At 53.0% G+C, this 70,832-nt stretch overlaps 1 protein-coding gene across 1 annotated transcript; it reads left to right on the forward strand.

Moving 5' to 3' along the window:
• Positions 1–15,168: 15,168 nt before the first annotated feature.
• COL6A1 (collagen type VI alpha 1 chain) lies at positions 15,169–33,795 on the forward strand (the record flags this gene model as incomplete). Its single annotated transcript, XM_079705310.1, has 34 exons — positions 15,169–15,305; positions 15,392–15,592; positions 16,126–16,285; positions 16,442–16,570; positions 16,667–16,687; positions 16,821–16,841; positions 16,919–16,963; positions 17,789–17,842; positions 18,395–18,439; positions 18,541–18,567; positions 18,760–18,786; positions 18,883–18,927; positions 19,227–19,280; positions 19,472–19,534; positions 20,567–20,629; positions 20,726–20,779; positions 20,867–20,902; positions 21,159–21,221; positions 23,100–23,162; positions 26,899–26,961; positions 27,665–27,727; positions 27,846–27,896; positions 28,018–28,053; positions 28,397–28,459; positions 28,655–28,720; positions 29,249–29,284; positions 29,871–29,907; positions 30,096–30,104; positions 30,365–30,498; positions 30,790–30,899; positions 31,036–31,219; positions 31,317–31,497; positions 32,249–32,278; positions 32,409–33,795. The coding sequence occupies 34 exons, from the start codon at positions 15,169–15,171 to the stop codon at positions 33,029–33,031; spliced, it is 2,994 nt and encodes a 997-aa protein (XP_079561436.1). The 3' UTR covers positions 33,032–33,795.
• Between the last annotated feature and the right edge of the window lie 37,037 nt (positions 33,796–70,832).

Here is a 70,832-nt window from a genome sequence, read left to right on the forward strand (position 1 = left end):
GGGATGCCTGTTCCTGGTGCTTGCCATCTTCCATTGGCCCCTTAGTCGTTCTCGCTGTACTTTAGGAGCTCTTCACACGTGTGGAGATCGACCGTTCGTTGGTCGTGTGTGCTGCAATTATACTCCCAGGCTGTGGCTTGTTCTGGAAAGTTTCAGTGTCTTTTGATACTTATCTCAATGAGTCAAATTTATCAATCTCTTCCTCATGGCCTGTGAATTCTGAGTCTTGTTTGACAAATTCCTTTCTTACCCAGAGGTCGTATCAGTATCTTTGGACATTTTCTCCCCAGAGTTTTCCATTTGGTTCTGACATGTAAGGGCTCATCCTTCTGGAACTGGTCCTACCCTTGCCGAGAGGGGGGTCTCCTTTGTGAAGCATCTCGGTTTTCACTCACATCTGCTTCCAGGTACCAGACTGTGTGCACAAGCACAGATTCACCGCAATCCTTGATTCTGGAGGCCAGAGCCCCTGGTTTTATTCTCCTTTAGGGGCATCTGATGTTCTTGCCCAGGTGTTTTCCTCCTACATTTAAGAGTCATGACGGGATTTTGGTTAGAATCGCCTTGGCTCTTCAAACGGCTTTGGGATTTTGAGTCTCCCTGGGCGTATTGAGTTCCTTTCTTCTAGGCCTTCTTTAATATCTCAGTCACATTTAAAATTTTCTTTATTTGCATCTTCCATTTTGTCATGTATGTCCCTGGGTACTTGCACATGTTACTGCTAACTTATAGGATAGCTCTTAAAATTACATTTCTTCAACGTTCTAAGCAATAGAATTTATATATTGTACTTTTATCTAGCACGGTGGTGGGGAGGCCTGGCCACCTGGGGGTGACAAGGTGGGTTTCCCTGCAGCCCTGTGAGCAGCTTCATTAGGATAATTCAACTTGTCACAAACTTGCTTTGAGAACTTTCTATTCTCAAGCCCCAAGCCGGCTCTGTGGACATAAAGACGTGAGTCTGTGTGAAATAATGTCCCAGAAGGCGTCTCCCTCATTTTCCAAGAGGACAATAAGCCACATCTGGCATAAATACAGACACAAGCCCCACGAGTGTGGACTTGCAGGCCCGGAAGTGACTGTCCTCACCCAGCTGCAGCCTGGACCACACGGTGGCAGAGGCCAGGGGTGGCCTTCCTTCTCACCTCCCTCCCTCCCTCCCGGCATGGAGCAGGCCGCCAGACCACAGCTGGGCTGAGTGGGCAGTGGCCACGTCAGCTAAGCCCTTGAACACCTGCTGGGGCCACATCATCTGCAGGAGAGAGGGGACAGGATGGGGCCGCCAGGAGCTGCTCCCAGGCAAACACCGCGGAGTCTGAGGGGGGTCCGGCCCTGAAAGTGGTCGGTTACCTCCCGCTGAGGGTGCCCAGCTGGGCCCGGGGACTGATTGACTGAGACAGACCAACAGTATATTTATTTAAGACAAGTTTTATGGGACACGGGAGCCGCATAAGGAGAGGAAGACCCAAAGGCACAGCAGAACTGAAACACCTTCCTACCTGGTAGAGAGAGAGCATCATGGGGAGTGACTAGCTGTCAGGAGGTGAAGGGAGGTGAGGGGCACTTTAACGAGTCTGTTCACTGAGTCCTCTCAGCCTGACTCCCCATCGCTGGCGGTTCGAAGGCTTCTTTCCTCCTGGTGCCAGGAGGGTGACTTTCCCACAGCTTCCCCTCCTGCCTTCAGAGAAAGGGGGTCAGCAGGCCCTTCTCGTACCTTTAAGAGCCTTTGACTCAAAATAATCCTTACGCCAGAGGGCTTGTTCCAGGGGCGTGTTCTGCTGCCCTTTGTCACCCAGCAAAGAGCAGTATAATGACCAAAGAATTGTTTAAATCCTCAGAAAGATAAATGGGGGAATTATATCCATGAAACAAGAACAGGAGATTATGAAGCAAATGTTGGTGGATGAGAAAAAATGACTATAAATAAAAACAAAACTAATAATAAGAGTAATGCTCATTTGTAAACTGTAAATAATACTTATTTAAAAATTCCACTTGGAGCCAAAATTCTTGACAAAATAATGTGGAAAGTCTGGACAGGGGCTCTAGTGTAAGTTAAAACACACTAGATTCTTCTCTTGTTGCAAAGAAGTAAAGACATACAAAATAAGTTTAGAATCTTAGAAAATACAAAGTTAAGTATGCATGTTAAACATTTTAAAAGTCAATACTAAAAGAAAGAAATAGAATGTGTAAATTACAAACTGGTTGAGAAAAAGAAGAAAATAAACTAAATTTGCTCAATCTAATAAAAGGTAGGAAAGGCAAAAAAAGAAAAACACGGTTGTTTTAAATTATGCTGTATGATGGAAGAAATTCCTTCAAACGTATCACAGTCACTCAGAAGGAAGGCAGGTGAAATGCATTAACTTATGAAATGTATTAATCCATTAATTCTCAAAGAGATAGAAACTCTCATATTGGATAAATATACAGATTCCAGCCATGTGCTGTTTCCAAGTGACATTGAAAATAAAACAGCACAGAAAAGTTAAAAATAAAAGGATAGGAAAACCTATACCAGGTGTTGTGGTTTCAACTGTGTCCCCAGAAGATGCATCCACATCCTCGTCCCAGAACCTGAGAACTTGGCCTCGTTTGGAAGCAGGGTCTTTGCAGATGCGATCAAATCAAGATGAGTCATGCTGGCCCTGGTGACCCTCGTAAGAAGAGGGAAATTTAGACACAGAGGTACAGAGAAGACAGGCGGGTGGAGACGGAGGAGCGGTCGGTGCGCTGCGGCCACGGCCCCCAGGAGACGGTGAGGCCGGGAAACCCTCCCCCGGAGCCCCAGAGGGCGCGCAGCCTCCAGACTGTGAGAAAATACATTTCTACGGCTTTGAGCTGCCCCGTCCGTGTAACGCATTATAGCAACCCTAGGAAATGTAATCAAACAGGAAAGACTGGAGCAGACTTTACAGCCAAAAGCCCTGATGGACTCACACCAGGCCCCTACCCGCCCCACCCCCCCCGCCCAGTGAAGGAGCTGCCACCATTGGGCCGAGGTAGAAGGACACCTGGGTGGCATCGCTGGGGACCTGGGGACACGGCTACTGGCCCTGGCTGGGCGCGGGCACCTGAGCGAGCAGGACACACGTCCGCCCAGGCCTTGGTTTCTAAAAACCATCTCTGCTGGTTTCAGAAGGAATCGGGCTCCTTGGAGACATGGTCTTGGGTGGAGCAGAGAGAGGGTAAGCGGGAACCTGGTGCTCAGAGGACAGGAGCTGGCTCCACACCGGCCCTTCCGGCCAGCATATAAATGAACAGTCACGACAGTTACAGGCCACAAGCTCCAGAATAAGATGAGAATGCACAAGTTCCCACTGAAATAAACACCTGAAAAAATCAAGGGGTAAGGGAGAAAGCTCTTCCTTGGAGCAAAGCAAATAACTATAGAAGGAATGAGGAAATTACAGAACCACCGTAACAGAAGTCAGATTAGTAACTGTTTTAGTCAAGGATCATCGAATAATGTGAAAACTCGTGGGTTGAAGTTTAATGAGAAAGAGGAAACTTAGCATAGTCCCCAAGAATATCCCCAGAAGATGGCAACCTCTCAGTGGAAAACTTGGTAGACGTCATGTTTGCTGGGTGCTGAACAACCGTGACGTTCCCAGAGGTGGGACAAACGGGCCTCAGGAAACTCCTGACTCCACAGCCTAAGAAGGGCTCAGAAACAAGGGTGTGGAATTCCTGCCAGGAATGCAGAACTGGAATCTGATCGGGGAAAACATTGGACAAACCCAAACTGAGATGCATTTTACAAACTAAGTGGCCTGTACTCCTCAAAACTGTCAAGTCAGGAAAGGCAAGAAATAGGTTAAAGAGGCATAAAAACCAAGATGTGATCCTGAGCTGAATCCTGGGCCATACGTGTATATATATATGTATATATATATATATATATATATATATATATATATATATATATATTTTTTGCTATAAAGGATATTATTGGGACAATTGATGACATTTGAATATGTTCTGTAGATTAGACAGTGTTGTCCAGTCAGTGTTAATTTCCTGATGTTAATTATGATACTTGGTTAAGTAGAAGCAGGCCCTTGATTACCAGAAATACACAGTGAAGCCTGACCCTGGTCCCCCAGAGCTCTGGGCTCTGAATGTCCCTTGGAAATGAAAGCATCTGTCTTTGTGACCCCCCTACGAGTCCTCCGTGGTGGCTGCAGCTGCCCCACGCGCGGGCCTTGCCTCCCAGGCATGCGTGGAGGCCACGTCCACCGGTCAGGGCAGTTCTCCAAAACAGGTGCAAACGTGAGCCTCCAGCGCTGGGGACGCTGTGCTGGCCCATGAAGGGGTCTGAGCCGGACACCAGCAGGCCTGCTACAGCTACCATGTCCACGACGTAGCATGTGCGGGTGACCAATGCAACCGATAGGAAAAGCCACAGAGACACAAGACCTGGGGAAGAAGGCACGGCTAACAACGGGAACACGCATCTGTAAAACCGAGAAGAATTCAGGACAGCTTCATAAAGTGTCACGCTGTGAAATCAGCATACAGAGACTACTAGGGTGTGTGGAAGGGATAATCCCATTTGCAGTAGTACGATAAGACAGAGTAGAAAAAAGTAAAATACTAAGACGCAGAGGCACAGGCTTCACAAGACCTGCCCAGACACGTGAGGAAAACCGTGAAACGCTCCCGAGGGGCCCCTCAGCCCTGCCGTTCCTGGCTGCTGGGCTCTCTCCTCCGCCCGTGGGGGCGTGAGCCCGGCTCTGGTGTCTGGGGGTGGTCTCGAGGCCTCTGTGCCCAAGTTCCTTGTCTGAAAGGAGAGGTGACGCAGTGGTGCCGAGTCCCCAGGCCCCTGTGCAGACGGGCGAGCTCACGGGCCGGGGTCTGCGCTGTGACGCGTGTGACTGGCCCGGGGGCGGGGGCGGCGGGGGCAGGTCGGCCCAGCCCTCGCAGCCGCTCTCCCGCCCTCTTCAGCGCCTCCTCGTGGTGGGGGGTGCGGACTGCCCCGTGACAAGCCCGGGGTCACTGCCCTTCAGGCCTCCCGGGGCCAGAGGGGCCGGTCTGGCTCCACCTGCTGACCTGCCCTCCTGGAGCTGGGAGCCCAGGGGAGGAGACGGGGGATTGGCCCCCGGGGCGCCCACCTCGGCCCGGAGGTGTCTCGAGCTCCTCGGATCCCAGGTGGGAAGGGGAGAGAAGGGCTCCCCTGGGGCAACCGTGACATGGCTCTGAGGACACGCGCACTCACGTGAGGCCGGTGATGAGCCCGGGAGTGGGTGGCGTCAGAAGGCCCCACTGCCTGAGGCCCGGGTGGGCCTCTGGGGCCAGGTCGACCTGGCCATGCTGCCTCTCTGGCAGGACTGGGACCCGGGGATGGTCAGGGGTCAGCCACACAAGTCCCCTGTCCCCAGAGGAACCCTTGACCTGCTTCCAGATCTCCGGGGCCTGGGGAGACCAGGCAACATGCTTCCTCCGGGGCTGTCCCTCCCGAGCCGGACTGTCCTGCATGAGGCCCCGACGGGCAGCAGAGGGCGCCCCAGGCCCTGCGCACTCACGCGTTCCAAGCGACCACCTACTGTTTCTGCAGTCATTTCCCGTCATTTCCCGTCCCGGGATGTCCGGGGGTTTGGTTGGAGGGTGGGGGCTGGGCTGACCCCTCTGGGTGGAGCGGAGCGGGGGCCCTGGCGGGGTTAGGGACCCACAGAGAGAGCCCCGCTGCTCTGGGCCAGCGGCCCCACTAGGCGCCTGGCTCTGTGCGTGGGGAGGACACTGGCCCAGCCCAGGGCCCACAGAGACCCCTCGGTCCCAGTGCCGAAGCCCGGGGTCTCCACCCCCTGGCGGGGGTGGGGTCCGAGGCCGGGGCTGGGGGCCTTACCTTCCCTCACCTTTGGGAGGGGCTTCCCTCTGGGGCTCCCCGACGGTGGGGCCCCGGACCCTGCCCCCCCGTGGCCCAGGACTGGCTGGACCACGTCCCCCCAACCTGGCCCAGGCCCACGGACACGTAGTGGCGAGGGAAGGCTTTAACGGTGCTTCTTTAGAATGATTTTAAACTGCAGGCCCCTGGAGGCCCTTTTCCCTGGAACATCAGTGTCTGTTCTCACACACACTCTGGGGTTTGACTGGGTGGCTCAGGGCCCAGCAGCCTCGGCGTGTTTCTGAGAACTCAGATGTTCTCTCTGAGCACTCCACGCCTCTCATGATGTGAAGCAAACGTGGAGCAAGTGGAAGCCAAATGTGGAATCGTGCTCAGGAGGGCGGGTCCACCTGGACCCGTGTCCATGGCACCCTCGGCCTCACGTCCTCAGCGCTGCTGTCATTACCCTCCTCCAGCTGCCAACGCTGAGCATGTTGGGGTTTTTCTGCACAGTTTTCGGAGCTGGAGTGCCTTGCCAAGGTCACTCGACCAGCAGGGGACGAGCTGGGCCCCTCCCAGTCTGACCGCCCCTGCTCTCCTGGGGTCCTGGGTCTCAGGGTACACCGGCTGGATGCCAGCAGCTTCCCAGAGCCTTGGTACAGTCAGGTCGAGGGTCAGAGGGGCTCAGTGGCCCCCGCAGATGCCGTGGTCCTGGGTCTCAGGAGAGGAAGTGAGGGTCGGGGCTTGCCAGGCCGGGCCCTCAGTGACCCGGGACTGAGGTCACCCTGCGCCTGCCAATTGCGGGGAGCACTCCCTCTTTCTCTGGGGTCCAGCAGTCTGGTGGGCTGTCAGCGGCAGGGCAGGGCCCACCCTCTCCCTCTGCCCTCTGACAGGCCTCACTAACGCGCTGTGTGACTTGGGGTGTAGGGGCACAGGCCCGTGGCCAGGACCCTTAGTCCTGTGCCCACTAGTGTGGGGTTAACTCATGTCATCAGGGATCAGCCCGGCCCCACAGCCAGACACCAGTGTCCGCATCAGGCCCCAGTGCTCCCCCCTCGAGGAAGCAGCGGGGAGGGGAAGAGGCCCTGCAGGGACTGCCTGGCCCCCAGCCCACTGCCGAGGGCAGCCCTGTGGGTGGGAGTCCCAGCCCCCGCTGTAAGACAGGGAGTCCCACCCTGAGGCTGGGGGAAGTGGGTGCAGGGAGTCTGGCGGGGGGTAGGCCGGTGCTGCGGCCCCCAGGCCAGGGGTCCCACACAAGACCCTCGCCCTTTTGGAGCCTCACTGCACCTCAGAGGGGCCAGGACAGGGCTGGCTGTGCCCATGGGGCCCCTGCCCCCTGGGACCCCTGCCCCTGGGACCCCTGTCCCAAAATTCAGCAGAGCAGGACTTGACTTTTGTTTGCAGGAATGCTCTGACGGCAGGGCCCCTGCTGGGTGGGCAGCGGTGGGCGCCTGGGGCTGTCGCGGCCTGAGAAGCCCCTCCCCCGGGCTCCCCAATTTCATCTAAATCTTCTCTGTTTCCGAGGAAGGCCAAGCTTCTCCCACAGCCTCAGATGCCATTAAAGACATTTTACTGCCAGATGTTTTGCTTTTTCCACAGAACCGGAGGCCAGCATGAGGTAGCTGGGAAAACATTAACCCCTGCAGGCCCACAGCCGGGTCATCGTTGTCTCGGCCTGTCCTCCAGGGGCCCTGTGCCCATCCCTCCCCAGCCCACTCAGGGCAAAGAAATGCCTTCTCTTTACAAAGCTTGGGGGGGCACCTCCCTAAAGACAAGATGCGTCCCCTGCTGAGGTCCCTGGGAACTTGGTGAAACCAAGAGTTCCGGGGGCCTGGCCAGCCTCGGACAGGGTGTGGGCAGCCCTGCCAGCCCTCCAGCCCTGCTCCCACGCTGTCACAGTGGGACCTGGGGGGACAACTCTCGGGCCTCCCGTCTCACCAGTTATTAGACGGGCAGTGGCCACACCTCCACCACCCCGGACACTGGGACGGCCCCCGCACGACGTCCATCACAGATGGTCTGTCCAGAGGGTCCTTCCCCCACCCTTCCTCTCTCCCCCTTCCCCTCCCCCTCCCCCCCCCTTCCTTTTTCAGTGTTTCTTTCAAACAACAACCGCAGCCTCTACGTCTGATTCCAACCGACCAGGGAATATGACTCTCAGCTCTTCAGCAGCAGGACAGAGTAAATCAGGCCAAAGCGCGTGGCCCCGGGACGCGGGCCAGACAGCCTCATCGAGTTTCTCAGGGCTGCTGGGATGCGGAGGGGTGGGGACCCACCACACTCCCTGGTGGGTGCGCCCCAGCTACTCCTCAGGCGGGAGCCCGGGTGCCCACACGTGGACGTCTGTGGGCACTGCCTTTCCCATCCTGGCCTCTTTTTCTGTTGGGTCTTTGCCTTCCTGCTGCCAGCTGGTGCAAGCTCCCTGTCACTTAGGGCATGAGTCACCACCTGAGGGGTCCCGCCTGCAGGTCACTGTGACTCAGATGCCCCACAGGCCAGCGCGTCCACCTGGGCGGCCAGCCTGGCCGTGACCAGTCCACACCTCTCGGCCCCTGGGGGAGGCATCCCGGCTCCCCCTGACCCCAGCACCTTCTCTGACCACTGGCTGCTTCCCATCCAGCTGAGTCACTTTGCAGTCAGAGCTGGGAGACAGGACCACCCTGTGCTCGGTGCCTGGGGCCAGACCACTGGACCCGACAGTCAAGCTGGCCAGGAGAGGGGACAGGAGGGAGAGGCTGGTCCACGCTGAGGGCAGGGACAGGAGCCTGGCCAGTCTGGCACCCCCGTCAGCTCCGACGTCCTCATGGTCGCACTGCCATGGAAACCACATGTGTAACCGTGGAAAACATTTTCCTTGATGAATCATGCTCTAAGTTGGGAGGAAAATTCACTCAATAGTTGAGGCATTAAAAAGAAATCAAAAGGGTTTTGTTCAACAGATGCTAAGAGGGTTTGGGTCTTTGGTGTTTAAAAGTGAAGGCGGCTTTCTGTCACCAACAGCCGGGAAGAAGCAGGACGTTCCGGAAACACCCGCCGCCATCGCTTGGGAGGCCAGTTTCCTGGGCCACTCCCCATGTCCCCCTGTCCTTGGGGCCACCATGTCACCCCATCCTCTGGGCCCTTCTGGTCTAGGAAGTTCTATCAAGAGGAGTCTGAGTTTTCAGAGCCTGTGGAGGACAGCTCACCCTACTGTGGGTCCGAGTGACCCTGGTGGGGCCGGGAGGTGTCCATTCAGAGGCAAGGGCTCAGCCGTGGGCAGCAGCCTGGGTCTGTCTCCATGGGTCTCTCACCCACCATGTGGCTCTGGGCACGATAACCTACCTTGGTTTCCCCGCCTGGACGATGGGGGTAAGCTCTGCCCACCTACCCCTGAATCGGAGGAAGCATCAAACCAGAAAACACAGGGAAAAGCCCTTTGTGCCCTGAAAATCCATGTTTGCAATTATAAATGTACAGTTTTTCCCAGAAAGTGCCGTTTCAGACCCCAGCATCAGCACTCGGCAAAGTGGACTTTGCTCCGAAGGGCAGAGCCGTCCAACCGGGCTGCCGACCACAGCCGCGGGGTTGCTCACCACAGGGCGGCCCTCTGGGATGCCATCCATGCAGTCACTTCAGACCAGAAGGCCTCCTTGCAGCGTGGCCTCGCCAAAAGAGGGGGCCACGCTTGGGCCCTGGGCCTGCACGGCCGGCAGGTGGACTGTCAGAGGGGGACGATGCGTGCGGTCAGGCGGGGGCCCTGGAGCTGCCCGGAGCCGGCCAGGGAGGACCAGCTCCCCCGACAGCCCTGGGGACCATGGGTGCAGTGCCAGGCCTGGAATGGTGGGCTCTGTGTGTTCTGGACGTTGTACCAGTGGGCTGCCTGGGGCGCTGCCACCTGGTTGGCGGCATGGGGTGCAGCGTGGGGTCACCCGCTGGCCACCTTCACTGTGCGGACACAGTGCTGTGAGCAAGTGGAGAGGAGATGACGAGGGATACACTGCCCACGGCAAGGCGCACCCTCCCCCTCGTCCTCTGCAGGGGTGCACTTGCGCTAAGGGCCAGGGGGCAAAGATCCTGGGGCCTGGCAGGTGTCCTCACTGTCCTCAGGGCATGTCCATGTTCCCCACGTGCCCACACCAGATGGTGCATCACCCATGGGGAGCATGACCTATCTGGGGGGCATCACCATTGGGGGCATCAACCATCGGGGGCATCACCATCGGGGGGCATCACCCACGGGGGGCATCACCCATCGGGGGGCATCACCCATCGGGGGGCATCACCCATCGGGGGGCATCACCCATCGGGGGCATCACCCATCGGGGGGCATCACCCATCTGGGGGGCATCACCATCCAGGCGCCTGGCCTGGAGACCAGAGCGGGCGGGCTCTGCTCTCACCTCCTTTGCCCCTGCGACTCCGCTCATCCCCCCTCCATAAGGGTCCTGGGCCATAGCCCTGCTGTCCTTCCTGGAGTGCGCCGTGTGTCTGAGGGGCCCTGGCCCCTGGCAGGGGCAGGCTGGCAGCAACCCCACAAGCCCCTGGAGAGGGTCTACAGGCTAGGGGCAGGGTGGGGGAGACGTGCCCCGGGGGTCCGAGCACGACCCGACACTGGTTGTGGCTGGAGGGTCTGCAGGAGGGCTCCCCCCTCCCCTCTTAGGGCCTCACACTTGCTGCCTGAAAAGGGTGGGCGGAGTGGGGAGGGGGAGGAGGAGGGAGGGATGCTCAGGAGGAGGGAGGCCCTGCCGGCGGTGGTTGCGGCGTCTGCAGGGCAGAGGGGGCGCTGTTGCTGCACGGGGAGGGCTCGGCCCCGCCCCCATCAGCGCTGCCGGCGGCAGGCCCCTCCCGCTGCTCCCTGGGACCAGGCGAGGCGTTTCCGGAGGAGACGCTTCTCGCCCAGCTTCCACCCACGCCGTGGTTTTTAACCCAAGGACAATCCTGGCGGATAACTTCCCCTTTCCCTGCGCTTACTTTTGGAGGCACCTGGTATCACTGGGGCCTGGGAGGTGCAGGAGTCCCTTCGGAGGCGCCCCTGGAGGGCTCCTGTCAGGGGCCCGGAGCCCCAGCCCCTAGGAGGCCGAAACCCAGGGAGTGACCTGCGGGGCCTCCGGGCACTGTAGGCTGCACCCCGGGGGGCAGGTGACCCGTGCTTCCCTGAAACAGCCTCCTAGCATGGGCGAGAGGCCCAGAGATGGGGGGCTTCTCCCCATCACCACCCCGCCCTTCCCGCAGGGCCTGGGGACAGCCCTGTCCCCAAGCCTCCTGGAACCCCAGCCCATGTCCTCCCCCACCTCTCCAGGGCCTTGACTCTTCCCACCTGGAGACCTCTGCTGCCTGGACAGTGTCACCTGGGGGTCCGTCCAAGCCTGCAGCAGCCCTGCTACCCACCGTCCCCCCGGACACCCACCCGCTCCCAGCCTGGTCCCCGAGGACCTCGGCCCACCTCTCACCCCTCACGGATGCTGGATACCATGCGAGGGGCAGGGCGGCGGGGCTTGCAGCCTCGGGCCAAGTACCTCCCTGGGGCCCCTCGCCTCTCATGCTCTTCCCCCAGAGGGCACCAGGGCTCCACGCCAGGCAGGCGCCCTCATGGCCCCTGCAGTGCTGTGGGGAAAGGCTCGCTCCCCGAACGCCGATCGGGGACGTCGGATGAGTGACACCCTCGCCCCCGGGGAGGGGCCAGCAAGGCCCACGGTGGGAGGGAGAGGAAGAGAAAGGGGCCCCTGGCTGCCCATCCTGTCTCTTCTCGACAAGCAGAGGGGGTGCTGCAGAGCCAGGCACCCTAACTTCCTCCCTTGCACCCCGGCCGACGGCCCCGTAGGGCAGCTGTGCTGTCTGCCCGGCTCCCGGGAGCCCTGCAGGGGTGGGTCTGAGGCCTGGCCTGGGCCTGGGGGCTGTGGGGATGTTGACCCTGCCGAGGCCGGCCCACCCCTCGGGACCACCTCGCCCGGCGCTGCCGGCCGCGAAGTGTGGGTGTCCCTGTGCCCCCTCACACCCGCATCCTCACTGCCCAGCGGTGTCTGCGAATGGACCCTCCTGTCCCACAATCGGCCAGAGGCCCGAGCACGACTGTCCCTGTTTCTCCCCATTTCACAGACAGGGTGAGTCCAGAACCGCTCGGCAGCTGGGCCCCTGCTGTGGGGAGTCACGGCTCAGGGTTTCACACAACAAATTCTGATTTCATCTCCAAAACCTGCGAGAACATCAGTGCTGCCGCCTTTGCAGGTAAAACAGCTCAGACCTGGAGAGACCACGTGAGCAGGTAACAGCCTTGCAAGAGGGGCCGAGCCCCCTTGTCTGACCCGGAAGCTGGGTGCCCCGCACCCAACCCCGAAGCACAGAGAGAAGTGCCCACAGCATGGCCTGGGTGAGACCAGTGGCAAGTAAAACTACCCCCACGGTTAGCTCACAGAAGATTCAGAACGTACGTACGGGGAAAACCCTGGAAGAAATCCCACAGCTATCGCTGAGAGGTATAATTCCCAAAGGGTTTCTCAAAACTCCTTTACTGTGGTTATACGACTTCGGCATGTCTTTAAACTATAAAACAATTTGGCTGATGTTAGACAAGTGGTACCAGCTCCAGCTCTGGGAAAGATCTTCTAGAATGTTCTCTGGGGCAGGGGTGGGCCTGGCCACATCCGGAGCCCACCCCTGCAAGGCCCTGGGGTCAGGGCTCTTCACACCTGTCCTCAGAAGCAGGGTCTCACCCTCCTCTCTCTGTGTCTCTGTTTCTCTGTCTATATATGTATTTATATGAAACAAATGCACGTATAGTTACTGTTCTGTGTTTTTCCAGAGCAAAAAAAAACGAAATCATCTTTCGTCAACATGTACTTGACTAAACTGTGAAGAGATATTTCTACGAAGCCTCGGAAGTCAGATCAATGGATTTGAAATGTTTACACAAACAGCACCGTGATTTGTAGAAATTGGTGAACGAGTGGACAGGCAAACAGGCCAATCAATCCCACATGAAGGTTGGAAACAAAACGCCTCAGGGAAATTCCTCTCAGGGCTCGCATCCTTTTCAGACTTCTTCAAGCTGACTTAGTAGGAGAACTGTAAGCAAATAAAAAAGTTCCCGCAAACCAGGGAGGTAAATCCTTTCGCAAGTGGCGTCCGGGGCTCAGAGCCTCGGGCTCCGGCTCTGGGAGGGGAGCGTGAGTGACTCGCCCGGAGCTGGGAGAGACCCCGCCCTCCCCGGCCGCTGGGCCCCCGCTCCAGCCCCTCCCCCCCCTCCCCCGCTCCTCCTTCCACCCTCCCTCCCTCCTGGGCTGAAACTCTGGCCGAAGGAGAGCAGAGACAGCTCTCTCTCTCTCTCTCTCTCTGGCCACCGTCGCCTGCCCCCTGCCCCCTGTCCCTGCTCCATGGTGACCCGCAGGCCGGTGACATGAGTCTGCCCCGTGTTCTGCTCGCCCTGCTGCTGCAGGCCTGCTGGGCCACCGCGCAGGACGATGTGGCAGCCTCGAGGGCCATCGCCTTCCAAGGTGAGTGGACTCGCCGCGTCTGGGACTCTGGCCTCGGCTGCCGGGCGAGGCCGGCCTGGACCAGACGTATCAGCTGTGATGCCCCAGTGGGACCCCAGCCCCCTCCCTTGCTGCCCGAGCGCTCAGATGCCGCGCGGCTGGCGAAGGACCCCGACAGGAGGAGGCTGAGCCTCACCCGGGGCTCAGCCCGCAAGCTCCCTGCGCGCCTGTCCTCGGCCGGTGCTGCCCTCGCTCAGCTCCTTTTGATTCCTTGCTGGTGGTCAGTCAAGAAACACGGTCACCTGTCCCCACCCCCCCTCTTCTGAAGGTCATGCCCCTCTGGTAGTTTTAAATTCAACTTGGAAACGCGGTAAGAAAACGGCCTCAGCTGTGGTGAAGGGTGGACTCCCCGCCCTTCCGGGAGGGTGGGCGTCTGAGGTGCTGCAGGGGCGCTGGCCGGGAGGCGGCTGGTGGAGGACTCACCTGGGGAAGGTGGGCACAGGGCGTGAGCTGCAGGCCCCCTCCCCCCGTTCCCGGCCCAGACTGCCCCGTGGACCTGTTCTTCGTGCTGGACACCTCGGAGAGTGTGGCCTTGAGGCTGAAGCCCTACGGGGCTCTGGTGGACAAAGTCAAGGCCTTCACCAAGCGCTTCATCGACAACCTGAAGGACAGGTAGGACCTCTGTCCTCTTGGGGACGGCCGGCCTGGTGTCGCCCCTGCCGTGGCCCGGCAGGCAGAGCTGAGCCTCAACCTGCTCGGCTGAGTCCGCATCTGAGAAGGGTGGTGTCGGCCGGGCCACTCGAGTCCCCTCCCCGAGTCTGAGTGGTTCAGATGGGCCAGGAAAAAGCAGAGTTGGAGACGGAGCAGGCCGGTCGGCCGGGAGGGCGGAGGGGGCAGCGCTGCTGCCTGGGCTCCGGGCCCCAAACCCCGAGGAGGAAACAGCTCCCACCTCTACAACTGAGCGGGCGTGGGGAGCTGACCGAGGCCCTGGGGGTCCGCCCCGTGTCTGGAGGGGGTGCTCCCTGCCAGCCACCTGGGCACCGACCACTGCCCAAGGGGACGGTCAGAGCCCACACCCCGGACCCGAGGTCCCAGTGTCCCCCGTGTCCAGTGTCCTGGTCGGAAGGGCCACCAGCCCAGTCCTGAGTTTGGGGGTATCACGCTCCATCCATCCGTGCATCCACTCACTCACGGGGGAGCCCCGGGCAGTGGGTGTGGCCGAGCACAGGACACGCCTGCAGAGGGGCGGGTCAGGGCCACGGCGGGTGGGGGTGGGGCTCAGCTCAGACCAGGCTTCTCCCCCTCCCTCACCTGCACAGGCCCCACCCCTCCTCCCACCCTGTCCCTGCTGACCCACTCACCCACTGAGCAGCTGACCCAGGCGCCAAGCCTCCCACCCACCAGAAGGGGCCGCAGGGACAGAGGACAGGTCTGCCCAATGCAGGGACTGTGGGACTGAAGCCCCAGGCCTCCCGAAATGCCCGGGTTTATGAGGCCCAGGGAGGGCCCCGGTGTGGATGTGCCTCGGGGAGGGGGCACCAGGGCAGCCCTGCAGCCGATCGTCCCGCTCCAGGGGGCTCTGGCCCTGCACCTCAGTTCTCCCGCCTGTGAACTGGGGGGTTCTTCCCGCTGTCGGCGTTGGTTCTCCACAGGGGCCTCCGTCACCCGTCTGCTGATGGGCTGGGGGCCTGGCCACCCCCGGAGACCATCGACTGAGGTGCCCAGGGCAGAGAGAGGAGGCCACTCAGATCCAAGGGTCCCCACCAGTGTCCCTCCCCTGCCCACCGTCAGCGGCCCCACTGCTGTCCATGGAGGGTCTGCCCCCAACCCTGTGGCCCTAGAGCAGGGTCTCGGCACACAGCTCCTCGTCTGAGGCCCTGGAGAGCCGGGGACATGGTGGTCACTAGCTGGCCGCCCCTGCCCTGTGTGGCCCCTGGCGCCAGGACCCAGGGTCTTAGGGCCGCTCGGGAAGCCCAGGCCGGGGCCCCCTCTTGGGGCGAGACGGAACCGGCCGTCTGTCCACCTGTAACGTGGTGGCCATCCTGCCTTCGGATGGACACAGTAGGGGAGCAGGCCTAGGTCTGGGGAGGGCCGCTTACCTCCGCGGGGCCCGCAGGTACTACCGCTGTGACCGCAACCTGGTGTGGAACGCGGGCGCGCTGCACTACAGCGACGAGGTAGAGATCATCCGCGGGCTCACGCGCATGCCCAGCGGCCGTGACGTGCTCAAGAGCAGCGTGGACGCAGTCAAGTACTTCGGCAAAGGCACCTACACGGACTGTGCCATCAAGAAGGGGCTGGAGGAGCTGCTCGTGGGGTGAGCGCCCGTGCCCACCCAGCTCCCGTCTGCGGCCCCGCGGCCCTCAGAGGCTGCTGCACCTCCCTGATCGCAGCCTGGTCGGCCAAACTCCAGGGCTGCCCGCTGGCAGGCCAGGCTCTGGTGCCCAAGGTCCCCAGGACCAGTCCCAGTGGCCGAGGGGGTCGTGCTGCCGACCACCGCCCAGCCTGCCCTGTGCTGCCAAGGTCGCTCTCCACCCCCCTGTCCTTCCTTCCAGCGGCCCACTGTCGTCTCAACTACTGAAGGCAGAGGGGACCTGAAATGTGATCCCACAGAACTTTATTTTCTGTTTTAATGTCCTTTCCTATAATCCCACTTATGGCCGGATCAACACAGAGAAACAGGAAACACTGCCTTGGGTCTGGGTCTCCCTCCAGGGTTTCTAGCCCCCACCCCTTACCTCCAGTCTAGGGATCTCAGCTCTGCGGTTCCAATGGGGCCCTGAGCTGTCAGGGTCAGTCCTGGCCTGAGGGGGCCAGGCTGGGTGGTCTCACCTCTCCCACCTCCTGCAGGGGCTCCCACCTGAAGGAGAACAAGTATCTGATCGTGGTGACTGACGGGCACCCCCTGGAGGGCTACAAGGAGCCCTGCGGGGGCCTGGAAGACGCTGTGAATGAGGCCAAGCACCTGGGCATCAGAGTCTTCTCTGTGGCCATCACGCCCGACCACCTGGTAGGATCCCTGCCGGGCCTACGTTAGGCGGGGTGGGGGGCGCGGGTACAGGCACAGCCTGAGGGACGGGGGGCTCCAGGGGAGCAGAGGTGGGGAGGGGCCCGGCGCTCCCACTGTCACCAACGTTCGCCCTTGTTCTGGTCGCATCCACGCCAGGAGCCACGTCTGAGCATCATCGCCACGGACCACACGTACCGGCGCAACTTCACGGCAGCCGACTGGGGGCAGAGCCGTGACGCGGAGGAAGTCATCAGCCAGACCATCGACACCGTCACGGACATGATCGTGAGCGCCGCCCCGCCCTCCCTGCCGTGACCAAGATGCAGGAGCTCCTGTGCCTGGGAATGAAGATTAATTTGACTTTTCTCTTTCACTTTTCAGAAAAATAACGTGGAGCAAGTGGTAAGGCCCCCCTACCCCCCGCCCCGCACCATAGCATCCCCGGCGCCCGTTTCTCCACCAGCAGGCTGAGCACGGGCGGCCGGTGCGGCTGTGCCTGGGCTCTCTGACGTGTCCCCTGTCCCTTCCTCCGCAGTGCTGCTCCTTCGAGTGCCAGGTGAGTGGGCCCCCCACCCTGCCCCGGGCCACCCCGGCTCTGCCGCCTCGCGCTCACCGTTCTCTTGTGTCTTGCAGCCCGCCAGAGGACCTCCCGGGCTGCGGGGCGACCCCGGGTATGAGGTGAGTGGCCGCGTCCTGTCCGTGCTTTCCTCCTTGGGGTTGGGGGGAAGCCTGGGAGAAATGTCCCTGCAGCCTGGCACCCAGGCGTTAGGGATGCGCTGGACCCCAGGCAGCCGTCCTGAGCGCTCACCGCCTGCCTGTTGTGCTGAGCAGGTGCCCCAGCCGCGGGAGAGAGTCCAGGCGCCGTGACCCCACGCCGATGCGGCGGCCACGGGCTGCTGTGGGGTGGGGCCCGCCGCTCCGGCCTCTTCCCCATGGGGGAGGGAGCGGCCTTTCTGGAGTGACCACCCCTGTGGCTTCGCTCCTGGAGGTGGGCCCCCCGTGGGATGGGCAAACATGGGCCCAAGGCCAGGACTGCTTCGTGCGGAGGTTTTGGAGAACAGCATTAGTTCCCAGTGTTCACAACCAGGGAGCTTGCTCGTGAAAGTCCAGATTTCCGGCTTTTCCTAGAAAGTGTCAGGTGCGGTGGCCGTGGAGCCACATGGCTACCTCCCCTGGGGGGCTTCTGCGCCCCACCCACCCCGCCCGCCCCTGGGAGCCCAGCACAGCAGCAAGAACAGGCGGAGAGAAAAGATTCAGGGGTCACTCCAGCCGGCGCCGGGGCAGCCCCTGGGCCCAGTGGGGTGTGTGGGAGGGGACTGTGGACCTGACCACACAGATCCCAGGATGGGCCACGAGAAAGGTGCCTGAAAACCACGTTAACACTAGGGACCAGATGGAATAGCTTTTTAGATCTTTTTTGTTAGCAAGTAGAGGGTCCTTCTCACCAGCTTTTTAGAAATAAATGAAATTTGTCCTCTAACCTTGATCTGCTCTGTATTCCAGGGAGAAAGAGGGAAGCCAGGGCTCCCAGGAGAGAAAGGAGACGCTGGAGACCCCGTGAGTGCTGAGCCCCTGACCAAGGGGGATGGGGGCGCTGAGAAGCCAGAGGCCAGGGAACCAGGCTGGGGAAACTTCCAGAAGGATGGCTGGTTTCTGAGCACCATCGCCATGTGGCCTGACCCTCAGAGGACACGGCCCCCGTGGGTGGCGAGGACCAGGGCGCACACGGCATAGCCATCCTTCCAGCACCCCCTGCCCAGGAAGACTCCCCATGCCCCTCAGGTGCCCCCACAGGCCCACCTGCTCTCAGAAGACTGGGGCAGGGGGCAGCCAGCAAAGTCCCAGGGCCTCTGCTCAGCCACGGCCAGTTTCCCCTCTCCCTGTGGCCCTGGGGGCACCCTGGACCTCCGCCTCCCTGGAGCTCCGCTGAGAGACCCCAGGAGGGGGCGGTGAGGCCTTCATAGCAGGGCGCTTCTCAGACACAGGTCAGTGGTCAGCCAGCCAGGTCTCTCCAGCTGACCGGGCCTGAGTAGGGTGGAGAGTAAGCGAGTTGGATGGGGGCTGCCCCTGCCCCCAGGGGTGTCTAACGCACCCCTTCCTCTGTTGCAGGGAAGGCCTGGGGACCTCGGACCCGTCGGCTACCAGGGCATGAAGGTGCGTCTCCCCCTCCTCTACCACAGCCTTTCCTGGGGCCTCAGGGCATCGGGCCTGGGGCGCCCCTCACAGCCCATTTCCCTCCTCTGTTTGCTGTCTAGGGAGAAAAAGGGAGCCGAGGGGAGAAGGTGAGTGACATGAGACTTTGGGGGGTGTCCCTCGGGGCACAGAGTGGCCCCCTACTCTGGACAGGGACGGTGCTGCCTGTTCCCGGCGTGGCTGGGCCGCGATGAGCTGGGTGGTGGGGAGGCGCCCTCCCTGGGGACCTCGCCCCACGATGGGGAGACCAAGCCCCTCACCCTTCCTTCCTGTCTCCTCAGGGCTCCAGGGGACCCAAGGGCTACAAGGTGAGTGTGGCCGGAGGGGCACGGCCGGTGGGGACACTTCCCTGTGGGGTGCGGTCTGACCTTGGTCTGACCTTCTTTGGTTTTTGCACTTTGCAGGGCGAGAAGGGGAAGCGTGGCGTGGATGGCGTGGACGGCATGAAGGTCACCCTCAGCTGGGGGAGGGCTGGAAGCGGGGCCCGTGTTTCAGGAAGGGATGGTGGGCAAGGCTGGCCACCCCAGGGAAGGTGGGTGGGTAGGGGTCTCAGGTGTGGCCACCCCTGGGCAACTCTGAGGCAACATGAAAGGCAGGAGACGTTTCCTGCCAAGCCCCAGGTCCCAGTGGACCCCAAGCCACCTGGCCAAGCTCAGAGCTCCTTCTGCCGGGTGGGGCTTTCTTGGGAAGGGGGTGGGTGAGCCAGAGCTGAAAGGCTTGACCACCAAACCTGCCTTCCTCCTTGCAGGGGGAGACGGGGTACCCTGGCCTGCCAGGCTGCAAGGGCTCGCCCGGATTCGATGTAAGTCGCTTTCTCTCACCGACATTTTAAGACTGAAAGAGTGAAAGCTGCCTCAGCCCTCCTGCTGACACACTAAGAAGTCACACGGGCCATACCACGTGCAGACCTGCCCTTCTGGCTTGTCACTCACGTGTGTGCAGCCCAGTGGCTGCGGTTTCAGAATGTGATCTGACTCTGTGTCCTCTCCCCAGGGCCTCCAAGGACCCCTTGGGCCCAAGGGCGACGCGGGTGCCTTCGGACTGAAAGGAGAGAAGGTCAGTGACTCGAGCCCGCGGCAGGCCAGGCTGGGGCTTTACGACCCACCGAGCATTGAGCAGAAATTCCTCCTGGAAGCAGGTTCTCGCCTCTAGTCTGGGGGCCAGGCCCCACCGCCCACGGGGGATGAGGCCTCGCCACTGCCCTTCCTGGGGCCGTCAGGGCTGGGGGTGGGACCCTCCGCCCCGGGGAGTGCTGGTCACTCAGCCTCGGACACGTCCTGTCCCCAACACACCAGCCGCCCCTGCTCGTCCATCTTCGGCCTCTCTGGTCACCTCAGGAACGTCCACGTAGCCCGCAGCCCGCGGGTCAGCCCAGAATCGATCTGCTCACGGGAAATCTGAACTCAAGAATAAACAGGGGGCTTCCCTGGTGGCGCAGTGGTTGAGAGTCCGCCTGCCGATGCAGGGGAAACGGGTTCGTGCCCCGGTCTGGGAAGATCCCACATGCCGCGGAGCGGCTGGGCCCGTGAGCCATGGCCGCTGGGCCTGTGCGTCCGGAGCCTGTGCTCCGCAATGGGAGAGGCCACAACAGTGAGAGGCCCACATACCACAAAAAAATAAAAATAAAAAAAAATAAAAAAAAAGAATAAACAGGGTGATGCTGATGCTGCAGTGGGCGGAGCAGTGAGGCATGAGGACTTCACGTTTTGAGTCTCATTCAAATCTGTTGCTGGTATTTTTTCAGCAACAGGAAGTGCTGGGAAAGTTGGAGCAGTAACACGAACGCTGCCCCAAACGCGTCCTAGCAGCGCACATGTCCTGGAGTGTGGGCCGAGGTCCCCAGCCTGGCCACAGTGGGCCTCCACTCATGAGAGCCGGGCTGGCCCCTGTGGTGGGCGGCATTTGAACCCAGGAGGCGGGTTTTGTGCAGAGATGTGGGTGTCTGGGGAGGGTCCTCTGCGTCTGAGGCTCCTGCAGTCAGTCAGGGACGGCGGCCTGAAGCCTGGGTGAGCAGGGCCAGCGTGGGGTCACTGGCCCCCAGGACGGCTGGACGTGGCCTCCTGAAGGCTGACCCTTGGATCTTTCCAGGGTGAGCCTGGAGCAGACGGGGAGCCTGGGAGGCCAGGGAACACGGGGCCCCCCGGAGACGAGGTGAGCATGCACACAGCCCCCCATAGAGCGGGGTGGGCCCCGGCCCTGGGAGGGCCCTCAGGGTCAAGGACAAACAGTCTGCACTGTTGTCCCCAGGGTGAGCCCGGAGAGCCTGGTCCCCTGGGAGAGAAGGGAGAAGCCGGCGACGAGGTAGGAGCCCTCCTCCTCCTGATGCCCGAGCCTCAAGCAGAGTTCCCGACGCAAACCAACACTCGTGTTCATTCCTCTTAATCCCAGGGAAATGCGGGACCAGACGGACCCCCCGGAGAGAGGGTGAGTGGAGGTGCCCTGGGCCTCACCACTTAGTGGCAGACGTGGATGGTGTGACCAGCCCTGTGGTCTCAGGTGGACAGACCCCGGAGAGCGTGCTGGAGCCAGTGGGACCCCAGTCTCTGAAGGACGGGGTGTGAGATGGAGGGACGGCCAGTCCTGGCATCTGCTGGGGCGCCAGGCCCTGTGCCCAGGCCTCGAGCCCCCAGCCTGCACCGTCAGGGCTGCAGCCTCACCGCCCTCTGCTGCCTCCACACAGGGCGGCCCTGGGGAAAGAGGACCACGGGGGACTTCAGGTGCGCGGGGCCCGAGAGGAGACCCGGTAAGTCACTGTTCCTAAAGCTGGGACCCCATCCCCTGGGGGCAGAGACCGGGGCCAGGCCAGGGTCAGGCCATCAGAATCACAGGACACGCCACCAAGGCCCTCTGGCCCCTAGATGTGGGCGACCCACGCCCTCGCCGCCTGTTTCCCAAATATACCTCCCGACACACACTTCTTGTGTGGGAAATGCAGCAGCTCCTGCCCCCGGGCCCCGCCCAGACCTCCAAGCTGCGTGGCCCCGGGTCACCTCCAGGGCCTGGGAGGCAAGGTGAGCTGGGTGCGGCTTCTCCACTCACAACGGATGACCAGGGAGCAGCCACCAGACACGCCGTGTAAGCACGTTCTCTGCAGCGTGGCTACCACCTTCACTCCGGCTGGCCCTGCGTCTGGCTCCACAGGGTTTCCCCGAGCTGCGATTATTCTTTTTTTTTTTTTTAATTAGTTTCTGCTTTTTTTGTGTGTGTGTGTGTGGTACGCAGGCCTCTCACTGTTGTGGCCTCTCCCATTGCGGAGCACAGGCCCCGGACGCACAGGCTCAGCGGCCATGGCTCACGGGCCCAGCCGCTCCGCGGCATGTGGGATCTTCCCAGTCCAGTGCACGAACCCGTGTCCCCTGCATCAGCAGGCGGACTCTCAACCACTGCGCCACCAGGGAAGCCCTAGTTTCTGCTTTATAACAAAGTGAATCAGTCATACATATACATCTGTTCCCACATCCCTTCCCTCCTGCGTCTCCCTCCCTCCCACCCTCCCCATCCCACCCCTCCAGGCGGTCACAAAGCACCAAGCTGATCTCCCTGTGCTCTGCGGCTGCTTCCCACTCCAAACGTAAGGTAGATAGATAGTGGGAAGCAGCCGCGATTATTCTTTAGCTTGGCCTTTATTTAGCAGCTGACTCAGCGAGCCCCTCCGGCCCCCAGGGCTCCGTAAACGTTTTGCAGACGCAGCCTGCATTCTTCCGGGGACAGTTTCCCTTTGTTAAAACTTCAAGAGCAGGAATGTTGGAAACAGCTCAGTGGCTGCTGCTCGCTCACCTCTAAGGCCCAGCGGCTTCACCATCAGGGGCCACGCTGGGCTTCCTCTGCCACGCGGTTAAGCGGGAAAGGCTGGCGGGACCCAGAGCATGGGCACCGAGTCAGACTCTGCCCAGCTGGAGGGGAGAGCGGGCCTCACCCTGTGGCTCCGGGATTAGGAGACAAGGACGCTGAGCGCAAGCCTCAGCTGCGGCGACGCCGCTCCCCGTCCGCAAGCACGGGACACCTCTCCAGGCTGCGCTCTCCCCCTGGGGTGACACTCGGACGTAGGGGCAAATGCTTTTCCTCCAGCTGCGTGTCCAAGGCGTCCCGATGGGGAGAATGAGTTTAGCCAAGGCCAGGGTCAGGGGGAGAGAGGTTTGTCTTTCTGACCCGGGTCCCCCAGAACCCCACGCACCCCCAAGCAGGGGTGGGGAAGGACAGCAAAGCAGGGACGATGGAGCTTTGACCCCCTTTCCGAGCCCAGTGCTTCAGGTCAGGAAACAGGACTGAAGGCCAGGCTGTGCCTCCAGGAGGTGCCCTGGACAAACGGGAGGGGAGGTATGGTCAGCCCCACACAGCTCTGGGCCCCGAGGCCAGGTGGACGATGAGATGCCTCCCGGCCTCGGGGGGACTGCTGGCCCCTTGTCGTGGCCCCTTGAAAGCACAAGTCACCTGATGGCCAGGCACGTGGCCACGTTGTGGGAAACACGTGGACAAGCGTGAAAAGGAAGGCCGAGGCCGGCCCACAGCAGACAGCGGCCCTTCCTGGCTGTGTGGGAGCTGCCGGGCCCTGGCCTCGCCTGGTGGCCACCCGGGGCAGCTGCCCTCTTCCATCTCCACCTCAGCGGCTTTTCCTCTCCAGGGCGAAGCTGGACCCCAAGGTGACCAGGGACGAGAAGGCCCCGTTGGCGTCCCCGGAGACCCGGTAGGAAGCCCGGCTGCCGGGGGTCGGGGGGAGCTGCTGCCAGTTTGGATCAGCTCACAGATTTAGGGGGAGGTCTCTTTTCTCTTCTGACCTGGGGTGCTTCCTGCAGCGGCATAGCCTGGAGACCTTGGGATGTCTGGGGTCGGGTGGGGGGCCAGGGTGGCTGGTGCAGATTGGTGAGCTGGGCCCAGTGCTCCCAGGGGAGCCCTGTCTCAGGGTGGGCGCCTGCCAGGCTGCAGCCCTGAGTGCACAGAGCCCCATGCTGCCCCCAGCTCTGCCCTCAGAGTGAGGAGGGGTGCCCTGGCTCAGCGGGTGCTGGGGGAGTGCAGCGGGCTTGGAGGCCGGGCTGGGGCATGCGGGGGCAGGGCGGGCAGCAGCAGGGGCGTGCTGGAGTCGGGGGACCCTGGGGACCCCCTGGCCTGGTAGAGCGGGGTCACGGGAGACTGAGCCCAGACAGAGACATCCCACATTGGAGACAGGGTGTGTGAGCCTCTCTCAGTGTTTGGAGCCCAGAGGTGAGATCTGGCTGGAAACTGATTTGGGAGTGTTCGTGCACAGAAGGTTCTAGAATTCCTGGATGTGACCTTCTAGAGGCCATGCTGGGGATGAGGAGGACAGTGGAGGCCTGAGGAAGTAGCGGGCTGGGTGGAAGGGTGGGGGGGACAGGCAGGAGGCTGTGAGCGGCTGGGGGCGGGGCACAGGTGAGACTACCCTCCCCAGGGAGCATGATGCCCACCGCTGCTCTCAGCCCATCTTCTCCAGACCCCGGCCCGGGGCCGGCCACAAGTGTCCACGAGTGGAGGGTGGGGACAGGATGCACGCAGAGGCGAGGCAGTTTGGGATGCAGTCCGCACTGGGCAGGCCTCGGCCAGAGGGACACCGCTGGTGGCCAGTGCATCCTGGCAGAGGTCAGCAGGGCCTGCTCGAGCTCCAGCCGGCCCTGGGGTAGCACAGGAAGGGGGGACACACAGCCTGGTGCCGTCCTTGTTATGGGGGTGCTGGCCATCCAGCAGGGAGACAGACCACACATAGTGAGGACGTAGCAAGCTGACCTATGTGCGAGGTGAGGACGCCTGGCTGCAGAGGTAGGTCCCACAAGGCCCTCGACCCCGCCGGCCGCTTCCCGTGGGGTGAGGGCTGCCCCAGGGTCCACGAGCCCCTGAGGGCCCCTGCGATTCGGGGTGCTGCCGGGCTGGGCATCGGCCGGCTCTGCCGCTTGACCTGCGATGCGGCGGGTCTTCCTCGGCGCCCTCGGAAGGGTCTACTTCGTGCCTCTCCTCGTCCCCGTTGGCTGTAACGAGATTGTCTGCAGTATTTTGCTTTACAGAAAAATACTGTAGGGAGTCCCCTGGTGGCCTAGCGGTTAGGATGCCAGGCTTTCACTGCTGTGGTCCGGGTTCAATCCCTGGTAGGGGAAATAAGACCCCGCAAGCTGCATGGCATGTCCAAAAATAAAGAAAAATACTGTAATAAATGTCAACATCCATCTGCCATTCAGTCAGCTCATCTGTCCATCTGTCCATCCATCCATCCATCATCTATGTACATGCGTGCATCTATCTGTCCATCCACCCATCTGTCATCTGTCTATTCATCTATCACATATCTGTGGATGTGTGTATCCATCCGTCCATCCATCCATCTACCCACCCAGCCATTCATCCATCCATCCATCCTGAAGAACTTCCAAGGCTATGTCCAGAATGTAAGTTCTTAGCAAACTTTCTTAGCCCCAGTGGTGTATGTGTGAGTTGATATTTGCCAAATAATCCTATCTACTTCTCTCTCTGGCCCCCACTCACACTCCCCCGAGAGTGTAAAATAGGATGGCTCCCACACCTTTGCCAAGATGAGCTATGATCAGACTCCTGATGTGAGCTTTTTCTCCCCTCTTGCTCTGACTGTTCGTGGGTTTACGGGCCAAGCACAGTCTCTGCTGGGCTGTTGAGGCAGCTGTTAATCTACCACCGGTATCTCTGTTTCCCACGTTGATGGCGTGGGGCTCCATCCATGGTGCAGACATTTTGTCAGTTGTCATCTGCGTCCTGACCTTGTCTATGGTACCTTGTGGTTGAGGATGTTCTGCTCGTTTACAAAGATTTACAAATGCGCTCACCCCTTTTAGTGTATTTTTTGCTTACGTCTTTGATTTGTCTGGAGTATAGACTGTGGGGCTGGAAGAGGGGTGAGCTTGGCCTGCTTGGCTTTGTCGGGGAACGGCCAGCCTGTTGGCACAGCACACGTGACTGCAGTCTTTCCCGCTGATTGAAATGCACTTCCGTCGTGCGCCCCTTTCTGGTCTGGTCACCCCTCCTCTTTCTATTCCCACCCAGTTCCCACGACGGTAACTCATGTGGCCTCAGGCCGGGCTGGGCCTGCTGCCTGGGCGGCTTCCTGGGCCCCTGCCTGGGCCCCTGACTTTCCTGGACAGGAACCAAGGAGCAGTAACTGCTCCTGGCCAGTGCTGCCGGGACAAGCTGCCCGGATGACCCAGGTCTTTCCTGTGGCACCTTCAGGAAGTCATTCAAGACTCTAAAGGCACGAAACTCTAAAAGCAGGAACCGACGCTGGGGTTCGTGGGAGCATCCCAGCAGCACTAGTTGTCAGTCATAATAGTCACTGCAAAGAAAAGGAAAAAATGACCAAGAGTGTGGGGAGGGAGGGAGGCCCCACCCCAGGCGGTGGGGACCCCGGGCGCTGCTGGGGGCGGCTGCCCCTTTGGGAGGGGGCCCTGTGTCCCCCCAGCCTGTGAGCGACCGGAGACGGTCCCCTCCCGGCCCGTGGCTCCTGGCCAAGGAGGCGCTTGGTCACCTGGACATTCGACTTCCGGGCCTCCAGGCTCTGGCTTCTGTGCCCCGCCCTCCCGACCCCACCACGGACCACGACCAACTCCAGGCCCAGCAGGAGGCCGGCTCCGACCCCAGGGTCCATGCAGGGAGTTCTGGGAAATGTGTTTTCCCAAATCCCAGGAAAAGGCAGTGGAGAAACAGAGGACAGGGTCCCGTCGTCCCGTGGCGGGCCCAGCCGTCAGGCCTCGCCGATCCCACGTCCCACTGCGATGGGCGGCCCCCCCACCCGCGAGGGTGCCGGCTGTCCGCAGGAGCTCCGCCCGAGTTTGGTCTTTCTGTGTCTTAGGCAGGCCCTTGAGTCCCAGTTTCCCAGGAGGTGCTACCCGGGACCAGGACGTGCCGCTTTTCTTGCCCCGAGGCAGGTCTCGGGGCCCCAGGCTGACCCCCTGAGCCTCCGTGGCCCCGTGGCCAGCGTGCAGGGAGCGTGCTGCTGGCGCTGGCCGAGGCTCACAACCGCGCCAGCTCCCGAGCCGTGGCCACGGCCGGACCCCTGCCCGGTGTGGGGCGGCAGCGCTGCAGCAGCCTCCTGGCCGGATAACGGGCATCGTGCACATTTGTGACGGGAGGGCAGCCAGCAGAGAACTCACGAGAAGTGCCGCCTCATGACGGGGCCCAGGGGACGGGCCTCTGAGTCCAGGGTCCTGTTGGTGGGGCCCAGGGGGGCAGGCAGGCCAGCAGCCCCCTGAGTGACACACGCTTGCCCTCCTCGCTGGGGCCTGGCTGGGGGCGTCTGCGCAGTGCTCAGGGGACCGAGAGCCTGGACCTGGGAATGCAGGGGTCACCTCCAGAGAGGAACGGGGATGGAGCAGCCAGCAAGCGCGGGGTCTGGGGCCTGGGGGGCTGCTCTGGGGCAGAGGGGGACCAATGACTGTGTCCGCTCTCTGCAGGGTGAGGCTGGCCCCATTGGACCGAAAGGATACCGTGGCGACGAGGGGCCCCCAGGGACCGAGGTGAGGAGCCCTCCCTGCCCCCTATCCTAGGAGGGGCCAGCCCTGGACCCAGACCCCATCCCGTACCCAGCGCTTCCTTAGGAGATCCCCCCAGGCTCCTTACCTGTTAAAACTGTTTCATTTCACCTCACAGTATATGTGACTCTTAGGACATTTAGAAAATGAAGAAAACTACAAAAAATCTAAAACACCCACCCAGAGATAAACAACATGAACAGTTTGGCTTATTTCTTTCCAAATGTCTTTTTTCTTTCTTTGCATATTATGCCTTATAAATTTGACTTGGTAAGGGTTTTTTGTTGGTTTTCTCATCATGAGCTCAAACCTTAACGGTTTTTCAACACGTTGTTGGCGTGCTCCCGTTGGCCACGCCTGTAGCTCTATCTGCTGGTTCCTCCACCCCCGCCAGATGGGCTCTCAGGTTTGAATTTCCTGCAGTGACCCCGTGGGTTTCTGTCCCTGTTCTGGTCACGTCCTCCTCGGGTCACTCCCTGGGTGGACCACTGGGCAGGTGTGGCCTCTAAGGCCCAAAGGTTACATGGCCCCCCAGGGTCACCGGTTTAAAAACCCTTCTTTTAGTTGTTTCTGTGCTGCGTGAAGACGTGTTATTTTATTTAATTGTCCCTCTTTCCTCCAAGAGGCCTTGTGCCTCTGAGCCTGTGTGGCTCGCTGCCTGGTGTCCACTTCATTTTCTCCTCCTTAGGGCCCCGGAGGAGCCTCAGGGCCCCCAGGACCCCCCGGAGACCCCGGGCTGATGGGCGAAAGGGTGAGTGACGCAGGGCACAGGGCACAGCCCTGGTAGGGGGGCTGCCTGGGACCCCAGAGTCCAGAAGCGGTCGGCCTGGGCGAGTCCCACAGTGACTGGACGTGATCTGCTCTCCCAGGGTGAAGACGGCCCCCCCGGAAACGGCACCGAGGGCTTCCCCGGCTTCCCTGTGAGTGCTCCCCAACACCCCCTTTGGCCAGTCGGGCACACAGGGGCTCCGTGGCTGGGATTGCCCCTCGTGGCCCCCCGCCATGTCAGAGCCTGGCGTGACTGTCCTGCCTTCCCTGCAGGGCTATCCGGGCAGCAGGGGTCCTCCCGGGATAAATGTGAGTACACGCCCGTCTGCTCTGTCGGCCCCTGGAGCACACGTGCACGTTCAAGCACATCGCTCCCACACCTGGCCTGAGCAAACACACACGAGTGCAGAGGCACACACACGTGCAGACGCACTGCCCCCCGCAGCCCAGCTGTCGCCAAGGCGCCCCCACCTGCGTCTCCGTCTCTGGAAGCCCCGCCTGGCCCCGGGTGGGGTGCCCCTGCTGACACTCCCCTCAGGAGCCGAGGGCTCCACCGCACCCCCCAGAGCCCTGCCCTCCCCAGGAGCCCAGGCCCGCAGCACCCACCCCAGACCCTGGGCCCGGCTCCCCCTAACCACGTGCTCCCCTGCAGGGCACCAAAGGCTATCCTGGCCTCAAGGGAGACGAGGGAGAAGCCGGGGACCCTGGAGAGGACGTGAGTGCAGAGCCTGCCACACGCTGTGACATCCGGGGTCGGCCTCGGCCTCCAGGGCCCGGACCCGAGGGCTGTGGTGGCTCCGAGGGCGGCTGGGCGTCCGGGGCCGAGGGTGCGGTGGGCAGGCTCGTGGCAGGGGGTCCAGGGGCTCTGGCCACGCGTGGCGGTGCCTGCAACACTGTGCTGTCCTTCCAGAACAATGACATTTCTCCCCGAGGCGCCAAAGGAGCAAAGGGCTACCGAGGCCCCGAAGGCCCCCAGGTGCGTCGGCGGGTGCGGGCAGGTGCCCCACCCAGAGGCTGCAGAGGCTGGGGCGTGGGGGCGGGAACCTGGGAGCCAGGCTCTGGGGAAGGGTTCGGGAGGCGGGGCTTCAGCAGGCAGGATGAGGGGGAACGGGCAGTTTCGGGGTGGGGGGCTGAGCAGGCAGGGGTGGGCAGAGAAGGGGAGGGTGGGTCTCCAGGTGAGGCGTGATGGGCACGGCAGGGCCCAGGGTAGTGCCTGGGTGAGGCTGGGCACCCTGCCCCTCGAGGTGGCACCATTAGACCCACAGGGACACTGCCCCGGGCGGTGAGCACCCACAGACCACCAGGAAAGGGCACATTAGACAGTTGTCGCCCAGCGGACGGAGGTAGCAGGTCCCCCAGCCCTTAACGTGCAGAAGCCTCAGCTGCCCCTAGTGTTCGGGGGCCCTAAATGGAGGTGGGGTCAGCCGAGGGCTCCCGTCAGACCTGCAGCCCAGGAATCGGGCAGGGCCCCAGCGTCCACCCTCTCCTGTCCTTTCTCTGACAGGGACCACCAGGACACATGGGACCACCAGGGCCAGACGTAAGTGGGGTGTCTGTGAACATCCTTGGGGGCCAACTGCTCTGGCCCAGGATCCTGTGAGGGTGGGGAGCCGTGATGGCGACGGCGGGGGGACACGTGGTGGCCACAGGGGGGCACATGGTGGCCGTGGGGGTGTGATGGCCGCAGGAGACATGTGATCGCCATAGGGGCACATGGTGGCCGTGGGGGAGCATGCGATAGCCACTGGGGGGACACGTGGTGGCCACAGGGGAACATATGAAGCCGGGGGGGCACATTATGGCCACAGGGTGGACATCTTATGGCCACGGGGAGACACGTATTTGCCCCCACAGGAACATGTGATGGCCACGGTGGGGGACGCGTGGCCACATGTCAGGGACCACATCAGGTGCTCATGCCCTGCAGGCAGGGGCCTCACAGGCAGAGCAGGGCACACCATGGGAAGGGAGACACCCTGCCCAGCGCAGCCCCTCTATGGGCCCAGCTGTGGTCCCAGGGGATGGGGACCTGGAAGGCTGGCCTCACCCCCAGAGCCTGGGGCAGCCCTGGAGGGGTCACAGAAGGGCCTGTTCTGTCTCATGGGAGTGTCTCATCCCCTCCCCAGGAGTGCGAGATTTTGGACATCATCATGAAAATGTGCTGTGAGTATCTCCACCTTTGAGTAACTGTCCTAATTAGAAGGAATGTCCTGCCACAGTGCTGGCCGGGGTGAGGCAGGCAGGAGGGCAGGCGTGTGCCCACCCACGAGAAAGTCCTGACGGACCGGGGAGGGCTGGCTGGAGGGTTTAGTCTAAACGACCGTGTAATTTCCTCTTTCTCCTCTTCCCAGCCTGCTGTGGTGAGTGTTGCTCTTCCCCTGGTGTTCTTAGCTCTCGAGTGGACGGACCCCGTGGGGGGTGGAGCGCCTCGTCCACACTCCCACAGCCCTGGGGTGCTGGTCCACCTCGTCCTCTCCCCGGTCACTCACACAAGCAGGCACGGGGGGACGGGAGTTCTCCCCAGTGCCCCCGGGTCCTCGAGGCCCTGCCCCTTGGGGCTGCCCTGCTCTGGAAGGGGTCCTGGGAGGGGCCCCGAGGCTGAGCCCGCCCCCGCCCACAGAGTGCAAGTGCGGCCCCATCGACATCCTCTTCGTGCTGGACAGCTCTGAGAGCATCGGCCTGCAGAACTTCGAGATCTCCAAGGACTTCATCGTCAAGGTCATCGACCGGCTGAGCAGGGACGAGCTGGTCAAGGTGAGGTGCCCACCCTGGCCTTGCTCGAGGACGGCGCTTCCCAGGAGGAGTCTGTCCTGACACCAGAGTGGAAGGGCCGGGTGCTGGGGGCCATGGGACAGATGCTTTGTTTCTCGAAAGCCGAAGCCCCCAGCCCACCAGAGCGTGAGGGTCACCCCGGGGGCCCGGGGGCCTGGGAGCTGGTCCAGCCTGGGACAGGTGGTGGGTGGAAGGGTGGCCCAGGAGGGGCATGGGTGCCTCGGGGGCCCCTGGTGGGGGCCGCCCCCGACCGCGGCTTCTGTCCCTGTGCAGTTTGAGCCTGGGCAGTCGCACGCGGGCGTGGTGCAGTACAGCCACAACCAGATGCAGGAGCACGTGGACCTGAGGGACCCCAACATCAGAAACGCCCAGGACCTCAAGGAGTGAGTGCGCTGCTCGGAGCCGGCCACACACGGTCCCCAGCGGCCCCCCAGCCCTGCCCCGGCCCCCTGACCCGTGCCCTGCCCCCAGCCCCCTGGCCCCCTGACCTCCACTGAGGGCGGTGCCGTTGCCCCACAGAGCCATCAAGAAGCTGCGGTGGATGGGCGGAGGCACCTTCACAGGCGAGGCTCTGCAGTACACCCGGAGCCGGCTGCTGCCACCCACCCAGAACAACCGCATCGCCCTGGTCATCACGGACGGCCGCTCAGACACCCAAAGGGACACCATCCCCCTCAGCGTGCTCTGCGGCCCTGACATCCAGGTGGGGCGGCCTCCGTGTCTGCGCTGCCACCCTTGCGCCCTGGGGCTCGGGGGACTGTCCCCACCGGGGGCCACGCCAACACTGCCCCTCCCCCCAGGTGGTCTCCGTGGGCATCAAGGATGTGTTCGGCTTATCCGCGGGCTCCGACCAGCTCAACGTCATCTCCTGCCAAGGCCTGGCGCCCCAGGGGCGGCCGGGCATCTCTCTGGTCAAGGAGAATTACGCGGAGCTGCTGGACGACGGCTTCCTGAAGAACGTCACCGCCCAGATCTGCATAGGTGGGCGCGGGCAGGGCCCCCTCGGCCCAGACGTGGTCCTGCTCTGCTCTCACGGTGACCTCCGGCCACGGGAGCCACACACCCACGGCCAGCAGCAAGCCTGCGGCCCCCCCAGCCGCTTCCCGCTCTTCCCCGAGGAGGCCGTGGCCTGGCTCCCTCATGCCCCCCAGAGTGTGGGCTGCACCGCCTCCCCCGCCCGTTGTCCTGGAGCCATGAGCACACGTGTGCACTGGGGTCTGAGGCTCGGTGCACCCCCAGGTGCGAGCCGTGCTTGGCCTTGGAGCCTGAGGCCCTCAGAGGTGCCCACCTAAGAACATGCTTGCCATGTCTATCCGGGCCTGGCCCAGGGTCAGAGCTGAGTCCACGGTGCAGACAGCTGGTCGGCAGCCAGAGAGAGCTGCGGGGTCAGACTCGGGGCCCTAGCCCTCCCGGTGGGCACGTACTCAGCCTCGTCCAGGGACAGCGTGGCCCGGGGTCTGAGCTGCAGACCACCCTTCTCTCTGAGCCTTGGTTTCCCCATTCTGGGAAGGGGGGGTGCCTCACTGGGCTGGTGCCTGGGGGACCGTTCCATCCCTCAAAGGCCCCCTCTTGAATAAAAGACACCCCTCCTGGTGGGTGTAGGGGCCAGCTGTCCAGGAGCGTCAGCTGTGCTTCCATGGAGATGCCAGGTGTCCTCTTGTTGGGGAGTTACAGGTGGAACAGCGGTCTCTGAGATCGCTGGGTCCATGCTGTGGGCTTTTCTCTTTTACAGACAAGAAATGTCCAGATTACACCTGCCCAAGTGAGTACCGGGGGAGGGGGAGGGGCTCTCGGGGTGGGGCACCAGGTGAGGAGGGTCCGGAGGCCACAGGGCGGGTGGGGCCAGGCTCTCCGGGGCCTCGGTGTGTGCTCACGGCCGCCCCTGCCCCCAGTCACCTTCTCCTCCCCGACCGACATCACCATCCTGCTGGACGGCTCGGCCAGCGTGGGCAGCCACAACTTCGACACCTCCAAGCGCTTCGCCAAGCGGCTGGCTGAGCGCTTCCTGACGGCGGGCCAGACGGACCCGGGCCAGGAGGTGCGCGTGGCGGTGGTGCAGTACAGCGGCACCGGGCAGCAGCGGCCGGAGCGCACGGCGCTGCAGTTCCTGCAGAACTACACCGTGCTGGCCAGCGCCCTGGACGCCATGGACTTCTTCAATGATGCCACCGACGTCACCGACGCCCTGGGCTACGTGACCCGCTTCTACCGCGAGGCCTCGTCCGGCGCCGCCAAGAAGAGGCTGCTGCTCTTCTCCGACGGCAACTCGCAGGGCGCCACGGCGGCCACCATCGAGAAGGCCGTGCAGGAGGTTCAGCGGGCAGGCATCGAGATCTTCATGATGGTGGTGGGCCCCCAGGTGAACGAGCCCCACGTGCGCGTCCTGGTCACCGGCAAGGCGGCCGAGTACGACGTGGCCTTCGGTGAGCGCCACCTGTTCCGCGTGCCCAGCTACCAGGCACTGCTGCGTGGCGTCTTCTACCAGACGGTGTCCAGGAAGGTGGCGTTGGACTAGCAGCCGGGCCACCGCCACTGAGACGGAAAGTGAGAAGGGGACCCGAAGGTTCCTGACCCACCCGACTAGCTAGGTTTTTTTTTAAAGGAAAAGCTTGAAAGGCCATGATTTCAGTGCTCTGTGTTTTGCCGGCCCCTCTGAGCGGGGTGTTGCCGCCCCTGACCCTGGGCTCTGCCGGCCGCCTCCCGCCGCCCACCTGAACCTGCACCTGAACCGCCCTGCCTCACGCTGCCTGTCAGGGTCCCCTAATCCCGAGTCAGAACCCCTAAGCCTGGTTTCTCTTTCCTTCCTGGGGTCAGCTGTCACCGCCTCCCCTCCCCCACTCCCTCGTAGCTTGACTTCCGCGCCACGGATCCTACAGCATCCTTCACGAAACACTCACACCTAAAGTCAGGTCTCCCAGGGAGCTCGCACGCGCTGATGAGCCTGAGCCCTGGTGAGCCGACACCTCCCGAGGCTCCTGTCACTCACCCCCGACCAGCAGAAACCGCGACTCCTCGACCCTGTGTCCCAAAAACCCCAGAGCAAAGGTGCTATCCTCCCCCCATCCCCAGCCCAGAATGCAGAGGCCTCGCCCCGCCACCAGAGGCAAAGTAATGCGTTTCATCAAAAACAAGCCAAAGTTCTTTTTCCTCAAGGAAGTGATTGGTTCTACATTTTACTGAAGGCCTTCCTGGTACTTTAGTTTTACTTTTACTCCTTCCTGTGTTTTTTCTCAACGGTGTCCATGTCGGCGACTTTTCTAAATAAAGGCTGTCACTCTCCTTTCCGCGGTCATCTGTCCGAGGAGTTAAACCCACTCGGCGTTTGCACTTTGCACCAACAGGAGGACTCAGAGGTGCTTGGAGCACCCCACTCAGAGCCAGTAGAGGTGCCTCCCCGCTCTTCCACGTCTGGGGCAGGAGCTGGGAGGGGCCCTGACACCCTGGGCTGCAGAATCAGAAGTGGATTCAGTGGGGGAGGGCAGCTGGAAGAGCCAGTCAGATCCAACAAGATAAATCCCCAAAAGGGCCAGCATCCCGGCATCAAAAACCAGCTCTGGGGCTTCCCTGGTGGCGCAGTGGTTGAGAGTCCACCTGCCGATGCAGGGGACACGGGTTCGTGCCCCGGTCCGGGAAGATCCCACATGCCGCTGAGCGGCTGGGCCCGTGAGCCATGGCCGCTGAGCCTGCGCGTCCGGAGCCTGCGCGTCCGGAGCCTGTGCTCCGCAACGGGAGAGGCCACGACAGTGAGAGGCCCGCGTACCGCAAAAAAAAAAAAACAAAAAACCCAGCTCTGGCCTTCTGGAGGGGTTGGCAGATTTGGGCCTAGATTCACAGCAGTAAGAGGGCCTCCCCCAGGAAGGGTGGGGGGCTGGGGGGGTGTGGGAGGGGCTGCAGCTGAAGAAGGAGGGCAGGAGTCCGAAGCCCTTTGGCATTGGGGTCAGGAGAGGCGGGTGGGGCCTCCGCGCGGGCCTAGTCGGGGGGGGGGACCTGGCTAGTGTCCTTGGGTGGGGCCGCCCACGGGGCGATGGTACCCCACCCCAACCCCTCACGCAATGGGGCCATGAGAGCCGGGCGCCGGGCCGCGGGGCCCGCGTGACTCGGCGGGGAACAGCACCCGTGTAGAGGAGGGGTCTGGAGTCTCCCTAGGGGCTCAGCCCCTGCCTGATGTCACACTCAGTTCCATGGGAACCCGACAGCTGCTGGCGGTAAGTGTCCACTGCCCCGCTGTCACCGGAAGGAGCCCGGCCTGAAGGGTGATCCCCTCAGCGGTGTGACCTTGAGCCAGTCACCTTCACCTCAGTGTCCTCAGGCGCAAATTGGGCTTGTAACAGGGTCGCACCGACCCGAGGCCTCACCCCCTCACCTCACACACTTCTCCATTTGGGGCCAAGGCAGCTCGAGCCCCCGGACGTGGCCGTGGAGGGGAGGCTGAGGGCTGGCAGGAAAGGGCAGCTTTAGGGGAGCAAGCCTGGTCAGGGAGGGGGCGCCAGGGCTCCAGGAGCCTCTGCAGGACCCTCGCAGCCCCCACCAGGCTCAGGCTCCCTCCTGGGGACCCCGGATCTGCACCCAGGTCGGGGGGCCGAGGCATGGGTCTGCGGGCTCCCCCCACTCGCAGGCCTCCCCACCCCACCTGGAGGTGGTCACCCCAGGGACCTCTTCCTGAAGGACAGTGAGAAATCAGAAACTTCCCCTTTAAGAGGACCGCACGTTTAATCCGTGAATCACCTCTCTAACTGGAGTCCCTGGCTGGGACCCGGCCTCAAGCGCCTCGGCCAGATAAGGACAAGGATCCGCCTTCATTCTTTTAAAACTACTGTAAGGGAAACCTCCAGCCCAGCATGCCCACATCCCTTCCAAGTTTGTAAAGGAAATGTTCTAGAACATCATGTGAAGTCCCGCAAACGAGCGCAAAGCCAGTTTCCCCGTTCCTGTCGGTGGGTCAGGATCCCGCTCTTTCCCAGGCCCTGTGGCTCCCTTCTCTGCACAGTTGGAGCTACAGGGGACCGGGTCGGCCGGGTGTGCAGAACCTCCTCAGGGGGCCGGCCGCCCCGCTATGTGTCCTGACCTACACTGCCAGGGGCAGCACCCGGCCTCTCTCCTGGATGCTCCTCCCAGGAAGCCTGGTCCTTGCAGTGGGATCCCAGGGGCGCTCGGAGGCCCCCTGCCAGCCCCACCTGGAAGCTGCCTGGGATCCGGCGGCAGGCACGGGGCGGACAGCGCACACGCAGCCCATCTCCGGGATCCCTTTATTCTGACCCAGCCCTGCAATCCATCCGAGTGTGGGTTCAGAGGCCGGGATGTTTGTGAAATCGACCTCGGGGCTGCAGCCTCCAAGGGTCCTGCCCGGACGGCAGAAGGGCTTCGGCCTCGTCTGCCTTGGTTTGTGTTTTGTGACTCTTTTTTTGTCGTCCTTTCACTTTCAAACTCCAGACACGCTGTCCTGGTGTGCGTTCTGAACATGGCCTTCAGGGGCGTTTGACCCTGTCTGATGGTCTTTGTTTTTCATGGAAGAGTCGATCACCTTCACATTTATTGCTACAGCCAGTATTTGGTCTTTATGATGCGTTTTTGATGCTAAGAATGTGCAGGAAGGAACACTTTTCCATCCATGATTTTTGAGGGCCGGCAGGAGGCTGTAGGTCCGAGGGCTGCTGGCCACGCAGCTCACTGATCGAGACCCGCAGGCCAGCCCTGCCCTGGGCACCTCCACTCGCCATCCCGACTGCTGGCCTGGCAGCTGCGGTCTAAAGGAAGTGATGCCTTCCCAGGTCAGGATTTTAAGTTCAGCTGCTCCCCTGTCTTTTGGCTGCAGGGATGACGACACTTATGGTCCCCGGAGACTGAGAGGCCCTCCTCCAGTGAAGTGTGGATGGCCACTTGGGGAGCAAGGTGAGCCGGGACGAGCCACCGCCCGCGGTCAGGAGGGGCCGTGTGGCGAGGGGCGGCGGGGGGTGGCGTGCCCACGTTAGAGCCCCTGCAGGACCCTGGAATCCCTCACTCTTCCCTCACAGCCCGCCACGCCACCCTGAGCCCTGTGCCCACCAAAGACTCGGGGAGAATGTTCTCCTGTGCACAGGAGAAAGGACGGCAAGCCAAGGCCCCTCCACGCCACGGACTCCACGCGTGACACCACAGAGCACGTGTGAGCTCCAAACACATCGTGCCGAGTGAAAGACGCCAAACTCACACGTGCTGTGTGGTTCCGTCTGCGGAAGCTCGACGATGGGAAAGCTGATTGGTGGCGGGAAGGGCACAGGGAACTTTCCGGATAATGGAAGCGTTGTCTGTCTTGATGGCGTGTGGGTCACATGGGTGTGTGTTTTTCACAGTTCTTAGAATTGTGCACATTCAGACGCTTTAGATTAAAAGAGAGAAGCTGGAATTTCTGCCACCGGATCCCCGTCTGCACCGTCTCTGGGGGCTCTGGACCGCCCTCCCCCTCCCTGTGGCTGTGTGTCTGCTCCCCAGCACACGTCCACCCCCTGGGGCGGGGAGCTGGGAGCCTCCCTCCCTTTGCAGCCTCATGGTCCTTCTCACAGCCAGAACGGGGCATTTTTAAAATTCATACTGACCCCTCCCCTGAGTGTGAATCGGCTGGGACACCACCCCTGGGACTCTGCAGGGTAACTAAGGTCCCAAGGCAGTTGACTTCAGGTTAATCAAATGGAAGATTCTCCTGGGTGGGTCAGACCTAAAAGACATCAGAGAGATTTCTCCTGCTGGCCTTGTAGGAACTGCCCATGGAAGGCGGCCAGGCACAAGAGGGGACCCCAGCCCCACAACAGCCAGGATCTGAACCCCACCAAGAACCAGTGAGTCTGGAAGAGGGCCCCCAGCGTCGGACTGCACAGGTCGACAGGCTGTTTCCGGCCTGCGAGCCCCGGGGGAGACCAGCTGGGCTGTGCCCAGACCACTAACCACAGGGCCCATGAGAAGGTCCATTTGTGTTCCTTCAAAACTACTGAGCTGGTGGTGCTTTGTTAGGCTGCTGCGTTAGTTAGGAGGCCGTATACCCTGTCTCCACCTCTTATCCCCGGTCCTTCTAAACTCTTGTCATAATTTAAGAGACACACCCCTCACCCCACTCCTCCCTCCCGGAATCAGGCCCATCGGCAACAGTGGTGCAGGAGGAGGGGACACCTCCTTCTCCCCATCCTCCTTCTGCGGGTCTCCTGTCAGGGCGCCTGAGACCACCTGCCCCCCTGGGTGCAGCCTGGCTGCCGGTGTTTGCCAAGGGGCAGCCGGCACCGGCACAGCTGCCCCATCTTCTGTGCCCTCCTGCCGGTTTCCACCGCCCTCTACAGTTTGGATCCTCTCCAGTTGGGGGGTCATCCTGGGTCATCTGGGTGGGCCTGGTGTCATCACAAGGGTCACGGAGTTTGTGGTGATTTGCTGCAGCGCCCGCAGGACACACACTTTCTCCTTGAAACTCAGCCTGTCTTTTAGCCTCGACCTCACGGCCCCATCAAATGCTCTGAACTTTCTTCTCCAGTTGAGCCTGAGAGAATCTCCTGGACGGTCCAAAATGGCACCAGGGTCAACGAATGATAAATTGATATGTTTGTAAAAATGAAGTTTATAACTTGATTTTACTCTTCAAATCCTGACCGTGGGTTACATCACTTTGGCTTCTAACTTCTTTGGATTCTTCAGAAAACAGCTCTGCCAAAGAGCTCGAGGGCCCTCAGCCCCAGGGATGGACTGAGAGGGAGCTCCAAGCCCCCACCCGCCCCCAGAGAGATCCCACTTCCCGGGTGAATCACCTCACTGACTCGGGCTTCATGGGGTCCCAGACCCATCTGCATAGTTTACTTTTCCCTTGGAGAGAAGGAGCTGCCAGTTACATGTTGATCCGCCAGGGATCTTACGATCTGCGTCTGAGAAAGCCTGGAACAGGAGTGACAGAGTGGACAGGCCTGAAAGGCAGGCCACCTCTGCCCGGCCAGGCTCCGGGCTGACACCGCAGGCTTCCAGGCTGCCCCCAAGCTGGAACCCCACCCCCCTTCCCGGGACCCCACCAGTGGGCCTCTCTGGCCCAGAGGAGCAGCTGGGCCGTCCCCGAGGCGTCCGTCCTGGTTTCCAGAGAAGCTGTTGGCTGAACACAAGACCATCTGGTTTAATGTAGGAGGTGAGCTCAAACTTGGCCAGCAAAGAAGAATGGATCCTTGTGAGAAAAGGCCCTCAATAGCTTTTTAGTTATTTGAGAAAATGCTTTTTCGGGATAAGCAAGATGCTAAAAATAAGGGGTCAAGAGACTATCAACCACCCGAGACCCAGGCCCTCACTCCCAGCACTCACGTCTCACTTCTCAAGGACCAGCTTAAATGCCAGCATCACGCCCCCAACCCCCGCCGTGCCTGTGTCTTGTCTAAATCAGATCCTCCTTGTCCTTTTTTATTTTTTTATTTTTTTATTTTTTTTGTGGTACGCGGGCCTCTCACTGTTGTGGCCTCTCCCGTTGCGGAGCACAGGCTCCGGATGCGCAGGCTCAGTGGCTGTGGCTCACGGGCCCAGCCGCTCCGCGGCATGTGGGATCTCCCCGGACCGGGACTCGAACCCATGTCCCCTGCATCGGCAGGCAGACTCTCAACCACTGCGCCACCAGGGAGGCCCTCCTTGTCCTTTTTTTAAACTGATGACAAGTTGAAATGACAGTGGAGTGATCCCAGTTCAGGCAAGCAAAAATGGAGTCAGGTGGCCACTGAGGATCTGGTCTCAGACATGTCCCTGCCCCACCGAGAACTTGAGCTTTCTCTGAGCTGCACCAGACCCAAGGCACCCCCAGCCGTACTCAGAACTGCAGCTGCCAGCTGCAAACTTGAGGCCTCAAGGTCTCCCCTTGTGACTACGCAACCATTTCAGACTCCACCCAAGCCTCACTAAACAAGCACCCTCATGTCTTGCCAGCTCCAATTATAATTCTTTATTTAAAAAACTTGTGTAGGGCTTCCCTGGTGGCGCAGTGGTTGAGAGTCCGCCTGCCAATGCAGGGGACGTGGGTTCGTGCCCCGGTCCGGGAAGATCCCACATGGCGCGGAGCGGCTGGGCCCGTGAGCCATGGCCGCTTGAGCCTGCGTGTCCGGAACCTGTGCTCCGCAACGGGAGAGGCCACAACAGTGGGAGGCCCGCGTACAGCAAAAAAACAAAAAAACAAAAAAACAAAACTTGTGTAACACTGTGACCTTGCAGTTTTTGTCGTTACAGGCCTCCTCTGCCATTTTGTCTGTAATTCAGTGCAACACAGTTCAGTTGCTTCTTGAACCTGTGTCCCAGGCTGCAGTCCTCACAAACCCCAAATAACTTTCTTTTTATTTCCTTCAGGTCTCCCTTTCGGAAATTTTGTTTAACAAAATCATTGTGTTTTTCACGGATGAAACATTTCAAATGCAGAAGATCAGCGAGGACAGTGCCACGGCGAGGACTGTGCCCCCCTGTACCCACTTTCTATGTTAACCTGTTACCACCTGCCAGACTTGTTTTAATAACCTTACGGTTGAAATATTTTAGAGTAAATTACAGACTTGATGACGTTTCATGCATAAGTACTTCAATATTCACCTCTAAAAAAATAAGAATTGCTTTCTGCATGACATAATACCATTACTGAATCATGTTCAAAATAGAACACCAAGCTAAAAATAGCTTCTAAACATCATCATGTGCCCAGGCCATATTTAAATTTCCACAATTGTCTGAAGTTGTCTTTGACAAGCTGTTTGCCCCCTAAGCTCTGAACAGAGTCTAAGGCTTCTTTCCAGTCCTTTCTGTCCTGTGTCACACTGAGAATGGGTGTTAAAGCTACAGTGTTCTAAAATTACTTGAAATGATTTTTTTCCTTCATGAGATTATATTATTAATAAGATATGCAGTTAGGTTTACTTTTTCTCAGCTTGTTCTCAGTATCAGGAAATTTTCCTTTGTAATTTAATTGCTTGAATATATGAAATATTGACCTGGTTCAAAAGTCAAAGTGTACCCTGGAGAGGCCATGCTCCCAGCCTGTGCCTCCACCCCACTCCCTGTGGGCTCCTATTTTGATTAGTTTATAGTTAGTTCTTTCCGAGTTTCGTCTTGTGACACCATTTCCATACAAAAGAGAGTGCACTGAATTCACAGATCTCCACTCTAGTTTTCACTTAACAACACAGGCTGGAGATTATTTCCTGTCATTCTCCATCCCCTGCAGCAATTGGGTTTTCCGTCTTGTAGACCTGCCGCAGCTCCAAGCAGCATCTCACAGACATCTGAATGCTTTCCAATCCCACAGCTGCCAAGAAAACCCCCCCACGTTTGTCATCTCCTGCTCTTGCATGTGTGTGCATCCCTAGGACAGACCAAGGGAAGCACACCGGTCACTTTGTCAGATCTGGCCAATTGCCTCCATAAGCTGTGTTGTTTTGCATGTTCACTACCCCTCACCCCACAGCTTCGCCAGTAAAATTAGCTGTCACACCTCTGGGGTTTTGTCAACCTGATGGCTGAGAACCGGTACTTCAGAAAACAGATTTGCTTTTCTCTCACTACAAATGACGCTGAGCATTTATTTATGTGTTGAGGTCCTTTGACACCCATTTTTTTTCGAGGAAAAGAGTATTCCTGGCTCTTGCCCCCTAGTCCATTGCTCTTGGTTTTTTCCTTCCCCATTTCTGGAAACTCTCTTCATATTAAGTAGATTAGCCCTTAGAGACAACTGGCAAGTGCTTGTTCTCAACTTGTCACTGGTCTTTTGCCTTTTTTTGTTGTTGTTGTTTTGTGGTGTATGTGTGTGTGTGTGTGTGTGTGTTCTGGAATGTTTTGTATGTAAAATAATCGAATTTATTGATCATTTCCTCTGTTGATACTGAATTTAGAACAATATTTAGAAAGGATTTTTCCATACCCAAGTTATAAAGCAATTCACATGTTTTCTTCTAGAGCCTCTATGGTTTCATGTTTTATATTTATATCTCTGATCCACTTGGAGCTTATTCTATAGTGTAAAGGGTGACAAGGATCCAAATGGCTATCCAAATTACCCAATACCTTTTATTAAAAAGGCTATCTTTTCCCCAACCTGAGGTGCTGCCTTTATCGTACTTAAACTCCACATATGTATGTGGGTCTACTTTTGGATCTTCTAGTCTGTCCCACTGATCAGTCCATTTATGTACCAGTACCACACTTTCAATTATGGACACTTTACAGTATTTTAAACATCTGTAGGGAAAGCCCCATTCCTCCCTCCATTGCTAATCGTTTCCAGCATTTTCCTGACTCTTTTTGTTTATTTTTTCATAGGGGCTTTGGAGTCAACTTTTCTAGGCCTGGAGGAGAGGAAGAACCCTTTGGTATTTTTAGTTATAAATTAACTTAAGACAACTTGACTTCATGATATCGAGTGCTCTTGCTCAAAGACATGCCCTGTATTTTCATCTTTGTCTACTTCAGGGCGTTTCAAAGTAAAGCTTACTTCACGTAAGTTTTGCATATTTATTGTTAATTCCTGACTATTTTATCTGTTTTTACTATTGTTTGGTCATTGTTTCTATGAGGACAACTGATTTCTCTATGTTAATGTTATACCCTGCTACGTTAGTGAATTCTCTTATTGTTTTAGTAGTTTCTCAGCCTTGATTTTACTAGAACTACAATCTACACTGGAGAACGGAGGTCATTTTACTTCTTCCTTTCCAATTCCTATGCGTGTGTGTGTGTGTTTATGTGTGTGTGTGTGCAACTGCATTTGATGATTCTTCCAATAGGATTAAGTAGTAGGGGTGTGGTAGTGGTTGGTCACGTTCCTGACTTTGGTGGGAATGCCTCAGCGCACCCCATTAAGATACTGGCTTTTTTCTATTTGACCATAAAAGATTATGAAATAATCTTCTTTTGCATATATGAAGATGGTCATGTAATCTTCTATCAATACTTAACTCCCTTTGAAACCTGGTGCTTCAAGGATGGACAGTGGAGAGGAGCAGTTAGTTAATAAAAGATAATTATTCTGTGTGAATTTGTCTGCTTAGACATGCTGTAATTACTTACTCAGTGTTGGTAAGTCATAGAAAATTATCTTTTCATCCAGGTTTTCAAGTGCTTTTGCCTAGAGTTATAAGTAATCTCTTAATATTTTTCTCTGTCTTGATGGTCATTCCTCCTCTTTTTAGAGTTTTTGTTATGTGTATTTATGGCTTTACTTTTTTCTCTGGATTAGGTTAGCTAGTGATTTATCTATTTTGTTGGTAATTTTCAGAGAACTGGGTTTTTATTTGTTAATTCTACTGTTTTTCTGTTTTCCAACTCAATTTCTGACTTTGCCTTATTAATGCCTACTTTCAGTTTACTCAGTAGTTCTTAATTTAGATTTTTGAGTTGAACACAATTCATTTATTTTTCTTTCTTTTGTTTTTCTTGTTATAAATATAAAGCTATAAGTTTGTCTCTGAGCACTGCCTGAGCTACACTCCCTAGATTCCGATATGTTTCCATTATCACCATTTCCTAGCATTTCTGAAATTGGTTTGCATTTACCCTTTGACTCTTGACACAAGAGTTTTTAAACAAAGTTTTAAAATGTACAGGAAGATGAACATTTAATATTTCTGTTTTGATTTCTAGGTTTATCATGTTGTTTACACTACTTCTATCTGGAACTGAGATTTTTATTGTTGCCTAATTTATGGTCCATTTCCATGACTATCCTATGTGCCCTGGAAAAGACAACGTAGTTTCTTCCTGGTCAGAGCACAGATTTCAATACTTTCCATAAAGCTCGCCATGCCGTGCAGTCAGTACTTCTACATGCTTCCTCACTTTTGTCCCCTTGATCTGTCTTGGACTACAGAGGAGTATTAAATCTCCTAATAGCAGGATTTCTTTCTGTTTCTCCTATTATCTCCTGCAGTTTCTGCTTTGTGACAATTGTTGCTGTCATTTGCAGCATAAATAGCATAGCTATAAGGCAGTCATCTTGAAGAGTGGACCACACTCTGATGTCCTCTTGTTCTCATTTAATGTTTCTTGGCCCCAAATCTATCCTGTACAAATCAAAATCATGACCCCTGTATTCTTTTACTTAAATCGCCTTTTTTGAAACTATTTACACACAGTAAAATGAGCCCATTTTAAGTGTAAAGTTAGATAAGTTTTAACAAGTGAGTACTCCTGCATGGCACCCACCACAATCAAGAACATTTGAAACACCCCCAATCCCAGGCAGCCGTCGACACCCCAGGTAGCCACTAATTTTTTTCTGACACTGTAAATTAGACTTGTCTCTTTACAGGTATATATTGTGGAATAATACAGTACGTACTCTTTTGTGTCTGGCTTCTTTCACTCCACGTCAGAGTGTTTTTGAGGTCCATCCATGTTGTCACATGTGTCAGGAGTCTGTTCCTTTCTATTGCTGAGCATAGTCAGTTTCCACTCTATGGTGTTCTGATTACCCTTGACACACTGATGGTAATTGTTTCCAGGTTTGGACTCATGAATGAAACTGCTATAAACTTTTCTGTTCAAGTCTTGGTTTAGACCAGTATTTTCATTTTTCTTGGATAAATACCTAAGAGAAGACTTGCTGGATTGTATGGGAAGTATCTGTTTAACTTTTTAATTAACCATTCTCCAAAGTGTTTGTACCATTTCACATTTCCATCAGAAATGTATGTGTCACAGCTGCTGCATCTTTGCCAACACTTAATATTGTCAGCCTTATTAACTTTAGCCATTTCTGTGGGAGTGTAGTGGTATCTCGTTGTGATTTTCATTTCCTTTTGCCTGATGACTAATGAAGCTGAATACTTTTCATGTACTTACTGACTAGTCACTGCATTGTGAAGTGCCTGTGGCGATCTTTTGCCCAATTTTATTGGGTTGTACAGGTTTGTAGTTCTGTTTATGTAGTTGTGCATGAGTTCTTTTAACAGTCTGAATACAGGTCCTTTGTTAGACATACTTTGCAAATATTTTCTTCCACTCCATGACTTGTCTCCTCATCATTTTCTCAATACTGTCTTTTTATAAGCAGAAAATTTCAAGTTTTATAACATCTGATACCCAATTTTATCTTATAGTTATTGCTTTCTGTGTCCTAAAAAAATCTTTGCCTAACCCCAAGTCATGAAGATAATCTCTTCTATCATTTACAGTTTCAGCATTTACACTTAGGCCTCTGATCCACCTCAAATTACTCTTTGTGTGTTTGATGTGTGTGTGTCTGTGAAGAGGGTCTGTGAAAGGAGAGCCACAGATGGGGCAGGGTGTCAATCCACAAATCTGCATATCAACTCCAAATCTTTTGCTGACCACTGAACTTCATGTGTTCAGGGGAGAGAGCAAAAGACCCAAAGAAAAGCAGAAGCTAAAGAGGGAAAGAAAGCAAAGATTTAAGGTGGTGGGGAATGAAAACTCTTTTCAGCTCATGGTGCAGGAAAAACCAAACATCCATATATTAAAAAAAAAAAACAAACCCTCAAACGTATACACATCATGGACTTCCTGTGATGATACAGCAAAAAGGACCCAACATCACTTCTGTGATACTTCTGCCCAAAACATAATGATATAAATACATAACCGGAATCTAATCAAAGGGAAACATCTAACTACCCCAAGTTGAGGAACGTTCTACAGAATAACTGGCCTATATTATTCAAAGATGTCGCCGTCATAAAACACTGGGGAGGGCTAAGGAACTGCTTCATATTAAAACAGACTAAAGATATGACAACTAAACGCAACATGTGATCTGGGATTGGATCGTGTGCCAGGAAAAAAAAACTATAAAGGATATTATTGGGATAATCATCAAAGTTTGCATATGGTCTGTGGATTAGATGACGGCATTGTTATCAATATTAAATGTCCTAATTGTGGTCATTGCACTCTGGATATGTAAGAGGTTGTTTTGTTCTTAGGAAACACACACTGAAGTATTTAAGGATAAAAATAATACCATCTATACTCAGTAATGAAGTTAACTTTTGTTTAGAAGTTTTAATAAGCAACTTTTGCAAATGTACTAATGGCCACACAATTCAAATGTTTTCAACAAAGTTTCCATCTGGAATAAATTTACTAATACCACTTAATCATGCAAGGAAAAGAGGGCGTGTAAAGGAAAACCCCAACAAACAAGTAACTAACATATTTTAGTGTGCATTTCTGTAGCAGTTCAATTTCTATTGTTTTCTGAATATCCAGAGTAACCCAAAATGTTCCAAATGAAAGAGGTGAACACAGAGCCAGCCTCACACAAGCTAAGAACTACATTTCTCTTGGGGAAAAAAAGGTAGATGGTGCTAAACTGTCCCCCAAAATGTCTGCAAAAATGGAGTCCTACTGACAGTACACAGCCATGACCATTTCTCCACACATTCATCAACTATGAACATTTGTATATAAGTCTTTGTGTGGACATACACTTTCATTTCTTTTGGGTAAATTCCTAGGAGTAGAATGACTGGTTCATATAATAGACATGGTTAACTTTTTAAGAAACAGACACACTGATTCCAAAGCGGTTGTAACATTTACACTCCCACCAGCAGTGTATGAGTTCCAGTTTCTTCACATCCTCATCAACATTTGTTATGATCAATCTTTTAAATCATAGTCTTTCTAATGTGTAGTGGTATCTCATTCTGGTATTTCCCTAACGACTAATGATGCTGAGGATTTTTCATATGCTTGTTTGTTATACATGTATCTTCTTTGGTGAAGTGTCTCTTCAAATCATTTGCCTATTTTTTAAACTGAGTTGTTAGTTTTCTTATTATTGAGTTTTGAGGGTTCTTTATATAAGCTGGATAAAAAAACCTTTATCAGATGTATGATTTGCAATTATTTTGTCCCAGTTTGTATGCGGCTTGTCTTTTCATTCCCATAGCAATGTCTTTCAAAGAGCCGACATTTTAATTTTGATGAAGTCCATTTAATCTTTTAAAAAATGGATCATGATTTTGGTATTATATGTAAAAACTCTGCTCAACCCAATATTTTTAAAATAAGTTTTATAGTTTTATGTTTTAAATAATCTGTTTTGAGTTAATATTTGTATATGGTGCAAGATATGGATAAAGGCTCATTTTATTTGGCATGTGGGTATCCAATTGTTCCAGTACCATTTGTTGAAAAGACTATCCTTTCTTCACTGAATTACATTTGCACTTTTGTAAAAGTTTCATGAATATTTGTATAGGTCTATTTCTGGACTCTATTCTGTTCCATGATCTATTTGTCTATTTCACATCAGTACTACACAGTCCCAATTACTATGGCTTTGTAAGTCTTGAAATCAGAGTTAGTCCTCCAGTCTTCTTTTTCAAAGCTGTTTTGGTTATTCTAGATCCTTTGCATTCTCACCTGAATTTTAAAATCAGCTTGTCAGTATCTACAAAATAGCTGTTGAAATTTTGTTTGAATCAATAGATTAATTTGGAGATAATTAACATCTTAACAATACCATGAATAAAGTATATCTCTCCATTCATTGTTTTTTTAAATCAAGAAGTTGAATTTTATCAAATGTTTTTTTCTGCATCTTTTGAGATGATCATTTTTTCTTTTTCAGTTTGTTTCTGTGATGAATTACATTAATTGATTTTCAAAATCAACCTCATAATGCTTCATGTATTTAAATTTTTAAAAACATTTTAGTTTGAGATAATTGTAGATTCACATGCAGTTGTAAGAAACAATACACAAAGATACTGTGTACCGTTTACCCAGTTTTCCCCAATGGTTACATCTTGCAAACTATAGTACAATGACGCAGCCAGGATATTGACATTGACAGAGTCATAATACAAAACAGATCCATAGACACAAGAATTTCCCCTATGTCCCTTTTATAATCATAGCCACCTCCCTCCAACATCCAGCCCATCCTTAACTACTGGCAGTCGCTAATGTGGTCTTCATTTCTTTAATTTTGTAACTGCAAAAATGTTATACAAATGGAATCATAGAACATGAGATCTTTTGGGTGTTTGTTTGGTTTGGTTTGGTTTTGGTTTGAGGGATTTTTTTTTAATTAATGTTTTTTTTTTCCCTTTCAGTTTTACTGAGACATGATTGACATACAGCATTGTATAAGTTTAGGGTGTACAGCATAATGATTTGACTTACATACATCATGAAATGATTATCACAAGTCTAGTGAACATCCAGCTCATATAGATACCAAATTAAAGAAACAGAATAAAATTTTATGTGTGTAAGGAGAACTCTTAGGAGTTACTCTCTCAACAACTTTCATATATAACCTGCAGCAGTATTAATTATATTTATTACATTGTATTTACATTACATCACTAGTATTTGCTTATCTTATAACTGGAAGTTTGTACCTTTTGACTGTCTTTAACCGATTTCCCCTCCTTCAACTCCCCACCTCTGGTAACCACAAACCTGATCCTTTTTCTTTCAGTTTGTTTGTATGTTTGTTTGTTTTTGAAGTATAATTGACCTACAACACTATCTTAGTTCCTGTTACAAAACATAGTATTTTTTTCCTATACATTTCAAAATGATCACCATAAGTCTAGTTATGATATGTTACCACACAAAGATATTACCTAGTAATTGACTATAATCCCCACACTGTACATTTCATATCTGCAACTCATCTATTTTGCAACTGGAAGTTTGTACCTCTTAACCTCCCTCACTATTTCTTCCCTCCCTCACCCTCCTCTCCTCTAGCAACCACCTCTTTGTTCTATGTGCCTATAACTCTGTTTCCACTTATGTTTTTTCATTTGTTTTGTTTTTTAGATTCTACATATAAGCGAAGTCATACAGTATTTGTCTTTCTCTGTCTGACATATTACTTAGAATAATACCCTCTAGGTCCATCCATGTTGCTGCAAGTGGAAAGATTTCCTTCTTTTTATGGCTGAGTAATATTCCATTATATATACCACATCTTCTTTATCCATTCATCTACTGGTGGGCACTTGAGTTGCTTCCATATCTTGGCTATTGTGAATAATGCTGCAGTGAACATAAGGGTACATGTGTCTTTTCTAATTAGTGCTTTTGTTTTCTTTTGATAAATTGCTGGATCTTATGGTAGTTCTATTTGTAATTTTCTGAGGACTCTCCATACTGTTTTCCATAGTGGCTGCACCTATTTACATTCCCACCAACAGTGTAGGAGAGTTCCCTTTTCTCAACACCCTCACCAACACTTCTTATTTGTTGTCTTTTTGATAATAGCCATTCTGAGAGGTGTGAGGTGATATCTCATTGTGATTTTCATTTGCATTCCCCTGATGATGATTAGTGATGTTGAGCACCTTTTCATGTGCCTGTTGACCATCTGAATATCTTCTTTGGAAAAAAATTTTATTCCAATCCTCTGCCCAGTTTTTTATTAGGTTGTTTGTGTTTGTTTGTTAGATGTTGTGTTGTATGAGTTCTTTGTATATTTTGGATATTAACCCCTTATCAGATATATCATTTGCAAATGTCTTCTCCCATTTATTAAGTGGCTTTTTCATTTTGTTGATCGCTTCCTTCACTGTGCAAAAGCTTTTTAGCTTGATGTAGTCCCATTTGTTTCTTTTTGCTTTTGGTTCCCTTGCTTGAGGAGACATAGCCAAATACACACACACACACACACATATATATATAATTACTGATACTGATAGCAAAGGGACTACTGCTTACGTTTTCTTCTAGAAGTATTATGGTTTCGGGTGTTACATTTAAGGCTCTAATCTATTTTGAATTTGTTTTTGTGCATGGTGTGAGAGAGTGGTCCAGTTTGATTCTTTTACATGTAGTTGTCCAGTTTTCCCATCACCATTTATTGAAGAGGCTGTCTTTTCCCCATTATATACTCTTGCCTCCTTTGTTATAGATTAATTGTTCATATAAGCATGGGTACATTTTTGGGCTCTCTATTCTTTTGCATTGATCTATGTGCCTTTTTTTGTGGCAGTACCATAATGTTGATGACTGTAGCTTTGTAGTAAGGTTTGAAACCTGGGGGCGAGATACCTCCAGCTTTGTTCTTCTTTCTCAACGTGTTTTTTGGTTATTCAAGGTCTTTTTTGTTTCCATACAAATTTTAGAATTATTTGTTCTAGCTCTGTGAAAAAATGCCATTGGTATTTTGATAGGGATTGCATTGAATCTGTAGATTGCCTTGGGTAATATGGTCTTTTTAACAATAGTAATTCTTCTACTCCATGAACACAGTATATTTTTCCATCTGTTTCTATCGTCTTCAATTTCTTTCATTAGTGTCTTACAGTTTTCTGAGTACAGGTGTTTTACCTCCTTAGATTTATTCCTAGATATTTTATTCTTTTTGATGAGACTGTAAATGGGATTGTTTTCTTAATTTGTCTTTCTGATAGTCCATTGTTAGCATATGGAAATGCAACAGATTTCTGTATATTAATTTTGTATCCTGCAAATTTATCAAATTCATTGATGAGCTCTAGTAGTTTTTGGTGGTGTCTTGAGGATTTTTCTATGTATAGTTATCATGTCATCTGCAAACAGTGACGGAGTTAATTTTCCCTTTTCCAGTTTGGATTCTTTTTCTTATCTGATTGTGGTGGCTAGGACTTCCAGCATGTGATCTTTCGAGACTGGTGTTTTTTCACTCAGCATAATTCTCTAGAGATTCATCTAGGTGTTGTATATATCAGTGGTTCACTCCTTTTATTTACTTTTTTTTTGAATTTTTGAATTTTATTTTTTTATATAGCGGGTTATTAGTTATCCATTTTATACATGTTAGTGTATATATGTCAATCCCACTCTCCCAATTCATCACACCACCACCACCACCCCAGCACTTTCCCCCCTTGCTGTCCATACATTTGTTCTCTACATCTGTGTCTCTATTTCTGTCCTGCAAACTGGTTCATCTGTACCATTTTTCTAGGTTCCACATATATGCATTAATATACATATTCCTTTTAACTACTGAGTAGTATCCCATGGTATACATGTACCACAGTTTGTTTAACCATTCACCCACTGAAGGACATCCAGGTTGTTTCCAGTTTGGGGCTATTACAAACAAAGCTGCTATATATATTTGTAAACAGGTTCTTGTGTGAGCATTAGTCTTCATTTCTCTGGGGAAAATGCCCAGAAGTGTTATTACTGGGTAGTAGTTGCATATTTAGTTGTTGTTGTTGTTGTTGTTGTTGTTGTTTTTAATTGCCAAACTGCTTTCCTATACCATTTACAGTCCTTCCAGCATTGGATAAGTAATCCAGTTTCTCCTCATCCAAAAACCATTTGGTGCTGACACCACCCTTCATTTTAGCCATTCTGATAGATGTGTAATGATATCTCACTGTGGTTTTAATTAGTATTTCTCTGATGGATAATGATGTTGAACATATTTTCACATGCTTATTTGCCATCAATAACCTCTTCAGTGAAATGTCTCTTCATGTCTTTTGCCTATTTCCTAATGGGATTGTTTGATTTTTTTTTTTCCTGTTGAGCTTTGGGAGTTCTTCATATATTCTAGCTACCAGTCCTTTGTTAGATATGCGGTTTGCAAACATCTTCTTTAACTCTATAGCTTACCTTTTCATCCTCTTAACAGGAGCTTTCACAGAGAAAAAGCCCTCAATTTTTACAAAGTCCAATTTATAAATTTTTCCTATTACATGTCATGCTTTTGGTGTCAATTATAAGAACTCTTTGCCTAGTGCTAGATCCTAAAATTTTTCTATTTTTTTCTAAAAGTTTTGTATTTCTATGTTTTATGTTTATTTTTCAATCCATTTTGAATTATTATTTGTATAAAGTGTGAGACTTAGGTGGAGGTTCATTTTTTAACTTACAAGCATCCAATTGCTCTAGGACTATTTGTTGAAATGGCAAGCTTTTCTCCATTGAACTGCTTTTGCACCTTTCTGAAAAAAAAATATTTGAGTACTTTTTCAGCCCTGCCCTCTTGCTTCTCTCTCTCTGGGGTCCTGATGACATAAGTATCAAATCTTTTGTCACAGTCTCACAGGTCCCTAAGGTTCTGTTATTTGTAATTTTGGGGTTTTGTTTTGGAATATTATCTCTGTTGTTCATATTGGGTAATTTCTATTGTTTTACCTTTCCCGTTCCCTCCATTCTACTGTTGAACCCATCACAGAGCTTTTATTTTGATTACTGTAGTTTTCAGTTCTAAATTTTCCATTTGGTTCTTATTTACATCTTTTATTTATTGGGTGAGACTATGCATTCAATTTCTTTGCTGAGACCTTTTATTTTTCATTTGTTTCTAGCATTTTCATCATGACTGATTTAAACTTTCACAGATAATTCTAACAACATCTCTGTCATCTCAGTATTGGTATATATTGTTTGTCTTTTTCATTCCATTTGAGATCTTCCTAGTTCTTGGTATAAATAGTGATGTTTGACTGAAATCTGGACATTTTTGTGTTATGTTATGAGACTCTGGATCTCACTTAAATCTTGTTTTAGTTGGCTTTCTTTGACAGTGCTCTCACAAGGGGAAGGGACACTACCTTGTTATTGCCGCATGGAGGTAGAGGTCCAGGTTCCCCACGAAGACTTCCATTGATACCCAAAGGGAGGGGAGCTCCTTGTTACTTCTTGGTGACGGGGAGTTCCAGCTCTCCTTGTGGTCTCCACTGATACCACACTGGAGGTGGCCTCATTGCTGCTGAGCCATGTGGAAGTCCTAACTCCTCAACAGGCTCCTATGACACCACTCCAGTGAGGACGGAGAGACATACCTCATTACTGCTGGTCAATGAAGTATGCCAGCTCCCCCATCCTGCTGTTTCAGGTCTTCTCCCATTTGTCTTCTCCTTTATCTTTGGTCTCATTTCTGTCTGTTGTGGGTGATAAGCCACTCTAGGTGTTCTGTCTCTCAGTCTTCCCCTCTGCTGGCCACCCCATTCCGCCCCAGGAGGCATTGCCCCCACTGGGGTCGGGGCAGGAGGGAAAGGGCGAGAAAAGCTCTATCCTCTCTGAACTCTCACCACCTTTCCCAGGGCTGCTGACTCCCATCTCCTTCAGCCCCTACTGCCGGCAGGATCAGTGGGCATTTCCCCAATACTCTGACTTCTGTCCTCTCTCTCCACAGCTTCCAGTCAGGGTGGAAGCAGGTGCTGCTTTGTCACAGGGAGCTGATCTCTCCTTCCCTTTCAATAGTGAAGGCTTTTGCTGTTATTTGCTTCACTTGTTCAAACCCCCTTGTTCTTCATATTCTTTGGGTTTGAGGGTAGCAAGAAAAAGAACTGGCTTGGGGCTTCTCTGGTGGCGCAGTGGTTGAGAGTCCGCCTGCCGATGCAGGGAACATGGGTTCATGCCCCGGTCCAGGAAGATCCCACATGCCGCGGAGCGGCTGGGCCCGTGAGCCATGGCCGCTGAGCCTGTGCGTCCAGAGCCTGTGCTCCGTAATGGGAGAGGCCACAACAGTGAGAGGCCCGCGTACTGCAAAAAAAAAAAAAACTGGCTTCATCAATCCTCCTAAGCCAGATGTGGCTGACAACTCTTCAAAGATGTAGAGTAGTTGCTTTGATCCCTAGCTTATGGATGAGGAAACTGGGGACTTCCTCCAGAGCCACAGGCAGTGAGTGACAGGGCTATGCATGGAGCCTTCTCACTCACATCTTATACTTTTATTTCTTCAATATGGGAGGGACAGAACCAACATTTTCTGACCAAAAATGGAGAGTGATATATTCAGTAGGAGATGTCTCGGCAGAAAGCACACTCACTTTCTTGCAAAGAACTCCCTCCTTGACAAGCACTAGGGTAGAAGGGCAAAGGGGTCGGCCCCCTCTCCTCCCGCTGGGACCAAGGAGGGCAACAAGGCTTCAGAAAAGAAAGGAGGTGATGTGGAAGTACACCACAGTAGAGAGGAGTTTAAAGTCACTGGGGAAATGTGGGAGGGAAGGAAAAATGCAGGGGCTGTGGAGGGAGTGAGCGTGGGGGAGAGCAGAGTGGACTTCAGAAGGTCAGGCACGTCTCAGTGTTTTACATGAATCCCCTCCCCTAGCTCCCATGTAGCACTTGGTATGGTCCACAACGTCCACTGAGAACTTCTGATGGGCACCAAGATGTAAGGACTCCTGCTCCTGGTGGACCTGGTGGATGTAGAGTAGGGCTGGGGACAGTGCACAGACCTGTGTGCTGTGGCACAGAGGTCAGGAAATGAAAGTGCCCATGAATTAGCAGGAATGCCCAGCAGAGAGCTTTGGGTTTTCACCTAGCTGAGGTCAAGCCAATTGTATCTGGATCCTTGCAGAATTCAAACTCAAACTTGCTAGCTTCCAGACTTTAGCCCTTGACTGTTGTGCCAGAGGCACTAAGCTTTACACTTGAGAGCACGGGATCAAGAGCTGACCCCTTGGACTCAGATCTTGGCCGTTGCTGCCTCCATTTGCTCATCTCTGATGTGGGAGCAATAATAGCAGCCATGGTGGACTGCCGTCCTGAAGGTTACTGTGATCTCTGTAAAGCAGCTAGGCAGTACCTGGGCATGGTAAGTGTAATGGAAAGCATTTAAATATGCAAATCCAATTAAAGTGTCTATCCCATGGCTGTGAGATGAAGGGACAAGGGGATTGTAACCGCACATTACCCTCCAGAAGCACTCAGAACATACAAGCCACCACCGTCTACCATCTTGCCTTTTGCAAGGCCATTCCTAGGTCAGATCCCCACTACTTTTGCCTTAGTGTTGCTTTTCTGTGGGTTCTGTCCCTGTGCTGTGCATATTTGCTCATCTTTTGCCAGTTGGCTCTAAAGAGGTTTCCTCTCAGGCTTGCGTTTGATCTCCGCTTCTCCCATATGGTCCCCAGATGTGGCAGGAGAGGCCGTGGGAGTGGCTGTGATAGTGTTATTCAGACTTCCCTCCCTGGCAGAGCACACGCGGGATGTCTGCGCTGAGGATGGCAAGGCTTGAACTGCTCCAGGAGACAGAGGGCAAGACATATGACTCACTCTCCATGTGTCGGGCCACACCCCACCGACGGGGTAACCACGTAGACCCAGAGCAGAAGTTTGCAGAGAACTGGAGCAGCACGTGGACTCCACGGGCTGCCCTGTCTTCCAAGACCTCAGAGCAGAGGTTTTCCGCTGGCTTCAAGGCAGAGTGGCCGCATGGGGAGGGGTCCCTTAAAATCTGCGATGCCAGGCTCCGCCCTGTCCTTGGGCTGGAGCCTTGGAAGGAGCGCAGGTGACTTTAACCAGCAGCCTCTGACTTGGAAGAGGCCTTAGCATTCCTCACATGCTCTGGAAGCTACGGAAACCAAACAAAACACTTTGTCCGAACGCCACTTGGAGGAAGATGAGAGCCGCTCCCGCTGCCCCAGCATTCCTGCCGTGGGGGATGAGCTCCCCACCGGCTTTCTGGGGAACTCGGGCTGGCTGGCAACGCTGCTGGAACCAGCTTCCCAGACGAAAATCCCTCGGACACCGTGGGGCCGGAGCGTGCCGAACAGGAGCCGCAGGAGGGAGGCTCCGGCTGCCCCGCAGACGCTGACGGCTCCCACAGTACCCCGCCCGTGTCACCGAGTCCTGACCGGACAGCGCAGCTCACGCAACCCCACCTCACGGGGTCCCCTCCAGAGACCACTCACGGGACCCCACTCGGGACCACAGCACACACACGCGCCAGCGCAGCCCGGGAGCCATTCCTCCGGCTCCGTCAGAAGGAGAGCCCTTCCCAGAATCCCCCAGGGGCCTCGTCCTCACATCTCATTGGCCAGAGAGGCATCGTGTGTGTGTGTGTGTGTGTGTGTGTGTGTGTGTGTGTGTGTGTGTGTGTGTGTGTGTGTGTGTGTGTGTGTGTGTATGTAAGCCAATCAGCCCCGGCTCTGCCGGGGACTCCCCGCCTCAGGGACCCTGGCTGATGCGCGCTGAAGCTTCTCGCGCGAAGTTGAGGTTGTGCTGGAGTTGAGAGCCCAGCCTGAGGTGGATTGTCCTGAGCCTAGGCCTGCGGCCGCAAGGGTCGCAACCTGGACAAGGTGGGACTCTCAGAAGGAACAGGAAACCCTCGGCCTCGGACCCCAAGCCTGTGGCCTTGAAGCGCTTGCATTTCCTGGTGGTTGGTCCAGCACCGATAACCTTTATTTGAGGCCTCACAATGTGCGGGACGGACGCAGCCCTAGCAGTTTACTGTCCATTAGGTGGTGTGACCCTCACAGCACCCCGTGTGACAGGCTTGAACGTGCTCGTTGGACAGATGAGAAAACTGAGGGCAGAGCCCAGATTTGAAGCCCAGGCTGCCTGATCCCAAGCCTGTGGTGTTGATGACTCCACTGATAGCGCCCTGTGGTCAGTCACATGGTCAGCATCTCTCACATGTCTTCACCTTGCTCCTCACTGGAGATTCAGTTAGGGATGAAAACCACAATCATATAATTGTGTCAACATTACTGCGGGCTATTGCTGGACACTGTTCTAAGTGCTCTGATACAGCCATCTTATAAAATGACTCCCGTTCCTTTCCATATTTAGCAGATGAGAAAAATGAGTCCTGGACAGGTTAAAGGTACTTACCCAAACTGACATGGTTAAAAAATTGGGGACCCAAGATCTGAATCCAGGATGACTGAATTCGGGGCACTTCACCACAGTCTAGGGTGGGTTTCAGAATGGTTTCTGGGCTGCGTGTATCATTCACTGGTGATCAAATCAAATCTTTCCTAACCTTCCAGTGTTTGGATGGACTCAAAGCTCTCTCGATATCAGGAACTTAAAAAGGAAAGCGTCCCTCCAAGTCTAAATGTAGGAGATGTCCCTGACATGAGCAGAGAAAAGGAATCCCCATGACGGAGGTTTCTAATTTCCATCTGAGCAGCATGAATCACGTGGGATGGGTGGATGACTGGGACTGACTGCAAGACCTAACGTCTACAGGAGGACTTCTTAGCTGTACAGCTTCGTCTGATTGGCTTCTGCTGTTGCTGGTCTGCTTTGCTGTGGTGACAGGGAGCAAAACTGTTTTCTTTAAAATGCCTTGCTTAAAAGAGCGCTCAGGAAAATGTATCCTACTCATGCTGATATCAGAGGAAATGGGGACCCCAGGAAAGAGCATTTCAGGGAAGAGAAGATGATATATGTGTAATCTAAAATATGACACAAATGAACTTATCTGAGAAACAGACTCACAGACATGGAGAAGAGACTTGTGGCTGCCAAGGGGTAGGGGGGTGGGAGAGGGATGTATTGGGAGTTTGGGATTAGAAGTTGCAAACTATTACATACAGAATGGATAAACAAGGTCCTACTGTATGGCACGGGGAAATATATTCAATATCCTGTGATAAATTGTAATGGAAAAGAAAATGAAAAAGAATACATATATGTGTATAACTGAATCGCTTTGCTGTACAGTAGAAATTAACACAACATTGTAAATCAACTATGCTTGAATAAAATAAAAAGAAAAGGAAGGATGAAAACGCAGCTTGAGAAGGCTGGGTGCAGCAGGGGAAAGGCTTCGTGTTTCTATGATGTTTGGGTTCAGGGTGGCTGTGTCCCATGAGACAAGGCAGCGTAATTCTGGACAGGTGACTTGTAGACAAGCTGTAAGAGCTTTGCATGACAGGCTTGCTCCCTTGAGCTTTATACTGCAGTGCAAGTGGCCTGAGACCAGAAATACTTGCATGTGGGCTCTAAGGTGCGGGTCAAGGGTGTGTAATGCCACAGTGTTTTCAAAAATTAAAACTTTAAAGATAATGTCCATCAATAAGGAAATGGCTAAATAAGTTCCGGAACATTCATAGTGGAGAATATCATGCAGCCGTTAAAAAGAATGGGATACAATCATGGAAGTACAAGTTAAAAATTAATGAGGCTCTACTGTACACCCAACCAAATGGCAGAAATCTAAAAAGACTGATAATACCAAATGTTGGTCAGGCTTTAAAACAACCGGAACTCTCATACACTGCTGGAGTGTAAAATGGTCCATTACTTGGCAAAACTGGCAGTTTCTGCTAAAGCTATATATGCATCTCCCTGTGAATTAACAAGTCCACCCAAGGTAAAATTAGAAAAAAGTTGCATATATATCTACCCCCCCCAAAAAAAACCCTACGAGAACGTTCATGTTGGCTTTGTTCATAACAAACCAAAAACTGGAAGCAATAGTCCATCAATTGGATAATGAATAAATAAACTGTGGTATAATTCATTGATGGAATATTACACAGCAGTAAAAAAAAATGGACACATGACAGTATGGATGAATCTCACAGACATTGTTTGAGCAAAAGAGGCCAGACACAACACAGTGCATACTATATGCTTTCAATTGTATTAAACTTAAGAACTGGCAAAACCAATCTATCGTGCTAGAAATCAAAAAAATGGTTATCTCTGGGAGGGAGTATTGACTGGGAAGAATCATGATGGAAATGTCCTATATCTTGATCTGAACAGTGGTCACAAAGTATAAATGTATGTAAAATTCATTGGGTTATAAACTTAAGATTTGGGCATTTTGCTCTAAGCAAATGATTTCTCAGTATAAAAGAAGACAAGAGAAGTTAACAATGGTTAACTTAGAGACTGTTTTTATTGTGTTATTTACTTTTGGAAAAAAAAGTAAAAGTGTTTAAAATTCTAAAATTATGAGGTAAACCTCTTTGTGTTCACAAGGTAAGATATCCATGACATACTGTTGACTGGAAAAAGCATGTAACAAAACACGAAGTACAGGAGATTTCTAATTCAGATCAGAATGGGAAAGACCTTCATTCCCATAGGGACAACAAGAAAAACCAAGACAAGATAAAAACTGTACATTTATATAAGAGTAAGAAGAGGGGAAGACAGAAGGAAGCCTTGAGAACTGGATTCCAGAAAGAAACAATCATGAGTGAGCAGAGAGACATGACAGCTCCCTGCTTCCACACTGAGGTCTGGGTAGAGTTGGTCTGCCATGGATGAAAAACCTTTGTGGTAGCAGAGGGCTGTGAGCTGGACTTTGGGTGGCAGTATGGACTGATGGCGCGAGCTGGAGCCTAGAAGAGCCACAAAGGCAAGGACAGAGGACTCAACTGGAACAATTCTCCTCCCCCACTCCAGGTCGTGCCATGAAAGGGGCAGTGGAGTAGGGGTTGCTCAGCAGAGAGAAATCAAAAAGTCCCATGCTTTCTTTCAGTTAATAGAGTTGAAACTACAAGCAACCCTTCCCAGCCCAAATCCTGACGAGATCCAAAAGGCTATAGCTCGGGATTTGAGGTTGGGCTAATTCACAGGTTAATTCAGTCTGAAGAAAGATGCAATTTCTCTGGCTCAACTAGACGCTGTGGGAGAAATCTGAGTGACGAGCTCCTCACCTTTACTGCATTCAGAGGAAATGCACTTCAGTCTCTAAGGAACAAACAGGACAAAACAAAAATACTTCACTCTTTATTATTCTTTTCTACACAGTGTGCAGAATACAATAAAAACAATTACAAAACATGCAAAAAGCAGAAAAATGTGACCTGTATTTAAGAGAAATTACATTCTTTAGGAGATACCATTGATGGTTCAGTTACTAGAGTAAGAATAAACTAAAACAATTATTTCAAATCTGAGTGAACAGATGGTATATTTTAGGAAGTGAATGGAAACACTAAAAAAAAAAAAAAAAAAAAAAAAGGATGGGCTTAGGTTGGACAATGCAGAAGTCAGAATCAGTGAACTTGAAAAAAAGGTCAATGGAAATTATCCAAATTGGCAAAGAGAGAGAAAAAAGATTTTAAAAACATGACCAAAACATCTGTGAAATGAAAGATCCATATCAAGTAGTCTGAGATACAAGCATTTTGGAGTCCAATAATAAGAGGAAAGAGAGACAATGGAAGAAAAATATTTGAAGAATTATTGGCCCAAACATTCCAATCTTATGAAAAGCCACAAACTGCTGAAAGCCAAATATAAAGAGAAAAATCTGTCCGAGAAAGAATATGCATTACATAGAGCAATGGCTTTTTTTAAATGGCTGGTTTCATTGGAAACATTTGGAGGCAGAAGGCAATGGAGCAACACGCTTAAAGTGCTGAGAGAAAAGAAACTTCAATCTAGAATTCTGTAACCAGCAAAATCATCCTTCAAAAAGGAAGGCAAAATAGAAATTTTCAGGTAAACGAAAGTTAAAACAAAGAAACAAACCTCTGTAGCAATTGAACCTCCACGACAAGAAACACTAAAGGTAGGTTTGGGGACTGAAGGGAAATGATACTGAATATAAACATGGAGCCACAGCAGATGCTCAACTGCAGCACTGTTGGCATTTGGGGCTAAATAATTCTCTGTTGTGGGGACTGTCCTGTTCATCATCCCTGACCTCTACCCACTAGATGCCAGAAGCATCAGCCCCCGGGTGTGACAACCAAAAATCTCTCCGGTGGGAATGAATTCTGCAGAAGAAAATGAAGACCATCACAAAGGGTAACAGATGGAGTGACTGTGTCACCCCCCAGATTCATATTTGAAATCCTAACTCCCAGTGTGATGGTATTAAGTGGTGAGGCCTTTGGGTGGAGCCCCCATAAACGGGTTTAGGGCCCTGATGGCAGAGAGCTGTCTGCTTCTTCTGCCACTTGAAGACACAGTGAGAAGTCGGCCATCGGCACCCAGAAGAGACCCCGCAGCAGTACACCACCCTGCTGGCACCCTGATCTTGGACTTCCAGCCACCAGGACTGTGAGAAATAAATTTCTGTTGTTTATAAGCCACCTACTCTATGGTACTTTGTGTGGCAGCCCAAACTGACTGACAGTAACTTTGTAGGTTAATATAAAAGAATATTTTTCTGGGTTTTTAGTTTTTGAAAAAAAACTGAGTTAAAAACAATGATAACAGCAGCGAATTTTGTGATTTGTAATTTATTTAGAAGTAAAATATAAGAAAAAAATTGAACAAGGGTCAGAAGAGGATACATAGAAAAATACTGTTGCAAGGTTTTTATATTACAGTGAAATGGTGAATGTTAATTCAAAGTAGACTGATAAAATAAGTATATGTGTCATTTATAAAACAACCACTAAAAATATATAGTTAAAATCCAATAGAAGATGGGCTTCCCTGGTGGCACAGTGGTTGAGAGTCCACCTGCCGATGCAGGGGACACGGGTTCATGCCCCGGTCTGGGAAGATCCCACGTGCCGTGGAGCGGCTGGGCCCGTGAGCCATGGCCGTTGAGCCTGCGCGTCCGGAGCCTGTGCTCCGCAACGGGGAGGGGCCACAACAGTGAGAGGCCCGCGTACCGCAAAAAAAAAAAAAAGAAAGCTGGAGTGGCTATATTCATAAAAACTGAAGTAGATTTTAAGACAGGAAGTGCTAGTTGTGACAGAAGAACACTTCATAATGATAAAAGCATTACTTCATGAAGGAAGATAACAAATCTAAATATATTTGCACCTAATAATCCACTATTATTGTTGGAGACTTAGCTCTCGTGTCTTAGACAGAAAATATTAGTAAGAATATATAAAACCTGAACAGCTATCAATCAACCTACTTGACAAATATAAAACACTATATCTAATGTTTGAAAAATATACATTATTTTCAAGTTCACATTGAACATACTCCAAGATAGGTTATACTTTGAGCCATAAAATGTCAATAAAAGTAATAGCACTGAGATAATATAGAATATGGAATTGGTTAGAAATCAATAACAGAAATATATCTGACTAAGCAACTTTAACACACTAGAGGCATAATTCACAGCAGAGGCAATGACTCTGTACTGGGAATATTACTTGATGGGTCTTTGGTTGTGGAAGATGAGCCCCATCCCCACCCTCCTATTCCCAGGGCCCAACTAGAAAGAAAGATGCAACTGAGAAGGAGCTGCATTTCTGCATCAGGAAAAAAGTTAATATACTGGGAAATCCCCAGATATTTGGAAAATAAACAATATATGTCTAAATAACATATCAATCAAAGAAATCACAAGGAAAATCAGAAAATATTTTAATTGATTGATAATTTTTCTTTGAATGACAATCCTTTTAGAGTATGTTTACAGCAAAATTGAGAGCAAGGTACAGAGGGTTCCCATATCCCCCACACACGCACAGCCTGCCCTGTTACCAACCTGCCGCACCAGATGGTACATTTCTTACCAATGATGAGCCTGCATTGACACATCATTATCACCCAAAGTCTGTGGTTTACATTAGGGTCCACTCTTGGTGTTGTACATTCTATGGGTTTGGACAAATACATAATGACATGTGTCTGCCTTATAGTATCACACTCATGTTCATGAGTGTGATGTACTCATATGATGTATCATTTTCACTGCCATAAAAATCCTCTGTGCTCTGTCCAGTCATCCCTCAATGGTAATTTTTTAAAACAGCAAAACCACATGCAATGAAAGAAAAACTAGATAAATGGGGCTTCATCAAAATTTAAAACTTTTGTTCTTTAAAGGATACTGTCAGGATAGTTAAAATACAACTCACAGAATGAGAGAAAATATTTGCAAATCATGTATCTGATAAGGGACTAGTATTCAGAATACATGAAGAACTCTTACAACTCAACAATAAAAAGACAAATAACCCAATTTTTAAATGGGCAAAGAATTTGAATACACATGTAACCAAAGAATATGTACAAATGGCCAATAAGCACATGAAAATATTGCTCAAGATGATTAGCCATCAGGGAAATGCAAATCAAAACCACAGTGAGATACCACTCTCACCCACTAGGATGGTTGTAATCAAAAAGACAGACAAAAGCAAGTGTTAACACAGATGTGGAGAAATTGGAACCCTCATGAACTGTGGTGGAAATGTAAAATGGTGCAGGCACCTTGGAAACAGTTTGGTAGTTCTTCAACACGTGAAACACAGAGTTACCATATGATCCAATAATTCCACACCTAGGCATATACACAAGAGAGTTGAAAACATATGTTCACACAAAAGTCGTACATGAGTATTTCTAGCAGCATTATTCATAACAGCTAAAATATGGAAACAGTCCAAATGCCCATCAAGTGGTGACTCAGTCTATCAAAGATGGAATATTAGTCAGCCATAAAAAGGATGAAGTCCTGATTTACGCTGCATATGCTAAGTGTTTGAAGCCAGTCACAAAAGACTGTATGATTCTAACTACATGAAATGTCCAGAATTTGGAAATCCACACAGACAGAGAGTAGATTAGCGCTTGTCAGGGACTGGGTGGGTGTGGGATGGAGAGTGACTGCTAGTGGGGATGGGGTTTCTCTTCAGGGTGATAAAAATGTTGTATTAGATAATGGTGATGGTGCACAGGTTTGTGAATATACTAAAAACCACTGGATTGTATGTTGTAAAATGTGGATTTTATGGTATATGAATTATATCTTAAGAAAGCTGTTACTAAAAAATGGCAGAATATTGTAACAACCTTATTCCAATGATGAAATGGATAAAAACCTTGAAAGACAGACCTCACCAAAACTGACCCAAGAATAAATAGAAGTAGAATTCATACTTAAAAATATCCCAATGAAGAAAAGGACAAGTTCAGATGGCTTCACTGGTAGACTATCACAAACATTTAAGGACAAAATCTTACCTATTATCCACAATCCCTTTCAGAAAAAGAAGCAAAGGATCACGGAATGCTTCCCAACTCATTGGATGAGGCCAAAATAAGCCCAACACCAAACCCTTACAAAACCAAAGAAAAACTACAGAGCAACATCCTAAGTGAGCATAAATGAAAAAAATTAACAAAATGTTAGCAAACCAAACAGCAACACACAAAGAAAGGACAATCCATCATGACCAAGTAAGGCTGACAACACCCGATGTCGGTGAAGCTTTGAGGAGCTGGTCATGCACGGACCAATCACGATACGATGCAATGAACAAAGGTGTGATCAACAGATCCCGTGTCCTTAGGTTCCCTCTAGATAGGGTATTCTTGACACACGCTATTGTATTTTTCCCTCCTGTTGCAAACTTGCAAATTCAGCCTTAAATATGGAGTGTTTGGCACGTGGCCTCCAAGCCAGATGTGACCCCAATGAGGTTATCGCAGAGCTTAGGGAACATTTTCACAGCATGAGGCAGGGTCTGGCATCTCTGACAAACAGCTTCATTTCCAGGGAATCTGCTGGATGGAGGGTTGTCTGGCCTGCCAGGATTTTCATAAGAACAGGTCTGGTCTCTTCCTCTGCTCTGACCCATGGGCTTTCCTCCTCTCTGTTGGCATCAGCCTCAGGTGGGTTGCAGCACCAGCATGACAGACTGAGTAAATGGGGCACCTGAAGCACCTGCATCACAGTGTAAGTCGTTATGTTTTAAGTCAGTTAATTTGTCTTTTCAGAGCCCTTCAGTGCACATGCTTTGTTCTGAAGGAAATAAATTCTAACTGTTTTTTTAAATCCACCTGTGTATCACCCTGCTTTTAAGCAATTGTGAAACAGGCAAGCATACTCATGCAGGGACCTAGATCCAGTTGCAGGCGGCCATTCGCCTCAGTGTTAGAGAAAACGAGCCGACCTCCAACAAAAGCCAGCAAACACTGAGACCTCACACATGCTCCCCCTCCTTCAGGGCTTGCTCAGGGGCTTCTGACGAACATTACTTGGGGCTCTGGAATGAATTCACAGAGTAAGCCAGGGACTGGCGAGCCAGCTTTCCTTCTTCCATAAATCTCCTTCCCTCTCAGAAAAATAAAGGAGGTGGTAGCCAAAAACAACAACCCCATCCACCTGGTGGTACCAAGAGAAGCCAGAGGCGCCCTCGGGTCTGCAAATGCTCGGGGAGCGAAGGAAGGGAAAGGCTCTCTCCTCCCATTTCTCGTCCTGTCTCTTCCTCTGGACAATGTGGCACCTGGGGGGCTGGTTATAGCCCCAGCCGCAGCCAGCGGTCCAGCTGCTCCGTGCCCCGAACACCTCCATATGCCCTTTAAGGGAGATGGTGCTATCTTCCATTTACAGATGAGAACAGTACAGTTCAGATAGTAGCAGTTTGCCCAGGACCACAACTATCAGTGGCAATTTGGATTCCAGCCCAGGTCTGTGCAACTCCAAATTCTGTTCTCTTCCAAATGATCATAGTACCATGCTCCATGGCACTGCGTTGTCGACAGGGTAAGAAAAGAGAAAGCTGGAATCCCTGCTAAGGTACAGAAGGACCTATGTTTAGGTGTGGCTTTTGGCTGAAGCACTTCATGCGAATTGAACCCCACACGGTTTTTAAGGGAATATATCAGCTTAGTCTAAAGGGAACAGAGTGGTACAACATTAAAAGCAGTCTTCGGGTTCCCGAACTTCTACAGAAAGGAAGCAGGCTGAGAACACTCGTCTGCAAATACTGGTCATTTCTTATGGAAGACGAGGATGACTCAGGGGCCAAAAAGGGCTCAGAGAACAGAGCTGAGAGAGGAAAAGTTTCTCACAAGATGTGGGTGGGTCAGCGAACAGGCTGTAGATGGACGCCCAGCCAGACTTGAGACTTCTCGTGAACTAACAATCACTGTGTGCCTCGCATGTCACTCCCGTTTGGTCAGGGGTGTCCACTGAGATGGGCCCGTCCCTGTCCACCATGGTGTGTTGAGTGTGCGGAGAAGACAACTTGCCCCTTTTCCATAAGCCTTCGAAACAAGAGGAGCTTTTCCCTGGGGAACAAAACCTGAGGGGTCTTATTCACACGTGGACTTGATTGGGGAAAAGATCCTCAACTCTCAGCACGTGACTGAAAGAAGGATGGAGTGAGCCTGTCTGGGGAGGAAAAGAGTCTACTCTGCTCCGGGGAGCAATACAGATAACTTCTGTCCAGAGAGCAGTTGTGGCAGTTATAAAACGTGGCCGCAAACTCTGTGACCCTTCTCCCTTCAGAGATGGCCGTTCATGACCCGTTCTTCTGAATCTGCATGAGCTTGTGACTCCTGCCACTAACGGAGCACAGTGGGAGGGACACGATGGGGCCTCTGAGGCTGGACCTTCATAAAAGGCGATGCCACTCCTGCCCTGGAGCTGGATGCTTGCTCTGGGGGCTCTGAGCCACCACGTGAACTTCCACCTTGAAGCTGCCGTCTTGTAAGGAGTCCGTGCGTGTATGTGCTCCCGTCAACATTTCCGGTTGGGCCCATCCTTGGAGTCCCCCCAGCCCAGACAGTATGCATGTTGCGTGAAGAAGCTTTAGTTGATTCCTGCCCTCAGCGTTTCTTGTCTTGCCCTAGACATCATGGAGGGAGCAGAAACAAGCCATTCCTGTTGTACTCTGTCTGAATTCCTGACCTACAGAATCTGGGACTGATAATCTTGTATTATCAATAGTGCATTTCATCATCATTTGCTAATCAGCAATAGAAAACTACAACAAAAATTGAAAAACCTTTCTATCTAAAGGTCCTCACTAGCTAGTGGGAAGCAGCCACATAGCACAGGAGATCAGCTCAATGCTTTGTGACCACCTAGAGGGGTGGGATAAGGAGGGTGGGAGGGAGATGCAAGAGGGAGGAGATATGGGTATATATGTATGTGTATAGCTGATTCACTTTGTTATAAAGCAGAAACTCACACACCATTGTACAGCAATTATACTCCAATAAAGATGTTAAAAAAATAAAATAAAATAAAGGTCCTCACTAAAAGAAAGATTAAAGGACATACTTCAACCAAAAATAAAATTAATTTGAAGAAATGGCATGGGTTATAAAAAAAAGTGGTTAACATGTGGCATCTATAATAAATTACTGTTTGAAAAGTTTAGTCTTTTAAAAAGGTAAAACTAAAATAGACAATAATAAGAAGATAGGGCAGAGTTCAATGAATAGTTAAAGCACGCTAAGGTTTCATGTTCTGGAAAAGGATAGAAATACTGAGTAACTTTAGAGTTTCTTAGAAATTTTCTAAGGTGTAACGTATGATAAAAATTTAAGATAACTTTTAACAATATAGAAATATTAATCTTAGCTTCCAAACTAGCAGATATATAGGTATAGATATATCCATCAGAAGTCAGGAAAGAAAGAAAAAAGCAGAGGAAAAAAATCCTAGTAAATAGAAAATCCAAAATATGTCAGTAATTACTGTAACTGTAAATGGATTAAACTCATATTTTATTTTATTTATTTATTTATTTATTTTTTATTTTCCTTTGCGGTACGTGGGCCTCTCACTGTTGTGGCCTCTCCCGTTGTGGAGCACAGGCTCCGGACGCGCAGGCTCAGCGGCCATGGCTCACGGGCCCAGCCGCTCCGCAGCATGTGGGATCCTCCCAGACCGGGGCACGAACCCGTGTCCCCTGCATCAGCAGGTGGACTCCCAACCACTGCACCACCAGGGAAGCCCTAAACTCATATTTTAAAGGATAAACATCAATAGATTGTATGAAAATAAAATAAAATAATATTCAATTAATGCTGCTTACATGAGACACACCTAAAATAAACCACACTGACAGACTAAAGATAAGGAAAAATATAGACTAGGTAACACTAAGTAAACCAAAAGAGTCTATATTAATATTAGACAAAACAGCATTCTAAACCCTGTTTTTAAGGATGAGCAGCCTTGCCCTCTCTGGCTCCTAGGTAACCACAGTGCGTAACCTGGGGCATATCATTTGCAAGCAGGTGGGATGAGAGCGTCTTGTGGCCTCTGGAAAATAACACCCTTTGTGGTGGGCAATTTCGTCTTGTTCCTGACCACAATGGAAATGTTCTAGTTTCACTACTACGTTCAATATTAACTATGAATTTTTGATAAATATCCTCCTCAGGTTAAGAACATTTCCCTCTATTCCTACTTGCTAATAATTTATGTTTTGAATTAGTATCAAATTTTCTTAAATGCTGCTATTGCACCTGTTATCATGACTGTGTGGATTTTCTCTTTATTCGTGTTGTGCTCTCTTTAAAGGATCAGTGCCTTTTGGAATCAGGGAAGAGCACACGAAGGCTTGATTTTGTTTACAATGTTTTATTTCTTAAAGAAAGCAAATATGACAAAATGCCAACTTACATTAAACCTAAGTGGTGGCTCCATGGGTGTTGATAACACTGTTTCTGTATTCTTTTTGTTTGACATATTACACCATTTTTAAACTACAAAGAATGAATAGCAGTTTGGACTTTATAGAGAACCAGATCATTTCAAAGAAAAGCTGAAGAAAATTTCCTAGGATACAGAAGACAATATGAATTGAAAAAATATGAGAGAAAACTTAAGATGTATTGAGAACAAATCTGAAACATCATATGTAAAAATCCTTACCTCACACCATACGTAAAAATAAACACACATAGATAGTTGGACACTTAGAGACTGGTTTTATCTGATAGAGAAATAAATAAAAAATAGAAACTCAAGAAGAGGGAAGACACACTATAAAGAAACAGTGATGAGAAGTAAAAACTTAGTGAGAGGTGAGTTGGGTTTAATTAATTGCTGTTTACCTGGTTCTAAAATTTAATTCAAGTAATTTTTTAAAAGAAATTATATATTTAAGCTTTAAGTTTATTATAGTTACTAGTTCAAAAATTTACGTATAAAATCTCAAGTCATTTCAACAAAACAAGGAGGTATGGGGTATAAAATTACGGTGGATTTCTTTTCTTTCACAGCTGAGTTCAAAATCACTTTTGCACACTTGTGCACCACTTTCTGTGCCCTTTCGATATTTGTTAGGCATTTTCCCACCACCTGTTGGAATTTGCTTGTGGGGTGGCACCTGTTTCATACTGAGAAAAGCAACAGTTGCTCGTGTGCCCATCCGTGTGTTCTAAGGGCTGAGCACCTCCGTGCTGGCGGCCAGTGCTCTCTCCCCTTCACTTCTCCATCTAGTGAGTCCTACAAATTGCCTGGGCGCCAATTTTCTACAGACTCCAGGGTGGGCCCACTGGAGAGATGAGATTCAACTATGAGCAGAGTCCACGGAGGAAGGCGACCCCAGGAAAGGGAGCTTATTCAAGTGCAGGAGGAGAAATCCCGCCTCCTCAGGGGGCACAGAGGTGGGGCAGCTCTGTGGGAAAGGAAGGCAGGCTGGACACCCAGGAGGGAAGTGACCGACAGCCCGAGGCCCTCAGTGGCCAGAGCTCCCATCCGAGGTCTGAGGGTCTCCAGAGGAAGGAGGACCGGGGGGAGGGGGTGTGAGAAGATCCATCCTTGTCCCTAAAGGCCTCAATCTAGAAGGAACATGGTCCACTCCCTTTAGCAGTGAGCTTCTGGGCCCTGCACTCTCTCTAGCTCCTGCCTGGAACTATTTCCAAATACCTGACCCGGCGGGCAGACCTGATGGCCAAGGTCTCCTATGCCTTCAATGTCCCCTGTCACGCCCCTCCACCGCCTCTCACCTGCCATGTCCCACCCCTCGGCTGAATCGCTGCCCCAGAGAATAGAGGAGTCTGGGGGACGTAGTCCTGGCCAGGGCGGCAGAAACCTTCCTCTGCAGAGCATGGAGGGCTTTGCTCAGCCCAGCAGAACTGTCCCAGACCCACCCGCCTCTCCCCTCAGAGCTTCTGCCCAAAGAGAAGGGTGGCCACCCTCCCTTCCACCAGAAAGCGTGGATCCAGCCTCTGCCCAAGGAGATGTGGACGCTTCAGCCTCTGAACTTTAGCCCCAGCGGGGTCCTGGCTTGGGTGGGGCAGTGGGTGGGACTGGGAGCCTGGAGTCTGGGCAACCTGTGGCTGCATCCATCACCTGAGCAGATAAGAGAATGGGGCCCATGTGCACCTGCGGGGCGAGTCCCGGGCAGAACCCCAGTCCCCGCCTCTGAGTGTTGGTGTGACCAGCTCTGCTCTCTCCTCTTGGAAAACCTGTGGCCGTGGTCAGTGGTCACCCCCTGGCCCTGTGAGCCAGTTCACAGGCCCCTGTGAGGACGGGGCAGGCATCCCACTGGCCAGACACCACTTCCTGGTGAGAAAGGGCAGCCACCTGCCCGCTCTCCCTAAGGGCTCCCAAAGGGAGAGGGTCTTGCTCTGTGGGGAGCTGTCTGTCCAGGGGAGAAGCACCAACCTCAAGGCCAGTTTGGGGTTCCTGCTGCAGGAACAAGGTTCCTTTCTGGAAGGAGAAGGACCATACCACGTGCAGGAACCAATGGCCAAGGGGAGCAGTGCTGGCCCTGGGCCTGGTCGTCACGGTGGGCAGAGAGTCCAGAGCCCAGACCCCGGTCCCCACCGCTTAACCCACCCCCCGCTCCATCGAAGCCGGCTGTTAAATGCAAGTGATGCCACCGCGGCGTATCACAGACGAGAGCTGGTGCCTGCCGGCGGGGCTGGGTGGCAGGGACAGCGGCACTGCCAGTGGGGACTGGTGCCTGCACTTCAGAAAAGCCGCCCCATGCCTGTGCCGGGACCAGCTGGCCCACTCCCGCAGGCACCCAACAGGAATGTCAAGTCTCCATTCGACGGAGCCCCACGTGCCCGTTTAGGACGGAGTAGCAGATGGAGGCAGATTCACAGGAAATCTATAGGGTGATGGACCACAAGGCAGTGAGACTGGGTCTCTCAGATGCCGTGTTGACAGAAGCCAGATTCTATTTATAGAAGGTTCAAGGCCAGGCAACACCACAGGTCTGCTAGAAATCAGGGCTGTGGCCGCCCTGGGAAGGGGGCAGCTGGAGAGGCCCAATGCTTTGTTCTCCATCAGGATGCAACGCACCGAGCGCCCATCCCAGGAAATGGCTGCCACGTGCAGTCGATGAGTGCACTTTTCCACGCGTGCCACACTTCAGTAAACCGCGTGAAAGCTGCGGCCGACAGCAGGCCAGCACGATGCTCTCCTTGGTGACAGCGGCAGCTACGCTGACCCTCCTGAGAGCCTGCTCGCTGCCAGGTGCCATGGTTCTCAGGGTTTTCTCAGCTGAGGCAGCCCCACGTCCACTTGAGGAGGCCGCCACTATTCTAATCCCTGTTTCAGAGGGAGGAAACTGAGGCTCGTGGAGGCTGAACTGCAGCCCCGCACGACCCCTCCCAGCCCCGCTGTCCACTGCTGCACTGAAGCCGGTGGGGATCACACAGCGGGTGGCAGGGGCTGTGGTGAGAAGACGGCCCGCAGGCCTCAAGCAGAAGCAGCTGCCGGCCCAGTGCCACACCACACATTTCAACCCCACGAAACAAAAACAGACGGGAAGGCGCACAAAACCACAAGCCAAAGTCGCTTCCTTGCTCCTTCTCCTGTAATTGCTTCATCCATATGGAGACCCTGGTCATCCATTGCACTCTGGGGTATCTGGGGTCTGAATCAGTCAGAGGGGCTAGGAAACAAATATCCACAAAATACCAGAAGCTGGAAACAGAGGTTTCACTTTTATGTCTTATTTGCTCACTACATAGCTGGTGACCCGGCCCGAGTCAGGCTCACTCAAGCCCACCAGGGCATCTCATGTTTCCCGTTGCAGAGGGAAAGACCCAAT

This window comes from Hyperoodon ampullatus (genome assembly GCF_949752795.1).
Source record: "Hyperoodon ampullatus genome assembly, chromosome: 5".
NCBI lineage: Eukaryota > Metazoa > Chordata > Mammalia > Artiodactyla > Ziphiidae > Hyperoodon > Hyperoodon ampullatus.